We start from the raw sequence: 72089 nt of genomic DNA, 5'->3' as shown, positions 1-72089 counted from the left end.
CCTTCACATCGCCTGCAGCATCTTCAGCTTCAAGCGCCAAGAACCTGCGTGTCAAAACCCGACGCCACTTCGACCCTGTGCACCCACTTCCTGTGGGTGAGGTAACATTGCAACGCCGGTGTCCCTACACTGGTACACACCTCTAGGGTCTGTGTCTTAAGTTTTGTTCCTCTAGGTTCAGCGGAAGTGCCCTTAAACTAACTTTGTGTACTTTTTAAGCACCATAGACTTTACATTGGAAAGTGCGTGCACTTTGAACACTGCACCCGAGTCCCGTGGGCCTTTCCCGACTTAATCATTGCTAGTCTTGAATAGCTCCAGCGATTCCCAAGGCCCTAGGCCTGTTCCCTTTCCTACTGTTATCTCTTATACCACTTTCTTAGTATATGGTTTAGGTGGCCCCTAGGGCTCATCCATATTGTGCAACTTTTGTGTATTTTAAACTGTCTTGTGATTTTACGCTTGTGCTTCTGTGCTCATAAAGAGTCCAGGGGATTTTATAGTTAATAAATCAATATATATTTTCAATATATATCTGTGTCGTGTCCCTTTCTTTTGGTATTCAAGGGGGTTGTGTATGGTATAACAGCTGGCTTCACATGCCTTTCAGAGTTTAGCCTAAGACTGCTTTGTCCACGTTACCACTAGGATAACTGGTCTACAAGGTTGAATTACAACCATCATCATAAGGGTTGCTTGGCATGGTACAAAGTGATCACTAAGAATTAGTGAGCATTATATACCAGGCCAACTTCTCACACCGCCCACGATTTTTCTTTATGGCAGGCTGATGTATCTGGACGTATCCATCAAAGGTTGGGGTGTCGTCGCATAACCAGGTCTCTTGCAGGCAGGCAATGTCCACTTTATTTATGAATTCCTTTATATATTCCCGTTTTTGCTCATTGCCTAGCCCATTTACATTCCAGGTTAAGAGACCTAGTTCTTGCGACCCCCCTCCATCCTATTCCACATCACTCAAACCACCTTCTTCTTCCTTATCCACCGAATTACTTTCATTGCATTCTCCCATGGGATTGCTATGTAGCGACCAGTTGCCCCATGAGGAATCGTTCCCTGTGTTATCTATTACAACATTCAGACAGCTTCGATCGCCTTCTGTTTCTCTATAGAGAATCAATTGTCTCTTCTGTAGCCCGGCATGCTGTTTTAAGAAGTTGTTATCTGTAGAGGTTTTTATTTCTCTCTCTGGGATAATCCTTATTCCCTGTTGAGTTATCTCATTTGAGGCTTTCTGGATTGCCCTTTTTACCAGGTCTGAGTGAAGGGTGATTTTTGTTATTTCCTTTCCATACCTATTTTCTACAAAGCCAACATGCTGGAGGTCTTTGGTGCCGATCCCCCTCAGACTGCCGCATTTTGCAAATGCTGTCAAAATCAGTGCCCTATTCAGGGGTCTAGTTTTTCTTGTCGGCTTCTCTTTCCTCCCAACTGGTACCAGGTCCAGAAATAACCATTTGTTATTATCTCTCTCATATAAATTCGTGTTTATTTCATGCGCCTGTTGACTGGCGATTGTTCTCCCTACTTGCCGTCCTTTCTTTCTCATGTTGGGTTCTTTGTGTGCCTGTGGTCTTACTGACCTTTGTTCAGTAACTCGTTCATCCATTAGCCTTACTTTCTGTTTCGTCGTACGGATGGAGGGGGGGTTCTCAATTGCCTCCTTGCGTATCTGCTGATTCCTTGGTTCTCTCGGAGTCTTTGGAGACTTTGGTGTTTTTGCCTCTACATGTGTAAGTCTATGTGTTATAAAAGTCGGAGCTGAGGCATTTAATCCTGACTGCACCCCCCCCCCGTCGTTGTTTCCTTCCCTTTTCTCTTTCCTGCATGTTTCAGTTGCCTGGATTTTCCTATCCTGTTCCTGGCCCCAAGTGTGGCATACCCCGCGCCTTTTTATCAGCATAGGTCTTTTTGATATATACACATTGTCTACAGACTCTGCAGCATCCTTTGCTGTTTGTTCTGTGGGTTGGGGAGGTCTTTCAAAAAATTACCATGCTTTCTTCTTCCGGTACTATCATGTAATTTTCCTCAATTGGTGGGGCTGTATCAGTTGGCTTTACCCTGCTTGGCAATTGGCTCTTTATTTCTCCTAGTTCTTCTTCTATTTTCTTTAGATGTTGTTTCTGAGCTTTCATCACTCCGTTGTTTGAGAGAGTTACTTCCAGGATTCCTTGTAATGCCTTCTGAAGTAACAAGATTAAATCCATCAACGAAGATGTAGGAGTTTCAGAGAGCACCGAATCCTGTGTAGTATTTCTGACTGGGTTTACTGGGTAACTAGTCCTTATGCTCTCTTGATGTATTGGGGATTTTTGCAGTGGATGGAGCTGCTGGAATTGATCTGGCGCGCCTCCCCAGATAACGCTCTGGTTCTGGCCTTCATTTCCCCTGTGACCTTCATTCCCTGGTGACAACAGTGAGAACATCTTTGGTGATGATGATAGTCGGGCGCCGAGATTTGGTGGTTTTGGCTCTGCAGTGTCTGGTTTAAAGATTTGCGGTTCACCCCTTCTTCTTCGGTGTCAAGATTAACTTCTTCCTGGTATTCTCCCTTATCTGACCGTCTTTGATTTTCATCTGGCATGCCTGAATTTTCACCAATTTCTCCGCCAATTTCCACTATTTCTCCATCTAGATCCGATGTTATCGCTGGGTTTAATGATTTATAGTGTTTGCCTACAAACTCCTTTATGGTCTTTGACGCTGCAGTGTTCTCTTTCTGTTTATTAGTTGTTTGATTACAACCTCTTTTTGCCTTCTGGGCATTCTTCGTTGCTCTTTTGACTTTTCTTTTCTTTCGTCTCCCCTTACTATTGTCCATAGATGATACATGACTTTCCTGGCTCTCATCCAGAGATTTTGAGCCCACCATTGATTTACTCCTCCCTAATTCATCCACCGTACGTAATTTTGGCCCTCTTTTAGGTACCATTTCTAGGTACAAAACTGTTGTTCAATTAAAGGTGCTAACTCTTAATTATTAATTTTTACTTTTGTTAAAAGTTATTCACTTACCTCTGTTCTGCCTTAGTTGCCTTCCGCCTGCTTGCCTTGCCACGCTTACACTTTCTGTCGTGTTTAATAAATCTCCGACTTCACCGTGGTACTTAGTCTTCTTAGGGCTGGTGCTTAAATTAAACGCCCTTTTTTATTGCCAACTTGCACATTTAGGAGCCTCCGAAGTTTAACAAGATTTTACCTTTGCAGACTCTGCTGAATCATTGTTCCAGCTAAATGTCCGAGTCTGCTAAATAGGGGCTGAATTGGGGCTGAATGGGGGCTGGCGGTCGTTGGCGTTCTCAGCTTCAGGTGCGTGTGCGAGTGTCTTGTGGCGCTCGGCGAGCCCTCTGGCTCGCGCCGCTCCCGCTCCCCTCGTCTCACCCGCCTCGCCCCGAGGGCTCCGCTATGTTCCGAGGCTGGGGTGGAAATCTGTAACGGTGTGCCCGTTTGCCGCTAGTATACGACCTCCTCCTCGTCCGGCGGTCGTGGGCTTACTCCGTGTCCTCCCCGCTCCTGCTCCTTACTCCCGCTCGGTGATCGCTGCACTTGGTCTGGCGGGGCGCGGCTTAGGCTCAGCTAGGCTCGGCTAGGCGAACAGTCATTTGGATGCCCATTCACTGTGCAGGTTCTCATGCACACTGTACCTCCTTTGAACTATGAACTGGCCACTGGCCTTGCTGTTTGTAATTTGGATGCCCATTCACTGTTCAGGTTCTCATGCACACATGTACCTCCTTTGAACTATGGACTGGCCACTGGCCTTGCTGTTTGTAATTTGGTTGCCCATACCCTGTACCAGTTTTCATGCACACTTGTACCTACTGTGCACTTTGGACTGTCCACTGACCTTACTGTTTGTAATTTGGATGCCCATTCACTGTGTAGGTTCTCATGCACACGTGTACCTACTGTGCACTATGGGCGGGCCACTGGCCTTGCTGTTTGTAATTTGGATGCCCATTCTATGTGCAGGTTCTCATGCACACGTGCACCTACTTTACACTGTGGACTGGCCACTGGCCTTGCCGTTTGTTATTTGGTTGCCCATTCCCTGTGCAGGTTCTCATGCACACATGTATCTCCTTTGAACTATTGACCAGCCTCTGGCCTTGCTGTTTGTAATTTGGATGCCCATTCCCTGTATAGTTTCTCATGCACACATGTACCTCCTTTGAACTATGGACTGGCCACTAGCCTTGCTCTTGTCTACTTTTGATGCCTTTCAGGGTTTCATGTAATAAAGACAGTTACTTCTGTTGTCTGCTTAGTCAGTGCTTTGCTAAATATAAAGTTTTATGTATGGGTACGGTTCCATGTGACACATGCTCTGTATGCCACTTTAACATTGACAATTGCTTCTTTAACATTTTTAGGGTTTGCCACTGGTGAGAGGTGCTTTAGTTCTTCATTCTGAGGCTTGAGGGTGCAATGATGGATGTTTGTGATGATCTACTATTATTATACTCATCATATGGTCATGTTTGCTAAATTGTACACGTCATGTAATGATGCTATACAGGAACGAGGTGAATTCTATCCACAGGATTACTTGTGGGGTGGTCCGGGTCCATCCTATCTGTGTGATCTTTCTTGACGTTTGAACAGCAGTGTTAATGTATGGTCATCTTGTGATGGCCTATCTTCCTAGTCACATGGGTACATTTGAATGTGTGCACATGTGTGGTAATAAAGTGTGAAGGGGTGACTTTGTTATTAGTGTTGATGTGTGTGTCCCACCCAAGCCCTCTGCGACAATCTTGCAGTGTTTTTCATTAATAAAATAAACACCATTATTCAAAACCTGAAAACACCTCCCTCTTCGGGAACTTCCAACACGCAGGGACCGGACACCAGCTCTCAAAACTTGTCGTCTCCAGGCTCTGTCCTTTTGGCTAGACTACGGGAATTTCCCCCAATCCCGGCCTCCGAGTTTGAAAGACTGGCGCTTGGTATCACCTCGGGTTCTCCACTCGACCCCCTGCCTCCAAAAGTTTGGAAAAATTTTGGAAATGAACTTTTTGGCACCATGCGCCTAATATGCAACCAGTCTTTGCACAGTGGCTTTGTCCCAACCCCGTGGAAACAGGCGTTAATCACTCCTCTCTTGAAGAAACCCTCCCTGAGCCCAGATTGTCTTTCAAACTACCGACCCATCTCCCTGCTGCCTTTCCCAGCGAAAGTCGCCGAACGATGGGTCAGTTCGTGCCTGTCCGCCCACCTAAAACAGAACAAACTTCTTGACGATCACCAGTTCGGGTTCCGTCCTGCCCACGGCACCGAAACAGCAGTCTTAACAGCCATGGAGGATCTTCGCATGCGTGCAGACAGGGGCCAGCCAGTGGCGCTGATACTGCTGGACCTGTCTGCCGCATTCGATACGGTCAACCATGGTACGCTGCTGCAGAGACTTGGTGAAGTGGGAGTGGAGGGCACTGCACTGCTCTGGTTTCACTCCTACCTTCGGGACAGAAGACAGGCTGTCTCCCTTCCCCCATTCCAATCCACCTTTGCACCAGTACCCCAGGGAGTCCCTCAGGGCTCCTCCATCAGCCCCATCCTTTTTAACGTGTACCTCATCCCGCTAGTCAAGCTAATCCAATCCTTTGGGATCAAAACAATAAATTACGCTGATGACACGCAGCTCATCCTCTCTTGGGAAGGTGAAGATGCCATTCCTTTCTCCACCTTCCACGACTGCCTAAGAGAGACGGCTGGATGGCTACACAGAAACTCCCTCCAGTTTAATTCCTCTAAAACGGAGGTCCTGTTCTGTTCAGGCACCAAGATACCCCGCCAGTTTCCGAATGAATTCTGGCCCCCAGAGATTAGAGACAAACCTCTGCCAGTTGCCTCGGTTCGCAACCTGGGAGCCATGCTTGACAACAAATTAAGTATGGAAATCCAGGTAACGAAAACTGTGGGGATCTGCACAGCCCTGCTTCGCTCACTGCGGAAAATCATGCCACTTCTCCCGGCACAAGCCCGGGCGTCGATAGTCAGGTGTACGATACTTAGTCGCCTCGACTATTGCAACGCCCTGCTCCTGGAGTCTCCAGTCACGTTGATGGATCGACTACAGCGAATTCAATCTGCCGCCGCCAAGCTGGCTCTTGGCTGGACGAGGAGGGCTTCGGCCACAGCAGCTCTGGCCGAGCTACATTGGCTACCCTTAAAACAACGTGTGGCTTTCAAGTCCCTCTGCATTGTCTTTAAGGCTCTGCACGGACTTGGACCCAAACCTCTGCAAGCCCTGTTTCGGTGGTACACTCCTGCCAGAGATCTACGCTCATCCTCGGCCTGTCTGGTAAAGGTACCCAGATTCAATAAAACCAGAACAGGGGGCAGATCCTTCAGGGTTGCAGCGGCCAAGTTGTGGAACAGCCTGCCCACTGACATTCGTCAGATTTCACAGCTTCTTCCATTCAGGAGACGTATCAAGACCTGGCTTTTCCCCCAATAAATGTCTGTCTGACTGTTTTTCCCGGTTATCCGTCAGCAGAGTATTCTCCAGCGCCAGGAAGCCTGCAAGGTATCAGTCGCGCTTTATAAATACTCAAAACAAAATAAATAATAAATGTGTGTGCCCCTTCAATGCCAACTGCACACAGGTATGACCCAGAAGCTGAGTGCATGTTTGCTTGAATTGTCAGCCATGTGCTTCAGATTGTGGGCACATGTAGGAGTTGTAGGCTATGCACTGTGCATTGTGTTGGTGTGTCCTCGCTCTCCTGGGAGACATCTACTTGTTGTTGCTGCCAGTTGTGAGCATGCAGAGTGTGTGACTGCCACATCTGTGTTGTGTTTTGTTGATCAGCCATGTGTCTTGTTACTGTTTGTGCTCACTGTACAGACCTGCTCAGCCACACTGACATTATTTGTGAGTTTTCTCATGCATTGCTGTCACTTGACCCATTTTTGGCGCCAGTATGGTATGTGGGATGTGTAGTCACCCCATCCCCTTTCTGTGCTTCTGATGCCTACCCATTGTGAGTGCCTCCTCTATGTGTTTGTGTACAGTACACTCCTGACCTGTCCACTACTGACATACACACTACTTCAATCTCATGTCACCTACCCCTTGGGTTGCCAGTGTGTGAGCCTCCCCACCACTTAATTTGTTACACTATGCTTTGTGGTGCTGATCTGTGCACAGGACCAATGTGCCACTCAGGACAGTTTCCCAATTATTTATGTGTGATTTGCTTGTACTGGTTTGCAGTCATGGTTGTTCATGTGCAGTGCAAGTGTTTGTGCTGCACAATCCTCTGGCCATGTTGTTTGCACCTGAATGTCCCTGAGTTATGCATCTGTGGGTGTTGGGTAAGCTGTATGTGTGTTTGCTGAGGTACTGCTTCCCTTCCTGAGCGTGATGTTGTCTGTGTGCTGTGCTGATTTGTGTTGTGGGAGTACATGTTGTGGCACTTACGTCCAGTAGTTCCGAAAATCCACGACGTTTTCTTTGAAAACTCGGCTTCAGCAGTTAGGGACTTCCCCTTGCTTGAATATTGATCTGTCCAAGATCTCATGGAGTTTTAAAAGAACTGAGACTCTTTGATGACGTTATTATGTCCACCTTTACGTCAAACTCGGCACCTTCAAGGTATAAATATGCCCACGCTTGCCCAAGCAAACACACAGTGGTTTGGAGCAGCTCGACTATCTACTTGCCCGACGCATCTCGCTACAGCAAGTGCCGAAGGAAGCCGACCCTCCAGCAGACACACTGAGAGAGACGCTGTCTTTTCTCCTGTCGAGAAATTCAGCTCCAGTGTTTCCAAGCTCCCCTTGCTGGGTGTTTGGAAATCAAGTCCTGAGACAGAGAGATACCAGACCTCCTTCATTCTAAACCAAGGTACGGAACTGATTAGACCCTAAGAGAAATCTTGGATATATTCTCGGCAAAGGAATACTAAACGTATGCTACACCACACTTACTTCTTCCCTCGTACTAGACTTAGGTTAGGTACATCGGGGTAGGCGTATTGTATACGCACCGGTTGAGTACCTTTAGTCTTTATTTATTTATGTATGTATTTTATGAATTAGAAACCATACCATGCTTTTACAGTATTATTTTATAATACTCTTCTTGCTGTACGCATTAAACTTTACAGCCAGTATTAAAATTGTAGCAGTTCATTTCTTCTGCATGAGAAAGAAGACTGTTCAATAAATACTTTTTATTGAAAACGCCTGTCTTTCTATTTTCTCTGCACCTCTGATAAAACGTAGCATGCATGAATGACTGAGAGTTTCTAGGGACCTCTGAGCTAGCTGGCACTCTCAATTAAGTTTAATATATTTGATAGAAACCTAGTAGACATAAGTCCTACGTCACATCTGTAGGCTATATTATTCCAATGCGCAGAGCCTATTGGGAATATAGGAACTACATACAATGTAATGTGAAATGGCCAAGATGTATGATATGGAATGTGTCCAGGCTTAATACTGCCAGCAAACGACAACTGGAAGAGATAAAATTATACAAACCGCAATTGTTTTTTAAGACTGAAACCCATTTGGCCTATAAAGAACGTCATTTGTTCAAACATCTTGGATGTGAACTTATTGTCTGCACCTCTCAAACTATTTCTATGAAAGGGACTGCTATATTAAGAGATGAGAGGTTCCTCTGTAAAATAATCAAGTCAATGGCTGACCGAAAAGGGCCGCTGGTCAATAGCTCACATTGGCATTTCTGGCAACTAATATGTACTTGTGTCAATATACGGACCTTATGTAGATGATCTGTCCATGTTCGACTTTCTTAATTAAGAATTGTTGAATTGGGAGGGAGAACGTCTGATAACGGGCGACTTTAATTGTGTTATTGATTACAATATTGACTCCACTAGAACACGGGGCATAAGTAGAATGCGAAAAGTTAGGGCAGCGGTACTTGAAATGGTCCGATTACAGGTGCTGCAGTATGTTTGGTGGCAGCTATAGCCACTAATTCCAGCTATACTTATTACTCTGCCCCTCACAAATGCTACTCAAGAATTGATATGGTTTAAGCGTCTGAAAATTTGTTAGAGGGGTCAGATATTGAAATATGTCCTCAAGTGACGTCAGACCATAACCCTATCTTGTTATCTTTCGTTGTCACTCCTGAAAATAAGTGCATAAGGCCATTTTCTTTTCCTAGATACTTACTAACCTACGAAAATTATGTTTTACATATGAAACATCAGTTAGAGACTTTTTGTTAATTGAATGTAGGGACTGCTTCTCCTCTGATTGTTTGGAATGTCATGAAAGCTTTTGCCAGGGGAGTAACCTAACAGAATATCTGGTGTCAAAACAACAGAGGAAAAACGACATGGAAACATTAATTTTGAATTTACAGAGAAAAACAACATGCTGAGGCAATAACACAAGGCCAACAAGATCAGGGCCAACTATTGCTCCTTCTGCTAGATGCTAGAAAAGAGATGAGAAAAATATTTTGTAAGAAAATTGCAGAGAAGTATAATAAACTCCGCCAGGATCAGTATGACTATGGCGAACATATTGGTAAATTGTTAGCTTTCCAATCTGTAGAAGCCAGGGCTCAAACTAAAATTAAGGCAATTATAAGTGCAGATGGCACTGTTCATAGCCACACTGCTGCAATTTTGGGACAGTTTTCACTGTTTTAACAGAATCTCTACTCACCTTCTGCTGCAATCGATACAGGAAATGTAATCCAATATATTACTGAGAGTAATCTCTCAGCCCTCAGGGAGGACGAGGCAGTTTTATTAGATAGTACTATCTCAGTTGAAGAAATAGGAAAATAAATCTCTTCATTACCTTCAGGCAAAGCCGCAGGAGTAGATTCTCTGCCAAATACATTTTATAAGATGTTTAAAAACATCTTTTTAGCACAATTCTGCGTAGTTATCCAGTATATTGGTATGGATAATAAGATACCGGAGTCATGGAACATGACCCAGATTGTTTATTTTCTTAAAATGGGTAAAACTCCCACGGACCGTGGATCGTACCGACCCATCTCCCTCATAAATGCAGATACTATGATTTTCTCAAAGATTTTAGCTAATCGCCTCACCCCACTTATGGCAGGTCTGGTATCCGATATTCAACGCGGTTTCATACCAGGCAGATATACTACATCGCATATTATTATGGCGATTGGGGCATTTGATTATGCAGGAAAAGAGGGGGTGGGTCGCGGTATGATTCTTTTAGATGCCGAAAAGGCTTTTGACAAGGTCGGGTGGGAATTTCAATGGGCTACACTAAGTGCATGCGGCCTTGGGAGACAGTTCAGACAGTGGGTCCAAGTCTTTTATTGCAAACCTAGAGCTAAGCTTTCATACTCTGGTGCATACTCCATACCATTTGACATCTTATGTTCTACAAGACAGGGCTGTCCTCTCACACCCCTGTTATTTGCTCTTTACATAGAGCCATTAGGGGTGGGAGGAATTTGCGTAATTGCGTTACGCAAATCTCCGCAAAAACGGTAAAAAATCTCAGAAAACTCGCAGAAATTCTGCGAACACGAAGAATTGCCTGTTCGAGATGCTTTTTTACTGTTCGCAATCGCTGTTTGCGTGCTCGGGGGGGAAATATCTCAGGAACACGCATTTGAGAACGCAAACAAGCAAAAAATTTCGCTTAGTCACGGAACGCAGAATTTTGGGCAATTTTGCGTTCTCTGCGGAATGCAAAATTACCCAAATTCCACAAATTCCGCGAGCAGAACGGAACTTACTGCCCAGGCCTACCGTTTATACGTGCTTTACAAGGTAACAAAACATCAAATCACTAAAAACTACCTTTAGTAGCTTAAAAATAACAGCATATGCGGACGATTTGGCAATTTTTTCTACAAATCCTGTAGAAGTTGTCCCAGCTATTGAGAAAGGGGCAATTAAATTTGGATCAGTTTCAGGATACAAACTAAATATCAAGAAGACACAGGTACTTCTCAATTTTGAATCCAGTTCACCGATTTTGGGGAGTTGTACCTCAGCTACGTATTTAGGGGTCTACATTTCTGCTAAAATATGTCAAATATTATCTCTAAATTATACTCCTTTATTAACCGAAACTGCTAAAATCTTTAAAAAATGGCATACACTCCCTATAGGGCTTATGGAGAGATGTAATCTAATTAAGATGAAAATACTACCCACATTTTTATATCTGTTCAGGTCCATTCTTTTACGTCTCTCGAACATCTTTTTTTTAAAATTGGACGGGATCCTGAGCGGTTTCATTTGAGGGTTCAAAAAGGCCCGTCGGGCTATTGACTTGCTCAAATTACCCTATAAACAAGGGGGTCTCGGGATATCAGATTTTAGATATTATTTTTGGTCATCGTTTGCTGGACGTTTCCGTATTCTGCTAGGGATCTCTTTATATTGACCAATCTTGGGGAACAACAGTTTTTTTTTTATATCGTATTAATGACATGAATTACTTTAAACGTGTTAAATACAAGACCATTAGAGATTATGTTTTTATATGGCGGGCTATGACCACAAAATGTTCTTTATTGGTAATTCACACTAAACTTCCACTTTGGGGGAACCCAATACTACAAGAAATTTTTCAGGATTACAGAGGTAGATCATGGTCTAAGTATGGGATGCTATATCTGGGGGACATGTATGATGGCGGAGGAACTAAGTCATTTGAAGTTTTACAACGCCAATATAAACTGAATATGTACAGATAAGTGATTATTTTCAGAGAAAAGTTGACCCTAATTTTATTACAAATTCATTGCTTTGGGATCTTATGTATGAAGTGAAAACCAGATCTCTTATAGGTAATATGTATAAGCTGCCGACAAGTTTCAAAGCCGATGGATGTGATAAGTTAGCATTACAATGGAGTCAAACGCTAAATTTGGCAATAACATCTGATATGTTCGCACAGGTTTTGGCTAATATTGGTGACTTAGTCCATTCTGTGAGTTTGCAATTACAACAATTTCGCACAATTGGTATGTTGTATTATACACCTGAAAGGATTAGTAGATGGGCAGGGGTAATAATGGAGGAGAAAAGACTAAATGCCCTAAATGTGGGACCTAAGCTGCAAATTTAGTACATATGTTTATAAAATGTCCGAAATTACAACTCTACTGGCAGAAGATTGGTCTAGTATTTTGGAATGAGACCTACATTTACTGCTTTGGAAATTATGTTAGGGAATAGGGTTGCTAAGCCTGCTCTAGCACAATTCTTTTCCATCATGATGGTAGCAGCTAGGCTGGCTATTGCCCGGATGTGGGTTTCTCTGCTACCACCAACAATTTATGACTGGTGGTCTATTATTAAAACGACTTATGGCATGGAATTTGCCCTGCCTAAAAAAAGGGGCACATCCTCTAGGGTCAAGAATGTGAAAATATGGGGCCCTATGGATCTCTCGATATAGGGTACTACTGATCAATAAGGAATTGGAATGTCCCATATTAGGTTGATTAACTGCTTAGGAGGATTATGATTTTTATTGTAATTGATGATTTTATGTATATAATTGAATTTATGTTATGAACTTTTGTACATTACCCTTATGTGATGTCAATAACATTTTTTTACAAAAAAGAACATATTTCCAACCCGGTATTTGTGTAAGTCGACATTTCCAACTCGATATTCTGTCTGAACACTGTTAGGTAAACTCAGCCAATCAGAACACAGCACACACAGCACATGCAGTGATCATGCCCTCCCAATGCCAGACATCTGGACATGTTATCTACTGACCCTCACTGTGTCCACGCTAGGTCGAGACCCACCTGCATTTGTTATCAGGTGAGAGTAATTTATGACTCCTTGACTAGGAAAAAGGATCTCTGAATTGTTTTATGATGCTCCAATAAATCTATATAATGGTGCTCAGATAGACTGTACTTTGAGACAGTCCTCAGACCCCAACTATGTAACTGTTCTCACGGCCCAAGAGTTTGAGTAAGCCAACTGTTCCTATCTTCCCAAACTTCTCTCGTCTTTTGTTTCTTCAAGGTAAATTCATATTCAAACAATATGCTTTTTCAACCTTCACCAGTTGCGATCAGTTAAATTAATAGGTACTTAATACATTGTATGTTCTTTAATATCTATTTATTACATTAATATATTAATATATATTTTGATATATGTATAGGTTAATTAATTGTTTTGTAAGACTATGGCTGGAGTACTAAACACCAGAAAGTGTCATGAATGTGGTATTCTTCATAGATTACAGAGGTATTGTTATATTCGCAAACATGGATCAGACATAGCAGTCTACAAAGAAACCTCTATTTAAAGCATGACTGCAAAAGTACAACTCAACAATCCTGAGCAACTGGCAATTCTAGACATAGCATAGTTTAGCATTTACAAATAACACTATTGCTTTTGAAGAGACCAGGGCAGGCAAATTGGTCCAATCTCACTGGCAGGTTAATGTCCTTCACTCTGACGTGCCTCTTGTGGACAGGGGAAAGTGTACTGCTGTGGTTGGAAGATGATGAAGGTGTGTTGCTCCTGCTGTGGCCGGAGCACTACAAAGTGGGTAGGCTCCTTCCCATAACCGAAAGGAAGGGTGCTGTGTGCAGGGAGCTTCCTATGGGTGTGGGTGTCTTGGGGCTACCCACATAGCCCCCAACATGAAAGGAGGCTGTAGGTGAAACAGGTTGGACTAAGACACCCAAATTAAAAAAAAATTAAACAAAGGGCAAAGATGTAGTAAGAGGCAGCTGTGAAAAAAAGGAGAACAGATGAGGGGCTCATCAAATATTCATGCTGGAGGTCATGAAGCGACCCACAATCCTTTTTGACATTGTGAGAAACTGGATTATTAATTGGGATAGATGAGAGTCCGACTCAAGTAATAATGTCTCTATCTTCGTAGGTCCAGTAAAGCTTTCATTAATTAAGCTCAGCCCAGGATAGCTGAGGCACGGAGCAGACACACTTATCTTGAGTAAGCATTAGAAGTGCCAATAAAGTTCAAAAGTGAAAAACACAACACAACTCAACTCCAATTTATAAAAATAGAGAATAATTTAATAAACAGAAAGACAAAAATCAAATAAGGGGTACAACAGATATTAATTTATATCTTTTTAAAGTAAAAGTCACTCCAAACAGCTCAAAGCATCAATGGTATGAAGGACTGGGTTCTTTAAGACCCAGCGGTGCCAGGGCACAACACCTGAAACCTTCGTGGGTAACCTGCTCCGGCGTACAAGTCACAGAGACACGGGACACTTCCTTCGGCGTCAAAGATTCAAGGTTTATTTGCTGCAGGGAACACAGAGATCACGACAAGTACACAGCGTGCAACTTGGGGAGACTGCTTCAAATTGGTTCTGTGGATCGCTCCTTTTATACAGTTTTTACCCATAGGATAACATTGAACACAAAAGTTTACAACCCGGTTCCCACAATTATCCCCCAGAGGGGTCGCTTTGGTCACTTTGAAACACATCAGGTCCGGAACATAAGTGCGGAAACATTTGGCGGTTCCCAACTGTAAAAACCATCTTCCCACCATTAGCAAATTCCAATCAGCAGTAAAATAGATCGAAATAGGAACGAGGACAGGTGCAGAGGAAGACGGAGACAGTGGGGAGATCGGAAAGGGTGTAAAAGGGGAGGTATCGGGAAACACGAGATACAGGCATCAAAGGGACGTGCCTAATGAGATGCACGGCTGAGACAATAAGCCCGTGCGGCAAGATGAGCCTCGAGCGGCGCCATCTGCCTTACAGTAGCATCCCCCTCGTCATAAAGACACTTACAAAGAACATGTGTCTTCCGCAAATATCTTGGGAGTCCCAGGGTCGCGAAGCGGACAGCGTCCGTTCGCTGGCTACTTGAGGGCAAGAGACAAAATGGATGCCGTATCTAAGATGGAACCCGTGGGTACAGATGAAAAACCCACATAACAAACGAACGGTTTAAGTTAGCACAGCGAAACTGCGCACACTTACTAAACTCGTCATTTGCGGTTCATAGATACCAGACTCGACTATATTCGGGCGAGTCGAAAACACCACTTACAATCGTCACGGAACCTCAGACGCTCCTTTTGCCCTCATGTAGGCAAGCACTAGTCGGAATCATATTCGATATTCATCAGACCATCGAGATGTTGCTGTAGCATAGCTCTGTCCAACCGAGTCCCCTTGGTAACAGATGGTTGTCTCATACACGTTGTAGCACAGAGGCCACATAAGGCAGGACCACACTGCACACAAAGGCAACACGTGAACAGGAACACTACCACAACTCCAATGATCATCAGAATTTTCCAACCCCAAGTCGACATCAGGCCCCAAAACCATCCAAGTAGCGTCCAATCCCCTACATCCACGTGTATGGATTCGGAGATCTTATGCAACCTCGAGATGGCTTGATAGACAGTAGGAGCATTATCTGGAATGAAAATGCAGCAGCTCGAATGGATCACTTTACATACCCCACCGCGATCTGCTAAAATGACATCTAAAACCATACGGTTTTGTAACGTCATAAGTCTCTCCGCCTGAAGTTCTGTGGTAATATTACCAAGGGCACTGGCAGTAATATTAGCTGTCGATTCTACCACTCGAGTCAACTGTCTCAGGTTCCTACTATTGACCATAGGTCCCCAAAACGGGAGGAAACCCTTGAAAAAGTCTCCTGCCTCTTGACCGGCAGTGTCTTCTTCGCTAATTACGCCTCGTACAACTCTAGTCTTATGATAATCGGCATCTACAGTGAACGTCGGAGGCAACAGATTTGCAATAAAACATGAGCCCATGAAGTCTGCGGGCAACCATGTGTATGCACGATCATAACAGATAAAGTATGTACCCTTGGCAGCCAGAAACACAGGGGACGAGAACATCGGCAGAATGTAATTTTCGGTGCAAGCACTCGCTCCAAGTCGGGCTTGTGATCTTCGGCCACGACCCATAAGACAAAAATTACCAGTGTGGGGTACGACCCATATTGGAGGCGAGCTTTTAAGCTGCTTTTCACTAGTGAACGCACTATATTCACCTCTACTTAGGACCTTATAGGCCTGTACCTCTTCTTCGGGAATAAGCGAAGGATCATAGATTTCACTATCTAAATCCTCTATGGCTATCGACAAAGGCTTCTGATACGAGGTAGGGCCAGAGTAGGGGGAACGTGGTTCTCGAATGGGGTGGAAACCCAGTGCGCTTCGAAACATTGTTTGGAATGCTCGAGCTGACCCTTGGGAACTATACGGTAACACCAGATATGGAATTCCCTTATCCGTAGTATGTGGCATCAACCCACACACCCAACAATTAGTAGTGTTAACCACTAACTGATGCTGATGGAGGAGCTGAATAAAGGAATTGTTGCGGAATTCTACACGTCTAGCCTGCTCGTGTTCCGGTAACATGTGAAAGGAATGGGGAGAAGCAGTAGAGGTAAGAATAGGGTAAGGAGTAGGAGTAGGTGTAGCAGGTAAGAAATAAGACATCGTGTAATACACCCCACCCGCCAATAATGCAGAAGAAGTCAAAAACAATACAAACAGTTGGAATATAAAACATTTGGTACGACTGAGTTGCTGCAGCTTAAGTCTGTGCGCCTTAGCTCCCTCCAAATCATTCAGCTTCGAGAATGCCATTCCCTACGACCGTCCGCAACGTTTCTTGACGCACTTCGTTCTGTGCAGCAATAGTCAATCCCTAGGAGTTCCTAGGAACCGACGGCCTATAACCTAGCGTCAAGACCTACTGTCCAGAAGGAAGTACGCGCGCGGCCCTACGGCCTTCAATACACAATATGTATATACAAGCACAAAGTCTCTCGGCTGTGGAAGTAAAAAGATACAAGGGAGGAAGCACAATATATATATATGTACACAAATCACAGTGATACGAATGTTCAAAACTGATCACGGAAAACGGGGATAATGCAGTTGTCAATTTCAGCAAAGCAAGAAAAATTTTATTTGTCCTTAGTGCGAGATCGCAAAGAATATCGGTGTTTCCCGGGACGTTTCTGCTCGTCGAACAAAGGATCCGTTGAAGAGACAGCGTCCTGCTGATCAGTTGATTGTTCTGGTCTTGAGTCTTTGGCTGACAATTGTTCAACAGTGGCTTTCTGCTGCGCTGAGGATTCTCCAACAGGCTGTGCGTCGCTGAAAGGCACAAACGCCGGCAATGTTTCTGTTTCTGTTGACGCAATGCCTTTCCTTACCCACGGGTCTGCCGGCAAAGGGATGGGGACTCGCTTGGTGTGCGTAGCATGCACCCAATTTTTACGCCCCTCAAGACGAACGGCAGTCCTCGTGGCCAGGAGCACCTGGTAAGGTCCGGTGAACCTCGGGTCCAGATTATTCTTGCGTGAAAAGTTTCGTGTTACCACCCAGTCTCCGGGCTGGAGCTGGTGGCCTGGACCCTCCGTCTGCGTCGGCAATGCGTCGTAAACCTGTTGGTGAATTAACCTCAGTTTAGCAGTCAAGTCATGTAAATAGTCAATCAACATTGGATACTCAAGATCAGAAAACATTCCTGGCCTAGGAACCCCCCACACATTCGCAGGACGGCCGAACACTATCTCATAGGGACTAAGCCCTATTCGGGAGTGTACAGTCGCCCTAGTTGACAGTAGTGCTAAAGGTAAAGCGTCAGGCCACGAAAGACCAGTCGTAGCCTGAATCTTTGCTAACTTTAGTTTAAGGGTGCCGTTGTACCCCTCAACTAATCCAGCTGACTGGGGATGATTGGCGCTATGGAATTTTTGATTTATTCCAAGGCCCTTACACACACTCTTCATCACACTTCCAACAAACTCACTTCCGTTATCTGACCACACGACTCTAGGCATTCCATACCGAGGAAAATATTCCTTCAGTAGGATTTTCGCAGTAGACAAAGCAGTATTGTCTTTGAGGGGATAGGCCTCGATCCATCGGGAGAATGCGCAAACCACAACTAAAACGTATTTCAGGTTATTGCATCGCTCCATATGGATGAAGTCCAATTGGATCACCTCAAAGGGATACGAAGGAGGAGCAAAACTGCCAGGGGGAGTTGGGGTTCCTTTGCCAGGATTGTACATTATACACACCATACAATTCTTCACCAAACGTTCAGCACATTTCGTAATGCCATCATTCTTCCACACAGCAGCCAGCAACTTACAAATACCTTTCGCGCTAATATGTGCTAACCCATGTGCCATTGTCACAACGGCCAGCACATACGCATCAGGCAACATCCATCTTTTCTGATCCGACAAATCAATCCAACAACCATTCGCATCCAACTTTCCCGTACTTTCTCTCCACTTCGTCTTTTCAGTCTCAGTGGCCTCATTCTGAATTGCTTTCACGCTCTCGATAGTATCTTCACACATACTCGATTCTGTAGGCCACCTAACCGAACTCGTCACGTACATTCGAGTGCTAAGGTTCCGGGTAGTCTCCTTAGCAGTCTCATCCGCAAACGCATTACCACGACCAACATCATCCGTCACTTTACGATGCGCACTACACTTAACAATCGCAACTTGCGTAGGCAAAGTCAATGCATCCAAAAGATCGTTCACAAGCTGGCCATGCTGTATCTTCGTACCGTGCGACGTCAAGAAACCTCTCTCACGCCACAATCGTCCAAAACTATGCGCTACACCAAACGCATATTGACTGTCGGTGTACACATTCACACGTTTCCCTTTTGCTAACACACATGCTCTAGTGAGAGCAATCAATTCCGCAGCTTGGGCAGAATTCTGATTCAATCTTGCAGTCTCAACAACAGTATTCAATGTTACAACAGCATAAGCAGTAGTCACATCACCATTCGGCAACTTAAAACATGACCCATCCACATACAGAGTGCCATCCGGATCTTCCAATGGGGTGTTTTTAAGGTCCACTCGACCTTTCGTTTCCTCTTCAGTCCTCAAGTAGCAGTCATGTTCTGCTACTTCATCTGACTCTGTGCTAATTGGTAACAAAGTTGCCGGGTTTAGGACATTACAACGTTTTATCTGAATGTGGCTTGCCAAGAGCGTCAATTCGTACCCAGACAACCTCGCACTCGTCAAGTGCTGAGTTTTCGTTCGATTCAAAAGAGTATCGACTGCATGCGGAACCATCACCGTAAGCATATTATCCATGACCAATCCTGCTGATTGTCGGATGGAGACCGCAGCTGCCGCTGTTGCTCGTAAACAACTCGGCAATGCTCTAGCTACTGGGTCCAAGGTCGAGGAAAAATATGCACATGGACGCTGTTTACCACCAAAAGGTTGCGTTAAAACACTCAAAGCACAACCTTCCCTCTCATGAACATATAACGTGAACGGCTTACTGTAATCAGGGGTACCTAACACAGGAGCCGAACACAATGAATCACGCAGTTCTGAAAAACTTTTCTGACATTCTTCCGTCCATGGTAAAGGAGTTGAAACATCCTTACACGTAAGAGCCACCAATGGTTTCGCTAGCAATGAAAAATTAGGAATCCACTGCCTGCAGTACGACGTGATACCTAGGAAGGCACGCACATCTCTTTGGGTTTTTGGCACAGCCATTCGCGCAATCGCTGCAATTCTCTCTGGGGTCAATCTCCTTCCCTCCTTTGACAATAAGTGACCTAGATAGGTTACTTCTTGACAACAATATTGGAGTTTAGAAGGTGACACCTTGTGATTTAACTCACAGAGATGTTGCAGCAACGACACTGTAGCAATTTTACAAATGTCCTGAGTATCGGCAGCCACCAATAAGTCGTCGACGTATTGGATCAAAGCCGCACCAACCGGCAACCTAAATGCATCCAGTTGACCCTTCAAGGCTTGACTGTAAATCGATGGACTTTCACAGTAGCCCTGAGGAGCGCGTTTGAACCGGAAGCTACGTCCACCGAGAGAGAAACCGAAGAGGTCCCTGCTCTCTTCGGCAATCGGGATGCTGAAAAACGCATTTTTCAAATCAATCACCGAAAACCATGATGCAGTAGCTGGAATCAGAGTCAGTAGCGCCGTGATGTCAGGCACAACAGGGAATTGAGGAACCACAATTTTATTTACCTCCCGTAAATCGATAACAAAGCGATAAACAGGCGGTTTTGTAGGATCAGTACGTTTAAGAATGGGCAGTACAGGGCTATTGCACACGTTTCCCCGAGTCTCTTCAATAACATCTTTCTCGATCAGATCATAAATGATCGCTAACAAAGCCCGTTCACCATCAAGGGAGATACGATATTGGGGAATACGTGGCAATCGCACATTAGCTTTCAACTGAACAACATAGGGGGAGATATCAAGTAGGCCCACGTCATTTGGACCCGTCGCCCACAAAGACGCAGGAAGAGAACTCAATTCCGGTGGAAGCTTATCGAGAGACAAATACATAGGAGAGACAACCCTCTCTCCTAACGTAAGCTTTACACCCGCAGGAGAACAATACAAAGTTGCGTACAAACGTTTAAGCAAATCCAGACCCAGAAGATTTTCACCACAACCAGTAGTCAAAATCAACGGAGCTTCTAGCTCACGTGGCCCAATTTGAAGGGGCAAAGGGCGCGAAACTGGATTGCTAACAGGGGCGCCAGAGAATCCAACGGAAACATTTGTTAAGCCAGACAAAGGTGCGCCAGGGAGTTTCGAATGCATGATAGAACTTTTCGCTGCACCAGTGTCCAACAGAAAAGGCTCAACGACGCCCGATGTAGCAACTGCGACGTAAGGCCCTCTCTGATCAACCGGAACTGATACCACTCCCTCTCCTTGTCTTCGGCTGTCCTAGTAATTACTGTCGTCAGTTCCCTGATCGACGTAATAATCATCTACATTGTACTGCGCAGATCGCCCTTGCGACGATCCACGTTGATCGAAACAGTTATTAGAATTAGATGAGTTGTCTGAGCGATCGTTTTGAGCACCACGACCTCTACCACGCGATGCCTGCTGTGAACCACCACGGCCTCCTTTAGACGAATTACCACTATTACGTTCATTTAGAACGGGGCAGTTGAATTTAATGTGTCCTTCCTGTCTACAATAAGCACATTGATTGTACCCTAACGATGATCTTTGAGAGGAGGAATCATTACGCGGCTGCGATCGATTCGATTGCGACTGCGATCTATTCTGTTGGGGCGCATTCTGATTAGAACGCGGCGGATACGCTTGTTGCAACAACACTTTAGTTTTCAGTTCTTTCGTCTTTTTGTCAGCACGGTCATTCTCCTCTTTCTCCCTATTCTCATAATATTGTGCCGTAGCCAATATCTGAGCTGAGGTAGAAACGGCCCATGCACTCTCCGAATTCCTTAATTTATTGCTCAAGTCGGGCAATAAGTTCGACACAAATTTATCCACAAACAACCTTTGTCCACCCTCAGTACCCATATCCTGTCCACTATGGTCAATGAATGCTTCCTCAAACCTCGTAAAGAAGTCCGAAACACTCTCATCTTTCTTTTGTTTGCAAGCTGACAATTTGTCCCAATTTACCCTCATAGCTGGCATAAGAGTCTTCATCAACGTAATTATTCGCTGAGGAAGAGCAGCAATCAACTGCTCAGGCTTTGCACCACCAACTTGCAACCCATCTGCCGCTACAATGGCCGCCCAATCACCACCTAGTTCGTTTGTGTGATCTTGTTGACGAATCTTAGCCCATACCGGTTGCGGTACGACGTTACCAAACAACATATCGATATCGGCAAGATTCATTATCGTAGCATCTATGAGCTGCGATAATTCTTTGTAATACCCTGCAGGATTCTTGCGAGGGTCAGGCAAAGATTGCTTCACCTGTAACACTTCCGATCTTTTCCATGGGAGATGTATCCATACTCTCTGGAAATGCGGCGGAACAATAGGAATAGCAGTAGCATCGCCTGGCATCCACACTGGTGGAACTTCCCGCATAGGGTATTGGCCAGACTCGTCTGGTTGTTTTTCAATATCCTCAACAAATAATGCATGAGGGATGGGAGCGGGACGAAGAGATAGCAATCGTTCAACAGCACGTCGAACGTTGGTATCCACTATCAGCCCATTTGCGAACTGAAGCTGGAGATCAGACAGGGCGGCGAGCACCTCGTCAGGCGCATTGGCAGCTATCTGATCATGAAGGAACTTGCACATTTCATTAAACACATATCTCTGGGTTGGTATATTGAATTGACAGAACGTTTCGAGAACAACACGGGGTGGACTTCTCTGCGGATTTACCATCCAACCCATCGCCATATTATATAGCGCAACACGTTCTCTGTTTCCAGGAAGCTGACTACGTCTCTGAGGACCATCGGAACCAGCAGACCCATGAACAGGTCCGAGCGACTGAAAGAAGCTAGCCACAAGGGGAGAATTGCGACTACGAGTAGAGGGAGAAGAATAAGACACAGGGCTAACAAGAGAAGGAGTAGAAACAGTAGCAACAACAGGGGTTAACAAAACAGGAGCAGTAGCGGGAGCAGGAGTATGTGGAAGCGGAGGAGCAGTAGGAATAGAAACAGACAAAGGTGCAGGAACAGACGGAAGAGCGGGTGCAGGTTGAGGAACAGGCGGAGGAACAATAGGTGGAAGAACAGGTACGGCAGGGACCACAGGAACTGCGGTACCCTGTACGTACGGAGGTGGCGACTTCATAAGATAGGACATTAAAGGATCTTCAACTGCCTCTTCCTTCTTATCCGACTCCGTAGGCAAAGCAGGATAACATTTATCTATGGTCATACGCTGTAGTCTTTCAAACACTTCCTTATCCTTATCCTCCTTATCACGCTGGAACTGCTCAGCTTTCTTCACTATGGTAGCAAAATTATCTCGCTGACTACGTTTATTCTGTCTGATCTCTTTCTGTCGGGCTTCTTTGCGCCACAACCGAAAGGCATCAAACATGGCCGGCCTTGATTTACGTTCGAACAACTTCATTTCTAGATTATCTAAGATCGACGCCTCGAAGCTACCGTGAGGTGGCCAACGAAGGTCGCCGTCTTTCTTTGTATATTTAATCCAATAATCATTAAAGGTAATCGGGCCTAGCCCATGTTTGCTATACAGGTCATAAGTAGGAGTCCCAACCGGAGGTATCGGACACGAGTCCTCCAGCCGGGAATCCGCACCACAAGGTCTAAAACAACTGAACAAAGTACTGCGACCAGGCATCTTGCACACTAGCCGAGTTTCACAAACTTCAAGGGTTACGGGATTTACCAAGTCCCAGCAAAGAACAAAACCCTCGGTTTTTGGCGGCTGCAGTCGTCAAACAACACAACAAAGTACCAAGAACCACAAATGCAATGGAACCATGCAACCACTAAGTAACCACAACCAAGAACTCTGGGAGCGACCCACAAATACTTAACTCAAAGATCGATGGCGTCACCAGGAAGGCCTGTCAATCGTCTCGCTATACCAAGGTCTACGCCAGGCGCCAAAACAGGTCTACAGTCAGGGCAGCAGTCCGTCGCAGCCGTCAGGAGGCGGGAATCTTCGCGGGAAAAGTCTTCGGGCCACTTATTTCGACAACAGGATCGATGAAGCGGAGTGCACCTTCCCTCGGAGATTTCACACGAAGTTCCTCACGATCGTCGGGCTTGGACCGGTACCACTGATGCAGCCCCACGTTGGGCGCCAACTGAAGGACTGGGTTCTTTAAGACCCAGCGGTGCCAGGGCACAACACCTGAAACCTTCGTGGGTAACCTGCTCCGGCGTACAAGTCACAGAGACACGGGACACTTCCTTCGGCGTCAAAGATTCAAGGTTTATTTGCTGCAGGGAACACAGAGATCACGACAAGTACACAGCGTGCAACTTGGGGAGACTGCTTCAAATTGGTTCTGTGGATCGCTCCTTTTATACAGTTTTTACCCATAGGATAACATTGAACACAAAAGTTTACAACCCGGTTCCCACAATTATCCCCCAGAGGGGTCGCTTTGGTCACTTTGAAACACATCAGGTCCGGAACATAAGTGCGGAAACATTTGGCGGTTCCCAACTGTAAAAACCATCTTCCCACCATTAGCAAATTCCAATCAGCAGTAAAATAGATCGAAATAGGAACGAGGACAGGTGCAGAGGAAGACGGAGACAGTGGGGAGATCGGAAAGGGTGTAAAAGGGGAGATATCGGGAAACACGAGATACAGGCATCAAAGGGACGTGCCTAATGAGATGCACGGCTGAGACAATAAGCCCGTGCGGCAAGATGAGCCTCGAGCGGCGCCATCTGCCTTACAGTAGCATCCCCCTCGTCATAAAGACACTTACAAAGAACATGTGTCTTCCGCAAATATCTTGGGAGTCCCAGGGTCGCGAAGCGGACAGCGTCCGTTCGCTGGCTACATGAGGGCAAGAGACAAAATGGATGCCGTATATAAGATGGAACCCGTGGGTACAGATGAAAAACCCACATAACAAACGAATGGTTTAAGTTAGCACAGCGACACTGTGCACACTTACTAAACTCGTCATTTGCGGTTCATAGATACCAGACTCGACTATATTCGGGCGAGTCGAAAACACCACTTACAATCGTCACGGAACCTCAGGTATTCAATGGTTGTAGTATACAAGGGTCAGTGCACAATTTGAAGCTGACTGCAATTGAGTGGGTCAGATACATCAACAAGGTTTAACATGGTCAGGGATTTTACAATGGGACTCAATCTTTTTTCTGAAAGTCAAAATCCTTTAGCAGGGCAAGGCAGCTGGCTGCATCCGAAGAGGGCTTCACGGCATCAGATAGGTGTTGGACGAGGTCCCAGTGAAGCAGTTTGTTCTGGTGGGAATTGGTCAGAGGGGGCAGGAAAATGCTGGACTCTATTGGCTCTTTTTCCCTGTCTAGGTTTCGAACTTCAAACTTTGGGCCGGATGTAACCAGCATTTTTGACATTCACACATGGCCCTATTTGCAGATTAGGGCAGTTTGAGGCATCGAAAAGACATTTTGGTATGCAAGAATCCCAAATTGTGACTGCATACTGATTATCAATATTCATAAAGCAAGGCAAGTTGCGACAGACTACAAATCAGTAGTACATAAATCAACTCTCAAAACCAAAATGAATTTGGTAAAGTTGCTGCGCAATTAGTGACAACTTTTGCTGACTCCATTCTTTAAACATCTGATTCTTCGTCTCTTTTTTGGACCTCAGAATAATGCAATGAGTAAGACTGTATCTGAAGAGGGCTCTAAAGGCTGGATACCTTCTTGGCAAGGTCCAGCTGATTTGGTGCTGTGATAAACCTCATGGCAGAGAAATCTTGTTCCTTCAAGCCAGTGCAACACACCCTGGACAGACCAGCTTGGCATGTTTGTCCTTGTCCTCTGGAGGTCTTTAGTTCAACACATTTCTAGGTCTAAGGTTTTTCAGGGATGTTAGGGGGAGACCTCTTTGAAGTTAATCAAGTTCCTAGGCACTGCCCAAATGAAATGGTCATCCTGCCAGAGGAACAGAAACACCTCTGCACACCCAGGCCTTTGTCTCTGCGTGGGATCAATTTTCCTACCTTATTCAGGGTTTGAGCACTTATAGAGCTGCAGGTGGAGGCTAATATAAATTAACCTCCAAAGGCTGTATACAGGAATAAGGTAACATTCTCAAAGTACCTTTACCTTAATATTTAATACAATTCTGATTTCACCAGTGAATTGAGCTTTTAATCACTATTACAAGAACTAAATCGCTAGGTTTTTAAAATGTAATACTGCACATCAGGACTGTGAAACAGAGGCTGATCACACTGAACATCAAATACATGCTCCTGTTTCCAGCAAAATAGTGAGAGAGTGGCACAAAAAGGGTCAGATGCATTTACTTATCTGTCTTGAAGAGGCCTGCGAACAGCTAAAATAAGGCCAAGAGACGGGAACGCATTGTGTCTCCACCAGCAGAATACGAGGAGGCAGGGGAAGGATCAGGCAGACTGGATTGACAGACAGGAAGAGATGGGGAATGGCGAATGACCCTGGCAGCCCCTGGATTGAAGTACATAGTGTTGGCATTCTGGAGATGGCCCAGGGTAATGCTCTGGGGTCCACTGTCACTACAATAGAACTTGCTCCTGAAGAAACATAGACTGGAACAGCTAGATGATAGGTGTTAGGCTGCAATGTGTGATGGTTTGAACAATGATATTAAAGACATTGAGGGGGAAAATGTCTCTCCTACCAAAATACTGGCTCTCCAGGTTAAAAAATGAGCTAGTGGCATAATTAAGATGTGGTTAATATACTGCTGGGGTAAGTGATCAAGGTAGATGGTAAAATGGCATAATACGTTTTGCACAGTGCTATAACATGCTCAGTGGGAATTGGCATTATTAGGATGGGTCATTCAGGTGCAACGATCTCAATCAGTTGCCTTGAACACTAGCTGGCGGTGTTGGTTTTAGATGTTGGTGAGGTTAGCCCGCTAGGACTGGAACTGGGACCATTTGTGTGCCCGTTTCATGGTTACAGTCATACAGTTTGTTAGCATCCCATTTAATCTTCAAGTAGGCATTGTAGGAGGGTAGGGTGAGACTCAGTTGGAGTATATATGGTCAAATATCATACACACTGGTTCAGAGTGTTTCCTCAGGGGGGGGGGGGTAGGATTTTCCACAAGTTCATGTTATTTTTCGATTGGGTTTTGTTGAGCAGTAATCATAACACAATGACGCAAGAGTGGCACATTACAAGTTTTGACAAAGTGAGGGATTGCTGAAAATATTTTGATACTATTTGAAAGGCATAATGGGTGGAATGCATGCTGCATGTCTCCCTATCCCCATCTCTGGTGTCAATGATATGCAATAACATTTGGATGTGGTGGGAGAACTAACGATAATCTCTAGGAATATCAAGGGTTTACATGAATATATCAAGTGATACATGGTGCACTCATACTTCAGATGTTATGACATAGGCATTGCTTTTGATAGACACAGGGGCTGAGAAATCACAGAAAAAGTGGAGGGGAAGTTATACTCCTTGACTTATTCCTCATATGTTAGGGGGGTTGGCCATCTGGGTGGTGCAAGGGATGCATTTCCAGTTCGAGGGGCACCTGCCAATGTAGATTCCTTTTACTATATAGCCTACTAGATGGATGAGAACATGCTTCTTGAATGTTTATGCACCTATTCATGATAAGCTTTTTTCCAATCCATATTGGATGTGCTGACACCTTACATATGGACTGGATACTTCAATTGTGTAGTAGATGAAAGACTTAGACAGATCTGAAGCACTGCACTTATACAGGAAACAGTCAGTGGTCGTGAAGATCTGAGAGGATTGTGTGGACATCTGAAGGTTGATGCTCCCGAAACTGAGGGAATTTACGTTTTACTCGGCAACGCATGGCATGTATCATTGATTGGGCAGGTTCCTAATTTCAAGTTCGTCAATACCAACATACTATTAGTAGACCATCAACATAACATATTACCTGGCAGTGCAGCTCCAGCATGTATCCAGATGGTGTGCCTATGATGATAATTGGGAGAAAAGGTTGTTGTAGACAGTACTTACGTTTTAAAAATTTAAGTGCCCTGGCCGTTCTCGGAGGGCCACTGCAGCCTGCCCCACCCAAAGCCTCAGCTAACACTGCAGACGATAGTGCCACTACCACTACTTACTGTCGCACTCCTGCAAGTGTGGCAATTCAGATGATTCCAGTGCACTCAAAGCTATAATAATGGAGTGAGCCGCAGGTATTATTATATTCTAATGTATACTGTCTTATTAATCGTACTTGTTATGTTCATCTCAAAATTAGACAGTGCCTCCATATGTTGGACTGTCACTAGAGCTGGTGCTGACAATTAATGCCAGTGACGAACGCCGGAAACCACCAGCCCAAAATAAGCGATGGTTATGGGGTGAGCCTGTGGCAGGGGATCTGTCATTATGTTGTATGTCAGGGACCTAACAGATTACCAAATACCTGCATATGGTAGGACAGATGGTTCGGGCATGGGAGATTGTGGTTAACACCGTCATTTGTATATCTCCCAATAGGGTGGATACAACCCTTTTTAGGAGTAAGTGCTAGTATGCCCATGGTTAGGTGGCGGGAAGGTGGACGTGAGAATCTTGGAGACGTGTATGAAGATGATAGATACATTACATTTTTAGATTCACTAGAGAGATTTCGGATAGGCCCTGCCTGCTTCTACAGTTTACTGAGACGACAAGGACAGTATGGGAGATATGGACAGGTTTCCTGAAGACAAAACAAGAGATAAGCACGCTTGAGGTCTTTTTAGCTATTGTCTCTCTTAGATTGCTAGTCTCCTGACTATACAGGACTCTATAGGCTGGATAGGGATACATCTACAATGCTCGCCAAATATAAATGGGAGAAAGATATGGAAGAGCCGATGATGGAGGGTGGCTGGACAAGGGCATGTGCACAGGTGCAAAATGTGCCTAGAAACTCCCATTTTACACTAGCTCATTTGTACATGCTGTATCGCACCTATTTAACTGCATTAAAGTTTAGTAGAACATATCCAAACACATTGGATGAGTGCTTGAGGTGTTGCACAGAGGGTGCAGACTTCTTGTACATGCTATGGAGTTGCCCTACCCTAGAGCAGTACTGGTGGGCCGTAATGCAGCATCTGAGAAAGGTGTCAGAGTTAAGGCCGGTGTCTTCATGAAGCACTGCCTTCCTGGTGTTATTCCTCGCCCTCAAAATAGTATAGATTTGCACTTTTGGGGCCAGTACTGACGGAAAGACAGGTGGCAATTAGATTGATTGCTCAGAAAGGGCAGACTCTCCATGGTTTGGATTAGAAACATGGCGGAATGGGTAACAGCTGAGGAAAAACATATGTGGGGGGTCAGGGAAGATTATATAGTTGAGGAACATTGCCTGCATTAGGCTGCGATGCTGCAGGAGGGGGTTGCATTCCAGGCAGAGAGGGCCTCCCTGGGATGTTAAAGCACACAGTCCTCATGGCCATGCATGTGTCGGTCAACATAGACGTTATATGTAAAATGCAGGAGGCTCATCTTGTGCAGGAGAAGCAGCATTTTTCATGTCACAAATCCAAGTAGGAGGAGGCACCATGCGTGGATGCTAGAGGGATCTTCCTTTTTTCGAAGTGCCGAATGTCAAGTAGGGAGAGAGGACAAAGTAAGTAAGTGATTGCAGATAAAACTTTATTACTTGCCTGATGTAAACATGACCATAATCTTGCCTAAATGTCATATTGTTCAATAAAAATGTTTCCTTGTTAAGGGAAATTGTTATGATGCACAGGCCTCATTTGTTGTCCCAGCTGGTATTTGCATTTATTTAACATAAAATAGTGACTAAAGATTTCAAAATAGAGCATCTCAGTGTTTCACTGTAGTAGAGCTGGCCTTGATACATTGAAAATAACGTTTAGGTGCTAGTCACTGTATGACAGTTTTGATATTCATATTCTATATGTCCTCTCTTTTAAATACTATGCGTCCTGCATTATGGGCTATGAGGACCACTAAGAGGTGACTCTTTGATATTTAAAATGAATGCTTTGACCTATTAAAGGGGGTTATTTTAACAGACTGAATTGAAGCTTTTAAACTGCCACAGTCATGCTACAATTCCATCCATCATCCCCTTTGGTATTCCTTTGTTCACCCTAAGTTGGCAGGGTATGCCCAGACGTGGGTCCCTTGCTCACTTTGCCACTGGATTCAAGACAGCCTGGCTGATGAGGGGTATGAACCCGAAACCGGTCCTAGGAGGCTTGTTTCCGGTCCAGGGAAGACATGGCTTGGCAGTTCAGGTTGGACTGTTCCCATGAGGCACAGGGTCACACTGATTTGCATATGGCCATGTCTGAACGGGGGTTGTGGAGTGAGCTAAAGAAAGATGATGGATTAAACCCAGATCAGTTGACTGGGAGTGAGTGTTTGATTTGCTGGAACGCTCCGTCCATCATCCTCTTTGGTAAAGCTACAATGGTAGGCAGAAGGAACGATGCTTATACTTTCGCTATAGTTGATGGCGAGATAGGTTCTGCAGTCCACTATTGACATGTAACTTACAGGTCCTGGGTACAATTTGTACCATATACTGAGGGCTTATAGGTAAATAAAACATGCAAATTAGGAGTATAACCAATTTTGAGAGGGTTTAGGAGTCTAAGCACATGTGCAGGGCCCAGGTAGCTGAATCCCAACTTACAGAGTAAACAAAAATAGCAGCATCACTTTGCAAAAAGTAGGATGACCACTCAAAAAGTGTCATTTTCCTACATACATATTTGGAGAGGTTTCTAAAAGCATTCAGCCTACCTCTTCCAGGTGACTGATTCCCTGACACTGAGAGTGGGTCCCCTTGATTTTAAAATACTTGTTGAGCTGTAGACTTTGCTCTTGAGCTCTGGAGTGCGGGAACACTTTGTGTTTAGACCATTATTGCTGTTGCAGATAAAAATAAGTGAAAGAAAGCCTCGGCGATACATTTTCTGAATTTCAATACTTTATTTAAAATGTTGATTTTAACAAAGCTTTTTTTCTGACTATAAGAATGAAGGCTTTAGAAAATGAGTACTGTTCCCATTGACTTTAATGGTGTTACAATGCTGAATTAAGACATGTTGCTGCTTTTACTTGTAGTGATTCCCCTACAAAGCCAGTAGGTCTGCCTTATTGATAATGACACTCTCATATATACTGGGATGTTGTATTTTATATACATGGGGGGTTGGTTGTTATAGGGTTCAGGAGCCTTCTAGTGGTGTAATGTGATAGAAGGGTGTCAATAAAGGTATTACATAAGTATGGCTCTGAGGATGAGAAGTGGACCAGAGGACCATGGTCGAGGGAAACAGAATGACTACTAATGGTTGTTTTAACACCCTGGACACTGAAACAATGGCTCTAAAGATAAGGGGACAGTTCAGACTAAAAGATTACCACAATCACATATTTAGGGGCCCTATTTGGGGGCCCATTAGGATGGCGGGCGGATTGCCTCCACCCATATAGCGGTGGTGATCCGTCTGCTATTCTCGACCGGCCGTCTAACATTTCCCCCGCCATAATATGATGGCTGTGGGGACCCAGGCGGACGGAAAGACCGTCCACCAGTTTTCCGTTGGTAGGGAATCCGCCCAATTGCCTACTGGGCGGAAAAGGCCTCCAATATGGTGGCAGTGCCTTGCAGGTAGCGCCATCCATATAATGATAATGGCAGTGTCTTGCCTTTCAATGGGGGAGACTCTGCAATGGAAAGGCATGCAGTCTTTTCTTTGGGGGCCCGTTGCGGGCCCCCAGGGTGTTGGGGGGGTTGGGTGGCTGCACCAGGGGGGTACCCATGGTACCCCCGACATTTGCATGCACAAGGTGTCAGGCACTGCGCCATGCCTGTTGCGTTGTGCATGCAAATGCACAACATGCCTTTTTAACATTGTGACGGGGTGCTGAATACAGCACCGCCTGCCACAATGTTATATATACAGGATGAGACGGCCATGGTGGCGGTCGCATCCTAATAGGCACAGCGGGACCTCCGCACCTCTTGAGGTCGGTCGCATTTACCTTTACGGTGGCGGGCGGACAATGTTCATAATGGACCCCTTAGAGTTTGAATGAAAAGAGGCACCACATACAAATGTGTTTTGGGTTTAAATCAACTGTGTTCGATCAGAAGCTAGCCACTTTACTAGGGTGCTTTGATTACTATATTGTACCTCCTCAAATGAAGAGTAGATTAGCTGTTTGAGGAAGCAGTGTTGAAAAAGATCGTGAAATGGTAAATTGGCGTTCTTGGAAAATCATAATAGTCTTGAAGCTTCAAACTGCACAAAGTAGATCATTAATCAGTTATTATATTTCAGAGAGTGTTTTTCTCTGTAGGTCAGTCAAAGGATAATGTGTGGAACAACATCTAATTGCCTATGCAGGGAGAATTTGGCTGCAGAAGCCGGAAGAACTGAAGAAACTTCAGTCTGCAGGAAACCCGGTTTGAATCTCGTGTAAAGTTCATTGCATCAATAATAAGTTAAGATACTTTGGTGTAAGCTGTATGCACCTGTTGTACATGGCTTTTTCCTTACCTGTTCCCTTCCCTGCTTGTCCTTGTACCAACCTTCTAGATCGTTTACATGATTCTCCCTGTGACACTATCCCTGGTTCTATTCTGTGTCAGTTACTGCTTGGCCAGATGGGTGACGGTCCTGTTACTTTCTTTACTGCTGCATTAAACTACCTATCTGCCACCTACCTGGATCCAGAGTCTTCATTTCGTTTACAACATTTTGGCGACTTCTAGTTGGGAAGCATCTGGCCATTTCCGCTTGCAGCAAAAGAAGGATTGAAGAAAAACAGCGATCCGTTCCCCAACGAACCCACTGGATACAGCGTTTTATTCTGCCGTTTTCCTGTTGTCTCTGGTGCTGATCGGCGTTGAGAAATACCGACCGAAAATCAAATTTTTTTCTTTTCTCCGCCTTCTCTGCCCGACTTCAGTTGATGACGTTGTGAGTCGCGTGCAGTCCTCTTCGTTACCCAGCAACGGAGCAACAAGGTGCGTAAGCAGAATGGCATTCCTTGTTGCCATGTAAACCTGTCTCCCTGTTTACATGTGACGCGAAGAGCTGAAGACGCGAAGTGTGTTGCGCGTTCACAGGAACGTTCACGAACTGAACGCCGCGCATCACTTACGCGAGGTTAACTACGTGACCTCTATGACGTGTGGCGCAAGCGGCCATTTTAAAAACATTTCTTCCTGTGAACAATATCGGCAGAAAAACGCTAGTGATTTTAGCGCATAAGTGGTTCGTTAATCCTAAGAAAGGATTCAGGACTTCAAAATACAAGTAAGCATATTTTAACATTGATTCTTGTGGCGCTTCTTCATTCCTGTGATATTTATCTAAGCGCAAGACATTTATTTACGTGACTTTGTGGCATCAACCTATTTATTGTTTATAATATTGGTGCTTGGACATATATTAGCACTTTGGTGACTTGCCTCTTTTCCTTAATTAACCCAGCCTTTCATAGACTTTACTTAAAAGTATTTTGTCATGGCACAGTCTATAAATGTTGCTCTTCCTCCGCAATTTTTGGCTGAGCCAGGCAATCCATCTACTCCCTGGGAGGATTGGATTATAATGTTCAATAACTACATTGAAGCTCTAGATGGAGAAGACTTCTCACCTAAAAGAAAAAAAGCGCTCTTGATGACCACACTGGGAAAGGAAGGACAACGTCTTTTTAGGTATTTACCTCAGGTTCTCTCTTCCACTTCACAACCTTTGGATGAGTTTAAGGAAGCTATTGCTAGACTGGAGAATAGATTTGGGAAGGAAGAAAATCTAGTTTTTCAACGCTACAGATTCTACAAGAACAAACAACTCGAGGGTGAAAGCATAGATGACTTCGTTGCCCGCCTACGTGAACTATCTGTCAAATGTAATTTTGGTCAAATGGCTGACAAACACATTAGAGACCAATTAATTGTTCAAGCTAATAATAGGAAGATTCAAGAACGGTTGTGGGCTGCCAAAAACCCTACCCTCAAAGTAGCAATGGAATTAGCTAAGGTTGTTGAAGAGAGTGAAAAGTGCATTAAGGAATTGCAAAAGAATAGTACAGACTCAAAAGTTGCTGACATTTCTCATAAGCCTGTCAATAGCGACATTAGCGATGATGAAGCAGCTGCTGTCGCTATTGTTAGAAAGAAAGGTTATGTTTTGCAGAAAAAAAATATGCCTCAACAGTCTTTCAATAGACCCCAGTTACAGTCTAGCAACAAATTCATGTCTAAGATGTGTTCTAGATGTGGGAGTTATTCACACTCGTCTGATGCAAAATTCTGCTTTGCTAACAATAAGGAGTGTTTGCGTTGTGGTAAGATAGGTCACTTTGCAAAAGTGTGCAAAAACAGATCTAACCCGAGAGTTACTGTTGTGAGTGAATATAGTGACCTGAAGCGTGATGTCAACAAAATTCTAGTGTTATATGATTCAGTGTGTTCATGTGTTGAAAAGAGGGAACGAATCCCTAAAGCTAGCTTTATGGTTGATGACAAATTTGTCAACTTGATGGTTGATACTGGTTCCAAGTGGACTATTATTCCTTCATCTATGCTGAAGGAAGTATGGGGAAACAAATGTCTAGAGGTATGTGACATTTTTCCTTCCGGCTACCAGGGCGAGAAAATTGACCTCCTTGGTTACTTTGAAGGGAAGATTGTTTTTAAAAATAGGTCCACCTGGGGTAAAATCTATGTGTCCGTAGATAGTCCCGCAATATTGGGACGTTCCCACCAGTATGACTTGCACATAGTTGTTAATCCCAGAGCTGACGAACCTGTTTTAGTTATTGATGACTGCTCTATTGATGACATTCTTACCAATCATAGTGTTGTATTCAGAAAAGAATTAGGTGAACTACAGGGCTACTCTCACAGAATACTGTTGAAAGATGGCAGTATTCCTGTACAACATAAAGCCAGGAGAGTTCCCTTTGCCTTGCGTGATGAGGTTAAAGCTGTCCTAGAGGAGATGCTTCAGGGTGGCATCATTGAGCCAGTAGAAGCTTCTCCATGGTTTTCCCCCGTAGTCATTTCACAGAAACCCGACAACAAAATTAGGTTCTGTGTAGACCTGCGCTCTTTGAATAAATGTGTAGTGGCTGATGTTTTCCCTTTACCCAATATAGGTGAGTTAGTTTCCACACTCAAGGGAGCAAGATTCTTCAGCAAATTAGACCTTAAACACGCGTATCATCAGATTCGTTTGGACGACAGTTCAAAGCATCTTACGGCTTTCATTACAGGCAAAGGAACTTTTCAATTTACTAGGTTACCTTTTGGCCTCATTTCTGCTGCTAGTGTGTTTCAGCGAATGGTTACCGAGGTGTTCAAGGGGCTAGATAAGGTTATTTTCTTCCAGGATGACATTCTCGTTTTCGGGGATACCTTGGAGGAACATAACAATGTCTTACAAAATGTTCTTCGTAGAGTTGTTGATGCTGGTCTCACGCTACGCCGTGAGAAATGTGCATTTTTGGTCAAAGAGGTCGAATATTTAGGTTTCTGCCTCTCTGCAGAGGGTATAAGGCCTAAAAAAAATCTGCTGGAAGCTATCGAGTTAGCTCCCTCCCCAGCTGATAAGGAACAACTCAGGTCCTTCATGGGACTAATTGAGTTCTACTCTAAATTTGTGAAAGATTTCTCTACGAAAACAGCTCCCTTAAGGTCCCTGTTGAAAAAGGTGGTGAAATTCTCTTGGTCAAATGAACAAGAGTCTTGTTTCCGTGGCATCAAATCTGAACTCAAGTCTTCTGATGTCCTTACCCCTTTTGACATTAAACGGTCTTCTGTCCTAATGGTTGACGCAAGTGGTGTCGGCCTTGGTGCCGTACTTCTCCAGAAACATGAAGGAACTGAAAAAACTATAGCTTTTGCTTCTAGACCATTATCTACCTCTGAGATTAATTATTCCGTTATTGAACGGGAAGCCCTTGCAGCTGCATGGGGTGTAAACTATTTTAGAACATACTTGTGGGGTTCACGTTTTGTTCTTCGCACAGATCACAAACCCCTGGTCAATGTGTTAGCGCCTGGTGGAACGGGCAAAGGTTCGCCCAGGCTAGCCAGATTAGCTTCTCGTCTGCAGGATTATCAGTTTGAGGTTGAGTTCGTTCATGGCTGGAGGAACATTCAAGCCGATTGTTTATCGCGCCTCCCTGCTCCTTCTGTTAGTGGTCAAGATTCATTAGGTGAGATTTGGGATGATATAGCTGTTGCCTCTTTGCAAGATGTTTTGTTTTTGTGTGATAGTACTTTCTCAGCTGTAGAGTGGTCCACGAGCATGGATGAAGATCATGTTTTAAAGGCTGTTGTTGATCTTGTCCTCAAGGGGGCAAGAAGAGAAAGTACCCTGAAACCTGCTGTCAGACCTTTTCTTAGAGTTTTGAGTGAATTGTCCCTTCTTGGGAAGAATGTGTTAATGAGGGGTGATCGTTTTATTCCTCCCAGCTCCTTGAGGAGTAAAATTCTCAATTTGGCTCATGAGGGTCATTTGGGCCAAACCCTCACTCAACGGCGTGTAAAAGAAAATTTCTGGTGGCCTTCAATCGATAGTGATGCTGTAGACTGTGTAGTTAAATGTTCCTTTTGTAAAGAGGGAGAGAAACGTCTAAAAATCGTTGGTTCTCATTCAATTGGAAATATCTCTTTAAAAAGCATACCTTGGCATACAATATGCTTGGACTTCATTGGTCCTATGAGTGAACCACCTCCAAGTCAACGCTTTGCGGTGGTCGGTATTGATTGTTTTTCCAAGTGGTTGACTGTACGTTTCATGAGGGAAATCACGACTGATTCCACTATTCTTTTCCTTAAGTCTGTTTTTATGAATGAGGGTTTTCCATCCGTTCTAATTACCGATAACGGCACCCAGCTAACATCTACCAAAATGGCTAATTTTGTACATGAATGTGGCATATCTCATCACCGCACTTGTCTTTACAACCCTGAGAGCAATGGTCTATGTGAGAGAGTCAACCGACTGGTGAAAGGTGTGATTCAGATGTCGGTTGCGAGTGGATGTTTTTCTGATGAGCGTGTGCAAGAGTTAGTTTGGGCGTATCGCTCAAAGCCCCATAAGCAGGGAGAATAATCTCCCTTTGAACTAATGCGGGGTCGTTCCCCTGTTTCAAGGTTGACTCCTGCCTGGTTAAGAGACAATGGTAAGCAACCCTCCCCATCAAATTTGTTTCCCCTACCTATTTCCAATGGCGATCTTGTCAAGGTCAAACCTGGTCGGTGTGCCAAAGGCCTCTCTAAATTTACTGGTCCATTTCATGTAAAGAAGGCTTTTCCTCATTTTGTATTGCTTGAAAATGGTGCTAAATGGAACTACAGGAGAGTTGCGCTTTACCAGAAAAATGGAACAATTCCTTCAGATTGTTCTTCTAGTCTTTCTGATAAAAGTTGCAATGGCTACATGTTATCAGCTCAGGCGGATTCCAGTTTGCCTTGTTTGCCTGCTGTACGGGGGGAGGTGGGTGGTGGCGATGCTTCCTCTTCTTTGTGTGACGATGGAGTTGGTATTTCCGTCCCCGCTTCTACTCCTGCTCATTCTTCTTCTAGCGTGAGTTTAAGGAGTCCTCGCTCTCGTCACACACCTGCTTATTTAAATGATTATGTTCATTGAGAGTTTTCTCTGTTCATTTGTCTTTTCTTTTTCTTTTTTTTCTTTTATTGTCCAAAGGGGGGAGATGTGTTGTACATGGCTTTTTCCTTACCTGTTCCCTTCCCTGCTTGTCCTTGTACCAACCTTCTAGATCGTTTACATGATTCTCCCTGTAACACTATCCCTGGTTCTATCCTGTGTCAGTTACTGCTTGGCCAGATGGGCGACGGTCCTGTTACTTTCTTTACTGCTGCATTAAACTACCTACCTGCCACCTACCTGGATCCAGAGTCTTCATTTCGTTTACAACAGCATCCTCTTATAGGTTACCATAGGAGTACGAATTCAACTCATATTGAGAATTACGAAATTTCACTGGGTGTTGTGTATGTATAACATATTTTTGATGTTTAGAGAAGATATGTATGGAAGGTTCATATAACACACCCTAATTTTGCATTCTTTTTATATTTGATTTCTGAATTATGTTGTGTTTGTGTTTTTTACTGTTCATTATAAATATATAGAATGGTTTACTCCCTGGTCATAGGGGTAGGCAGTATTTCTGGGAGCTAGTTCAGATAATTTCTGATGTGTATAATGTCTATGCCCATTACACACATAAGGAGCATAGTAGCTTTCAGACCTCAGAAGGCAGATTGGAAACACTATGGGCCACATGCATTAACCAATTTTGCGTTAGCAAATGGGCCCATTCGCAGTATCGTCCAGTTTGCGGATGCAAAAAAGGCTTTTTACATGTAACAAACCCTAATTTGTGATTCAGTAACCTGTTACCGAATTGCAAAATGGTTCAGCTATTGCGTGTTTGGAAGGAGCGTGTTTAGGGCGTCCCTTCCAAATAGCGAGTCGCAGTGTATGTATGAATGCTTTGTGACCGTGAATGCGATCTCAAAACATTCGCAACATACTATCAACTTTGAATTGGTGGTAATCCATTTGCAAGTGGCGAAAATGTTTTTTAGTAGCAGGCAGTGGTCCTATGAACCACCACCTGCTCTTAAAAAATGAAAAGAAAACGTTTTATTTTTGTTTTATAAATGGAACCCGTTTTCCTTTCAGGAAAATGGGCTGTAAAAAAAAAGAGTGCTTTATTTACAAGAAATCACTGACATGGTGGTCTACTGGCCACTAATCCCGTTATTTTAGCGATTCCTAGGGGATCGCAAATTGTGACGTACCTCATTAATATTAATGAGTTTGGTGGATTTGAGAGCCCCTACGAATCGCTAAATGAAACTCTTGGAGTTTTATACATTTGGAAAAGCGATTACCTAATTGGGATTAGCTGAAAATCGCAATTCGGTAATCTCCTTTTCAAAATTTGATACATGTAGCCCTTTGTGTCATATCGTGTTTGGTTTAAAAGGTTTATCATCTATTTAGACTTATAGTGGACCAGTTGTACCTTGAAGCTGCCCTGTCATGATTAGTTAATACTTAGGTCACTTTAGCTTTGTATATTTTGCAGGCGAGTGAGAAACTGGCTCCAGCTGATTTTGTTCCCGAAGCAGTAGACCAATATTGATATCCACAAAAGGGGCAGGGGAGTGGTGGCCATGGACAGAAGTGTCTTGATTAGATGCCACATTTATAGCTCACTGTTGAACTGGGAGAAGGAAGATACCACTGTTACAGACTTTTAAGTGTATTAAATATAAGATTTCTTTTTTGAAAATATATTAAGTCGATTATTTTGACTGTTTATTTATTTTTCTTTTGTAAAGTATGTTTTCCAGTTACGGTACCAATTGTTTAATTGATTGGGGCTTTGATTAATTAATTTCTTTTCCTACTGACCTTCAGATACCTAAGGTGAGACTCACAGAAATGTTAATGTACCTATGTTGCCAATTTCAATGAAACTCAAGAGGTGACATGTAGCTAGTGAATTCTGATTATGAAGGGTGCAATACGGTTTTGGCATGTGCATTTTTCTCTGGTGGAGAACTTTATGAATATGCTTTATGCATTTGCTTCAATAATCTGGGTGGGATTCCAGAACATAAAACATTGCGATAATCCAGCCTACCACCGGTAAATGTCACACCAGGGGTTGCTTCTCTTTTTTCTTCCGCCAGCGATTATAATCTCCATAATAGATTCAGACAGAAAAAAAGTTATTACTCCATATTCTGTTTACAGTGGTAATAAACGCTTTTGGTGTACTTGAAATCCTGGATCACAGGTTACTTTCTGAAATTATCTCCTTAGACATTGTGGCACAATAAACTACACATAATTATAAAGCATTGGATCTCAGAAAATGAAACGAAATGAAAAGGAGACTTGGAAAGTGTAAAACATTCACCCAAAGTTATCATGGCACTGGCTCCGCACAAAATAGATAAGAGCGATAGGGACAGCTCAAAAATTGAACAATCACGTCTTTAACGCTTTCCTGAAAGACAGCAGTTGATTTTCTTTCTTAATCTGGACCGGCAATGTATTCCAAAGCCGGGTCGTACTGACCAAAACGTTCCTTCCACCTCAAGCACACTTTTTGAATCTGGGAACTACCAGGTTGTGGACATGTGCTGAGCGGAACTGGTGGGCAGGAACATAAGGGTGCAAGTTCTTTTTAACAAACTCTGGCCCCGCATCCTGAGTGGCCTTAAACGCAATACAGAGCAACCTTAAATTCTATGGGCCTCATTTATGAAAAGTGACGCATCGCTGCGTGAAAACAGCATCATGTTGCAAGGACTTACAGATACGTCAGTATTTCTGACGTATCTGTAAGCTCAAAAGTGACGCATTGCTGGAGTGTGTCACAAAAGTGACGCAACTCCAGCAATGCGTCCTTTCACATGGGGAAAGCCCCATGTGAAAGGGCTTGCGTCAGTCTTACGCCTGCTGTGAGGCAGGCGCAAGACTTTGACGCAACAGCATCCTAAAAGTGACGCAGTGAAATCTCTTAGATTTCACTGCGTCACTATTACTAGGCTTTTTGCAGGGGAACGCCCCCTCTGCATACATTATACCTGACGCAGGTATAATGTGGCGCAGGGGTTTAAAAAGTGATGCATCTACCTAGATGCGTCACTTTTTAAATATGGCGCAACAAGGCGCATATTTTACGCCGCTGGTGCGTCACAAAAAGTGACGCACCGGCGGCGCAAAACTGACGCAAGGCCTCATAAATAAGGGCCTATCTGCCTTATCACAGGCTGCCTGTGCAGCTTTTTTAGCGCCGTGGAGACTGATTTGTGTTTTGGGATGTTTAACAATGGCCATGCTGCTGCGTTTTGCACAGTCTGCAATTTGTTGAGGCAATGTTTGCGTAGGTTCATAAAACGGCCATTGCAGTAGTCTGCTCTGGACAAGACAAGCGCCGAGACCACTAATTTCTTCAGTTCAACTGGAATGAGTGACATGACCTTCGAAGGAAAGCATAGAGTCAAAAGTCACCCCCAAGTTTTTTTACCTTATCTTTTAGATAGGGAAGCGGACCAAACTCTGGGTGCCACAATGCGGGGCCCAGAAGTTGGTGCTATTGCCAAAACATGGGACTTCAGTCTTGCTGGCATTTAACTTCAGACAGTTTGTGGACATCCAGTCCCCCACATGGCGAAGACATGTTTGGAACTGGGCCGCAGTGTCGTCTGTAGAGCCTGTTACTGAAACCACAATCTTGGTATCATCAGCGTATGACATAGCAGAGAAACTCAAAGATCAAATTAGTCTTGTCAGGTATATATCAGGTAGCAGAAGATTCACAATGTTTTTGTTTGGTTACAATTAAGAAAAAGCAACTTTTTATCCATCAGCAATTTAATTTTAGTGTAACATCTAACCAAGACTTCAATAGCCATCTGCTGAATACTTGATAGGGAGAAAAAGTGTAGCTTCTATAAAAATGAGAAAACAAGGTGGTATTGCAGGTGCTACATGTATTTGATAAATATGTAGGGGAGCAATTGAAATACCTGTGATGTGCAAATACTTCATGTAGAGGCTGAGAATGCATTCTTATCACTTTGGAAGAAAGAAACAACCTACTAGTTTTATTGAAAGCGTCAAATATCTTTCAAAATCTTACTAGCATTGTGAGTTCAGCGATTCCAAAAGAAGTACAAAGTTGAATGTTCAATTGATCCATCATCATTTGTCCTACTCTTTTGCTGAAAAAAGTGATTTGGCAATCGCAACGATGTTTTAATCCACTTTAACACAACTGGCCTCATGCCAGATTTCCAGGGCCATCAAAAAAGACATGATCAATTTAACAAAAAATGTATTTAAAACTAAATTATCCACACTTTTATCATCTTCTCTTTAACTTTATTTTAAATATTGATGGGTATAATGACCTACTGCAGACGCTGTCTTAGAGCATCAAATTTCCTCGGAGTCTGAGTCACTGTCTTCTTGGTCCGATGGTGGATCGCAAATTTCACCTCTGTACACATTCCACGCTCCCCATATTTTATTCCACTTTTTTGGGCAACCTCTGCTACTAAACACTTCCCTCTCAGCTATCATGGCTGTATCCATGTCCTTACTCCATGCTGCTAGGGTAGGCACCTCTGCTCCTCCCCATTTTTGTGCTATATTTCTCTTGGTCACCATCATGCCCAGTGTGACCCAATTTTGCCCAGAGCGTGTAAGGTCGTTTGGCTCCCATATATTTAGTAGGCAGCACCTGGGTTCAGGTAGCAGTGAGACCCGCTTCACCTGTGAGATAGTTCTTAGCACTTGTGTCCAATATTGCACTATTCTGAGACAGTCCCATATGATGGTAAAAGGTCCCTTTTCTCCACAGCCTCTCAGGAAATAGGGATGCTCCAACCTCCCTATCTTATGCAGTGTGTGTCTAGTGTAATAGGAGCTGTGTAAAATGCGTAACTGCACCAGCATAAGACGCAAGGGTATACCTACTTTCCCAGGAGATGCTAATGCTTCCTGCCATTCTAAATCGTCCGTTTCACCGATATCGTGGGCCTATTTATCCCTCAGAGATCCCGTCGGGTCAGGCAGGTTATTTACAAGTTTTTGGTAGGTTAGAGAGGTTGCCCTCTTTTGCATGTAATCAGTCAATAATCTATCCTCCAATGGGGATGCCTCTGGGACGTCTGAACCAGTCATAAGTGCCTCCACTAGAGCGTGTCGGATTTGTGTGTATCTGAACCATTCCTAGGGGGCCAATTCGTATTGTTGCCGCAAGCTGTCAAAGGAAACCACTTCTCCCCTCTGCCACATATCGCCGACCGTGGATATTCCAATGTCACCCCAAATGTCAAATTCCCTACTGTGCCTGAGATTTCCCAGCCGCTTTGTATCCCACAGTGGAGTGAGCTGGATTATTACCCCCGCCATCCCAATCTTGTCTGAGCCGTATGCCACAGTCCAAGGGTATGACGTGTTGGTCCGAACAGCGCCAATGCCAAGTTTTTATCATAAAGGGGAGCTAACATATCTCTCACGCGTAATTGTGCTCTATCTGCCTGCAACGCCGGGTATAAGTGCGGGAAATGTACCCACTGATTAATCACTTTCAGTTGTGCTGCCCAGTAATAAAGCTGTATATTGGGAAGCGCTATTCCACCATCATACCAACCGCGCACCAGCTTGGCCTTCGCAGTACGTGCCAGTTTATTGCCCCACAACAGACTGGAGACCTGTGCTGCAATAGTTTTATAATAAGAGGATGCCACCAAATACGGTGTATTCTCCAGAATATATAAAAAACGAGGTAGGGCCATCATTTTAAAAAGTGCTGCCTATCCCAGCAAGGTTAGCGCAGCATTTCCCAGTGATGTATGTCTATTTTGAGACGATCTAGAGGTGGCTGCAGGTTCTTATTATGGAATTCTCCAGAGTCAGTTGTAATGTGGACCCCTAGGTATTTGAACGTATGGTCTGCTGTTTTAAGCAGGCAATTGTCAGGAAGACATGGTGGCGGGCCGTGCAGCACATACATGATGGACTTAGACCAATTAAGGGTGTATCCGGATGCCCCACCATAAGCTGTGCAGATATCCAGAAGACTGATTATGGAGCGCCTAGGGGAGGTCAGACATAACAGGATGTTATTGGCGTACAAAGAGATTCAATCTTCCCAAGTGTCGGTCCATTTAAGGCCTTTTATCATTGGATCCCAGTGTATCCACGCCGCCAGTGGTTCTAGTACCAGCGTGAACAGTAACGGCGATAAGGGACATCCTTGACGTGTGCCTCTCGCCAAAGGAAAGTCATCCGAGATATGGCCATTAGCAGCTACATGTGCCATTGGTTTAGTATAAAGCAGCTGAACCCACGAACAGAAATTTGGACCGAATCCTAAATGGCGTAATGTGGCAAAGAGAAAGGGCCAATGGATCATGTCAAATGCCATATGGGCATCCAGTGAGAGCACCACTGCCAGTTCCTGCACATACACCGAGCGCGCCAGCACCCCATGCAGCCTCCTTAGGTTGAGTGCTGTGTTTCTGCCAGGCATAAAGCCCGATTGATCCGGGTGGCTGAGCTTTGTCAGGTGAGGCGTGAGCCGGAGTGTTAGCAGTTTTGCAAGGATTTTAGCCTCTGCGTTTATTAGGGAAATAGGTCGGTATAAGGCACAGCTATTCGCTGGTTTCCCAGGTTTTAAAAAAGCCACTGGCTGTGCGCTAGTCAGGTGGGAGCTCTCCTGCCTTCAGGCTTTCAGTGAACATATTTAAAAGGTGGGGTGTAACGGAGTAGGCCATCTTCTTATAAAATTCGATTGGTATGCCATTTGGTCCTACCGCCTTGCCCGACTGCAGTGTCTTGATGGCTGCTTGCACCTCCTCCACTGTGAGGTCGGTCTCTAATTCCTGCACTTCCTCGGGGGTTAATTTGGGCCTCTCTAGGTCTTTTATATAAGTCAGCGCCTCATCCACTGCTATGTTGGAGTTTAAGGAGTATACTGTCTGGAAGTTTCACGTCAGTGTCTGTACTATTACGCGCGGGTCTGTTGAGGTTCGCTCTCCCCCAGTATTGAGCTGCGCTATCCATCTGTCACTCTTTTCCCGTTTATCTAGGCATGCAAATAACTTCCCTGCCTTGTCGCCAATGTCGTATATTTTGTGCCGCGTGTGTACCAGCTGCTGTCTAGTCAGTTCCGTGATGTGTTCTTTATGGCGTTGTTGTGCGAGGCGCAGACCGTGTGTGGTTTCGGGGGTTGGGTCTTTCGCATGTTTCACCTCTGCAATGGTCAATGCGGACTTAAGAGTCTGTAGTTCTAGTTGTCCCTCTTTTTGTGGGCCGTGATGGAAGCTATAGCCTGTCCCCTGATAACTGTCTTAAACGCTTTCCAGAGAGTGGTTGGGGAAGCAACAGACCCAAAATTATTCTGAAAGTAGTGCCTCGTCGCTTTCTTAAGTTCCCTTTTGACCTTGCGGTTCTGAAGGTAACCAAGGCGTATCAGATACATCCGGCGCCGCTTCTGCTGGTGAGTGGTATATCGGAGCAGCAGTGGGGAATGATCGGAGATGCCCCGTGGTTTAATCTCAATATTTGCCACCCGTTGAAGGCTACCTATCGAACCCAGGAAATAATCTATCCTTGTGAGGCAGTTATGGAGACTGGAATGAAATATGAATTGACGGTCTATGGGGTGGTGTCTCCTCCCTATATCCATCAGTCTCAGTGCCTCCATGAAACTCACAAGGCATGATGTACCAGTTGTACCTGTTCTAAGAGGGAATCTGTCCACAGAGTCGTTTGTGACTGTGTTGAAATCTCCACCAAGAAGCAGCTCCCCCTCCGGTAGTCCAAGCAAGAACGCGCTCAGATCCGGAAAGGCCACCGTGTGCAACGCCGGGGGAACGTAAACCGAAACTATATTGAAGGGCCTCCACTCCCACTGGGCGTGTATGGCAGCGAATCACCCCAATCCTTCAGACTTAATTCTTTTATTATCAGGGGAAACTGTTTCTTCACTAATATGCCAACCCCCCGGAGCTAGAGTAAATTCCGAATGGACCACCATTCTATACCCCCACCTGTCCATCGCTTTGGTGGATGTACCTGTGAGATGTGTCTCCTGTAGTAGTATCACTGCCGGGCCTTCTCTTTTAATACTTTGTAGAACTCGGCCACGCTTAATTTTGTCACCCAGGCCGCGCACATTCCATGTGAGCACTGAGAGGGACGGTATTGCAGTGTTGGAACCTCCCATTGTGACATTCTGTGCGTCGTCCCCCATTGCTATGACCAATCGACCTATCAATGCAAGTGACTTGCTGCAGAATTGAATGCAAATATGTCCCTGAGTGTGCTAGTGCCGCATAATCAGCTCTGTACCTCATGTATCAAAAACAACAAACTTAAAAACAGTCCCCACCCCCTACCCCTCTCACTGCATCCCTGCCTTGTGGACCCAGAGCTTCCCGCCACCCCAACTCAGGAGAGTGCTTTAAACCCCTTCCCTGAAACTTTACTTGCATGAACTGGGGAGGGAAGTCCAAGGAAGACCCTCAATCCCCATGTCCCAAAGTCCTAAGTTATCAGCAATTCCATTACAATCATAAATTGAAGGTGGAGCCGCCTCTATCATCGTGCTGGCAGGCATAAAACGTTTATCAGTGAACAATCTCCCCACAGGGAGGTGGTGGTTCTCAGAAGAGCTCATTCTCCTGCCGCCTTCTAGGATTGTTAGTCGTCCCCTATGTCATGTTCAACGGACTCTGAATCAGCTGTACGCACCAGATTTCTTCGTCCCCTCTGCAGTCTTCCGGGCTTTCCGGACATTCGCCACCTTTCCAGCCATCCAGTAGCCTCCTCCGGTGTTTTCGTCAGCGACCACTCGGAGCTTCGCCAGGAAGAGCATGGAGTAAGGTATTTCACAGGCTCTCAATGCTTTCTTGACCTGAAAAAAATTCCTGCGGCGTACCGAGACCGCCGCCGTATAGTCGGGAAGAATGAAATTACAGAGTTTTTCACTCGGATGCGCGGCGCCACCCTGTCCGTTTGAAGAATGGCATGCCTATCACGGAAATTGAAGATGCAGGCCAGTACTGGACGTGGAAAGGGCCCCAGGCCTCGGCTTACCACCCGGCACCCTATGAGCTCGTTCCACCGAGCAGAAGGTCGAGAGTCACTTAGGCTGCATACGCGTTTTTATGAGGTCTTCAATGTAAAGTTCCATAGCGGGCCTCCTTCCGGTTCCGGAAGCCCTGTAATACGAATATTATTGCTACGTGAGTGCCCTTCGTGGTCGTCCAGTTTCCCCGCCATTCACTTGTTCTACTCCTCTAACTGTGCAACCTTCTTAGTCAAGAGCGTGGAGTCTTTGGAGAGGACGGTCATCACCTGTTTCACCACAGCGACACTGGCAGACATTTTCTGTAAGTCAGCTCTTAAGAACGTGACATCAGTTGAGATGGAACCCACCGTAGTTTGTACTTTGTGGAGGGCCTCCATGATGTCTTCCAGTGTCACCTTAGGGCCACCTTCGTCTTCTTTGTTTTTTTCAGTCTGGCCCTTGCATTCTAGCAACGGATGGAAGTCTTTAGTGTATGCAAATTTGTCCAGTTTACCTTGCTGGTTCAGGCGGGACCCCATGCCGCTTATTGTCGATTATGTAATATTTTTTGTGGCCACCTGTGCAGGATCACAATGGGTGTCTTTGATGGTCCCCGATCGACAGCACCGGGGAGATCTCACGCTCAATGCTGCGGGTAGTGAAACGTGTGACTCAGTGTTCGTATCCACACCTGTGCCTCCACCGGGGTTGGAGGGAGCAAGGGAATCACAGGACTACTGCAGCAGGACTTGTGGTCAGAAAACACCTGTTCCAGGCGGATCTACTCCAATAATGGGGTCTCAGCCAAGCTGCCACTTGTTGCCACTCGACAGCCACCAGGCTTCCAGCGCTAGTTATATATCCTTGGGGCTAATCCAATGATCCCGTGGGTGTTTCGCCGATTGTAGTGGCACTAACTTCCTGGCTCTCTACTGCAGCTGGGCAGCACGTACCATCAATCCCACCAGGTCCTTGACAAGAGAAAAAGGGGGTGAGCCTTCGTCAAGGGTAATGAGTTTGTCACTGCGCTGTAAAGCTTCAACAGTTCAGCGTGTGCAACTGCCCCTGTGGTGTGTATCACTGTTTTAGGCAGGGTTGCTGTATCTAGTGGACTGTATTATGGCGACCCCCGCCTGCAGCAGTCCGGTGCTTTTATTCAACACAGGAGTCACACATCAGAGTTACAGGAGGGGGGGGGCTCCAACCATGCACCGGCCCGTTCCCAAAAGTCACAGGCTGTACCTCTGTCACCACCGCAGGAGCACCTTCGGTTTACACGCCCTCACTGCTACCCAGCCGGCCTTCTCAGTGCTACCAGAAGATGCCTTCCCGCCGATCCGCCGGCCGCTCACAATGCTCGTTTCCTCCTACCATCGCGCTGGTTTTCATGGTGGGGGAAATCCGCCCGCCACTGGCCTTGGCCCTCGGTGCTCCGGGGGGAGGAGGGACTATAATCTGCATCTCTCACCAGTCCCAAATCGGCCGGCACCATCTTCGTCAGCCTATCGCCTGCTCATCGGCTCTTGGCTCCACAATCTGCCCCTCGCAGCCGGGTTTTAGGCCACCTCGCCGTTCAGTCCACGAAATTTAGTCCCCGGCTGCTGCACGTTGGCTAGGCCACAGTCCGCTTCCTTCCGTAGCTCAGCCCAGCGTCATCTGATTTTCACCGGCGCTGGGTCCCTACGTTCCACTTCGACTTCTCCACCTTAGTTTAGGTTCTGGGTACAGTTTTAAATGTGGATGATTGAAAGGATTGCTGGGGAGAGGAACCCGTGGAGCCCCTTAAGGCTGGTCATCTTGTTCAGCTGCTCACTAAGCCCCCCGAATGCATCATATTTAACATTATATTTTACATTCCTGGTGATTCCTTGCACTGACATACTAGTTGCCACCTAGCACCAATGCAGGCAGTCTTGCACCACGATGCTAGGCTGCCTGCATTGAAAGCAGGATTATTTTTGTGTAGGAAGGGACATGTTAATGCACAAAAAAAAACCTCTGAGGCTTTTGCCTCTAGGTAAGTGTGCTGCGCAGTGGCGGCTGCTGCATATCTAAACTGTTAGGGTGGGGGTTAGCGGAACAATAATCTAAAATAAAAATGCACCTGTCGCTGCCGCCAACGGTGATTCTGTCAGCCGCTTCGGTGCTCCTCTCCTCCTGGCAGTCATTGGTGCACAAATCAAGGTTCTCCACCCAATCCATACACTGCTCTGATGCTATTCCAAGCATGAGATAAGTGCCGGGATTGGCCAGAGCAGACTGGTCTGATGCTCGCGCAGGCTTAGGGAGCCTGTGCCATTCTCCACCTGACTGTGCAACATGGCTGAGTTAGAGAAATGTTAGTGTGCATGTCGGTTTGGCCGTCCTAGGATGACCGGCCAAACCAACATTCACACTCACAGTGCCCATAACTCCTCCTCCCTGCCTGGCTCCATCCCATCCTAGATATTCTTTTATTATCATTTTATTTTTCGCTGACTGAATCTGAGCTGTAAGGCGATGCTTCTCCGCCATTACCGAGAAGCCAACCCGTAGAAAGAGGAAAACACTAGGAGAAATAGACATAGTTCTCCTTGTTACAACACCGCTGGGAAGGCATAGCATTTCCAGGTCTACCACTCATGGTAAATCTGGGAATGTGCCATAATCCATGGGTGGATGCATGGGAACACTTAGGGTCCATCCATGGAACGGCTCCCTGGGGTTGAGCAACGCAAGGCACCTATTTGCGCTGCTTTGTGTTACTTCAGATTTACGAACTTAAATAGGGCCATGCAAGGTAGCCAAGTGTGGCTTAGTAAATCTCATTCTAGGCTTTGCATCATCATTCGTTCCCTTGCATAATGCAAGGACGGTGCAAAACCTTTGATAAACCTGGCCCCATAGTTATATATCTAAGGCTAAAGATATTTTGCCGTATCGTTCCTGTGTTTTAATTTACATGACTGTGTACCAAGCAATGGATGTCTAATCAGGTAGTGACATTAGATTATTAGTACAAATATTGGTTTTAGATTCATGGCTCATTTCTACTTTAAGGGCTTGAATTTCCCAAATAAAATGAGACAGCAGAGGAAGCGCATACAGTGACTATTATTAGCCTTTCTCTGAAAGCAGTGATCTGGCCTTCATGGATTTGCATTATGGTTGTGAATTGGCTCTGTTGGAAGAATACTGATCTTGCTGGGTTCTTGAGCTCCAAAAATATTTGTAAATTGGAGGGCTAAACTATTGACCAGGACAACCCGTTCATCCTTACTTGACCCTCACTCCTTCGCTAGTTGGCCACAAATGTTGCCTAGTTGGTGTTCTTCCATGGAACTTAACCAGGGTAAACTTGTAGCCTCTACCAGTCTTCCTCCATTTTCTGGTCAGTCAAAGAGTTCCTAGTCTACCATGTCCCACTGGCAATTTTGGATCTTGTCCACAATGGTTTTCCACAGTATTTGTTTTTAATTTAGGAAAATTCATAAATTCTAATCCCTGAGCCGAAATTGATGTTATTTTCATCATTACTGTCTAGGCTGCTATACTTTTCCCTACTCACGTCAACCCCTGATTTTAGTACATTTGGGACAGGTCACAATTACAACTTCACAGTTTCTTCAACTACCAATTTCAAAGAAAAGTTTGTACCCTTTCCCCTCCCACATGTTTAGGATTGTAAAGAGACTAAGGATTTGTTATTTTCCTAAGGGGCTGGGGGGTGGGGGGGTGGTTGCAGGAGGGGTGTTTAGGAAAATACAAAAAAAATCGCAATTTAAAAAAACAAATGTAAGAAAAGTAATGTGCAAGTCTGTCAAAAAAAACAGAACCCACAAAAGTCTTGCTGTTCAACAATTACCCCTTTCTCAGCTTTCAGATGGAAGCACATAGGGGGAAAAAGCAATCATTTTTGAACTTGTTTAAGTGAAGGTCAATGATTCCTGTTTCCTATGTTTGCAGGGGAAACAAGTGAGACCTGTAGGTGAACGCAGAAATGTTTTTGAAATGTTGATAACATTCTTAATTCAGCAATAGATAATTTGTGTAGATCGTTCAAGGTGTTCCCAATGTAACTAATCATTGTATTAAAAAAAGTGACTGGGAGTGGGGAAAAAAGAGGACTAGCCAACAAGGCTTTTGTGTATGACTTTCTACACAAAGGCTGATGTACAATACTTATATATTTTGATGTAAAGCATACTCTTCCGGTCCTAGAGACACACAGTTTTGAAGTCGGTCAAAAAATCTGGTATACCCAGAGCCAACAATCTATCTATGTATTTTGACAATGTTCCTTTGCTCACCAACAATGAATCAATGCAGAATAAAAGATCTCATTGACAAAAATTAGGACTGAAGAAAAAATATTTTAAATGTACCTCAGAATCTGAGTTTAAGGGTAGGTCAGAGTCGGAATTTTAGATTGCCGACAGTACTAGGTGATTCTGAAGCTATTTTCAAAAGGTTGTTTTTGTGCAAACTCTCTTACAATAGGAAGAAGAAATGTGGGGCAATTGAATAGATAATGGCAAATATTCTATCAACAGAATTCCCTTACTTTTCCAGACAAAAACAATACCCCTTCAGTATCAGGAAAGGCCCAAAGTATGAACATGGAAATTGTGCCAAATTTGCTTTGTGGATAATTACTGTATTTAGGTCCAAGGTCTGTGGACACCCAGTGAAACCTATCAAACGTTGACATTTCTGAAGAAGAGAGATGTGGTAGAACGCAGGTGTGTGTGGCATTAGCAGATTTCACCACTCTTTCCTAACTAGAACCCCCATGTAAATCGCAAAGTCAGGTAAAAAAACTAAATTGCACAAAATTCTAGGGGTGGGCGTAATTTGCGTAGTTGCGCTACGCAAACCTCTGCAAAAAGGTAAAAAATCTCTGCGAGCACGCAAAAGTTCCGCAAACACACGGAAGTGCTTTATCCGCCCGTTTGCGTAGTTTTTTTCCGGTTCGCAAACGGGAACACGGATTGTGAAAGTGCAAAAAAGCAAAAAATTCTGCAAAGCCGAGGATCGCGGAAATTTTGTCAATGCGCATTCTCCGCGGAACGCAACATTACCCAAATTCTGCAATTTCGGCAAGCAGAGGGCAATTTACCACCCAGACCTACAAAATACCTAAAATTACAATTAATATGAGCATGATTCCCAATAGGGGCTCCCTCTCCAAGAGCGTAGTGATCCCTTTCTGAGGCAGGAAGCAGCTATAGCTGCTAGGCAGCCCTAAAATCAAAGATGAGAGAGGCCAGACAGGTGAAAACTGAGATTGGGCAACACCTTTGTGCTGCAGAAGGACTCAATCAGAGCTGGGTAGTGAACCACACCTGTGGAGAGACCACAGCTAATCCTAGCCATCGAGCTGAACAGTGCTTGAATCCATGGGTTGTTGAGGAAAGGACTGCTGATTGTGAGCCTTAACAATTCAAGGCTCCATAGGGGTGGTCACTGCCACCACGACCTTGATCATTGTAGGGCTGCCGACAGAAACTTTTGGTGCAGTGAACCCTGCAATCAGGAAGTTGAACCACTGTGCCATTTGGGACCCTAGCACCCTAGTTACTGCTTCTTCCCAGTGTGATATTGCTGTGGGTGGAACCCCTAGGATAGAATAGGGGACCCTTATAGAAGACTGACTTTTCCCTCTCCTCCACTGGTTCCACAATTAGGAGCCTGAACTTTCATTCTCCTCTGACGTTTCATTTCACTGACCTGATGGTGCTGAGTGACGCTGTGATGGTGCTGAGTGGTGCTGTGGTGGTGCTGAGTGATGCTGTGGTGGTGCTGAGTGGTGCTGTGGTGGTGCTGAGTGGTGCTGTGGTGGTGCTGTGGTAGTGCTGAGTGCTGCTGTGGTGTTGCTGAGTGGTGCTGTGGTGGTGCTGAGTGATAATGTGGTGGTGCTGAGTGATAATGTGGTGGTGCTGAGTGTTGTTGTGGTGGCGCTGAGTGGTGCTGTATTGGTGCTGAATGATGCTCTGGTGGTGCATAGTGGTGCTGTGGTGGTACTGAGTGATAATGTGGTGGTGCTGAGTGATAATGTAGTGTGCTGAGTGATAATGTTATGCTGCTGAGTGGTGCTGCTGAGTGATGCTGTGGTGGTGCTGAGTGGTGCTGTGGTGGTGCTGGGTGGTGCTGTGGTGGTGCTGAGTGATAATGTGGTGGTGCTGAGTTATAATGTGGTGGTGCTGAGTGATGCTTTGGTGGTGCTGAGTGGTCCTGTTGTGGTGCTGAGTGATGCTGTGATGCCTAGCAGAAGATGACTGGGAATAAAAGAGATGCGTGAAAGACTACCGTAGATTGAGGGTCTAAAGGGATAGTTTATAGACCACTGGGTGTACGTTCCCTGATACAAACTCAATACTAAATTGCACACCTATAGTCTCAAACATATGTATGTGAAAACATGTGAGTAGTGTCTCTCTCAACAAACGAACTGCTACAAAAGAAACATGACTGGGGGAGACATCCCTTAAGGATAAGAGCACTCACTCACCCAAGGGTGACATGCTTCATCATATGGGTCCTCCTTATCAGTGTGGAAAACCTAGTCACCACTGGGAGCTACTACTTCGGGGTTTAAGGAAGGAGCTCAGAGATGTTTTTTTCAAGTAAGGATGGTAATCCCATATGTGAGGTAATTGGTGTAATGAGGTATGCAGCGCTGTGTGAAGGAAGGGTAGGTGAAATTAAAATTATCTAAGTGGAGACACTATATGATTTTAATGATGTGTTCCACTTGACAGGGTTAAAAAGAAACTGCACAGTGATATGGATATAGAACCACTAAGTGACAAACATGATACACCACTGAAATGCACTAATTAATGTTATAACACTTATCATGTAAGGTCTAAATTCATCTCTAAAACATAAAATACTGTTGCAATGGTTACATTTTAAAGAGATAGCTATAGCTTTCTTGTAGGAAACCCATTAGGACCTTGAAGAAGTTTAAGGTGCGGTCAAATCTTAATACTCAAAGGTCACCTAAAACAAATGTTAATTAATCTGGCATACATATACAGAGTCATGGGAAGCAACAAATCCAATTTCTATACTAATCCTTTTGAAATATTGATTGAACTAAAGTAAAGTGTACTGTTCTAGGGGAGGAATTCAATACAAATGTAGTCCCTACACAGTTCCAATCATATTAGAGACATGTAGGAGAAGGCATACCAGATCCCTTCCTTAATGGCATCAGAGATTTTGCTCTTGATGATATTTGGAGAATGCACCATCCTCAGGAGAAGGACTTTAAATGAATTGCCCATGTTCACAAGACCTCCTCGAGGATTTACATGTTCCACACTCCAAAAATACTCATTTGGTGATTTCCCACGAGTGGGATCATGCCTTGGTACTGAATAAATGCCCAGGTTTTCTACCACTAGAAAATGGCATATGAATAAGATGGCATTTAGACACCCAGTAGTACGTGATGCCATTAAGATAAATAATTAAACAACAGGGGGTGGTGATGGACAGAGTTTCTGAATTAAGCAGAATACTCTCACCCAGTCAAAAGATCAGGGCTTAATCCAACACCATTTTTTAGCTCACTGCACCATCCCAGCTCAGAACCTGGCTATATGCAAATTAGTCTGTCCCTGGCCCAGTGCATCATGGGAACAGGGCAAACCAAACTACCAAGCCAATTCTTTCACTGGGAAGGAAACAAGCTTCCGGGGACCGGTTTCTGGCATTTCAGCCATCTTCGACCCGGCTTGCTTGAATCCTGATGGTGCAATGAGCAAGGGACTCACGTCTGAGTATACCCTTCCATGCTTATGGTGGACAAAATAATTAAACAACAGGGGGTGGTGATGGACAGAGTTTCTGAATTAAGCAGAATACTCTCACCCAGTCAAAAGAGGGCTTAATCAAACACCGTTTTTTAGCTCACTGCACCATCCCAGCTCAGAACCTGGCTATATGCAAATTAGTCTGTCCCTGGCCCAGTGCATCATGGGAACAGGGCAAACCAAACTACCAAGCCAATTCTTTCACTGGGAAGGAAACAAGCTTCCGGGGACCGGTTTCTGGCATTTCAGCCGTCTTCGGCCCGGCTTGCTTGAATCCTGATGGTGCAATGAGCAAGGGACTCACGTCTGAGTATACCCTTCCACGCTTATGGTGGACAAAATAATTAAACAACAGGGGGTGGTGATGGACAGAGTTTCTGAATTAAGCAGAATACTCTCACCCAGTCAAAAGACCAGGGCTTAATCCAACACCGTTTTTTAGCTCACTGAACCATCCCAGCTCAGAACCTGGCTATATGCAAATTAGCCTGTCCCTGGCCCAGTGCATCATGGGAACAGGGCAAACCAAACTACGAGGCCAATTCTTTCACTGGGAAGGAAACAAGCTTCCGGGGACCGGTTTCTGGCATTTCAGCCGTCTTCGGCCCGGCTTGCTTGAATCCTGATGGTGCAATGAGCAAGGGACTCACGTCTGAGTATACCCTTCCACGCTTATGGTGGACAAAATAATTAAACAACAGGGGGTGGAGATGGACAGAGTTTCTGAATTAAGCAGAATACTCTCACCCAGTCAAAAGATCAGGGCTTAATCCAACACCGTTTTTTAGCTCACTGCACCATCCCAGCTCAGAACCTGACTATATGCAAATTAGTCTGTCCCTGGCCCAGTGCATCATGGGAACAGGGCAAACCAAACTACCAAGCCAATTCTTTCACTGGGAAGGAAACAAGCTTCCGGGGACCGGTTTCTGGCATTTCAGCCGTCTTCGGCCCGGCTTGCTTGAATCCTGATGGTGCAATGAGCAAGGGACTCACGTCTGAGTATACACTTCCACGCTTATGGTGGACAAAATAATTAAACAACAGGGGGTGGTGATGGACAGAGTTTCTGAATTAAGCAGAATACTCTCACCCAGTCAAAAGAGGGCTTAATCCAACACCGTTTTTTAGCTCACTGCACCATCCCAGCTCAGAACCTGGCTATATGCAAATTAGTCTGTCCCTGGCCCAGTGCATCATGGGAACAGGGCAAACCAAACTACCAAGCCAATTCTTTCACTGGGAAGGAAACAAGCTTCCGGGGACCGGTTTCTGGCATTTCAGCCGTCTTCGGCCCGGCTTGCTTGAATCCTGATGGTGCAATGAGCAAGGGACTCACGTCTGAGTATACCCTTCCACGCTTATGGTGGACAAAATAATTAAACAACAGGGGGTGGTGATGGACAGAGTTTCTGAATTAAGCAGAATACTCTCACCCAGTCAAAAGACCAGGGCTTAATCCAACACCGTTTTTTAGCTCACTGCACCATCCCAGCTCAGAACCTGGCTATATGCAAATTAGTCTGTCCCTGGCCCAGTGCATCATGGGAACAGGGCAAACCAAACTACCAAGCCAATTCTTTCACTGGGAAGGAAACGAGCTTCCGGGGACCGGTTTCTGGCATTTCAGCCGTCTTCGGCCCGGGTTGCTTGAATCCTGATGGTGCAATGAGCAAGGGACTCACGTCTGAGTATACCCTTCCACGCTTATGGTGGACAAAATAATTAAACAACAGGGGGTCAAGATGGACAGAGTTTCTGAATTAAGCAGAATACTCTCACCCAGTCAAAAGATCAGGGCTTAATCCAACACCGTTTTTTAGCTCACTGCACCATCCCAGCTCAGAACCTGGCTATATGCAAATTAGTCTGTCCCTGGCCCAGTGCATCATGGGAACAGGGCAAACCAAACTACCAAGCCAATTCTTTCACTGGGAAGGAAACAAGCTTCCGGGGACCGGTTTCTGGCATTTCAGCCGTCTTCGGCCCGGCTTGCTTGAATCCTGATGGTGCAATGAGCAAGGGACTCACGTCTGAGTATACCCTTCCACGCTTATGGTGGACAAAATAATTAAACAACAGGGGGTGGTGATGGACAGAGTTATATGGCCATGGCTGAACTGGGGTGGTGTGGAGTGCAAAGAAACGATGGATTTGGGCCCAGAACTCTGTACTGGGGTGAATGTATGACATTGTTCTGCATTCTGTCCATCAACTGTGGTTTTTGCCATTAAAATAAATAGCATTGACCTTCTACTTTCAGGAAAACGATGAGTACACTAGATCGCTTTCAGTCATGTAGGATGCTGCTAAAGCATTTTTGAGAGGTGAATTACTCTGACAAACTTCATTTTTCAGATGGACGGGGGAGTTTAAGGAACAATAAGAAAAACAGAAAGCTTCTTTAAAGTCAAAACACCAGGATACGGGTTCTAGAAAGATTTACAAAGAATTCCGAAAAGCAAGAGGGGAACTATACAGAATATTCGGAGAAACAGGTAGAAAAATGCTATGATTAAAAGAACTACACAATGCACAAGCCTTTGTTATGCAATAGGTCTCGCATTTGCGAGAGTGTCAGCTATTGTAACAACAAATGAAATCAGGGCCTGACTGCGAACTGAAACTGGACCTGGCAAACTGCTCGACCGGGCCCCCTGGAAGCAGGGGGATGTGCAGCCGAGCAGTTTGCTAGGGCCAGTTTTGGCCGTTTTTGTTACGGTGCAGATATTGCTGCCCCCAGTAACAAAAACGGCCTCCAGGGGCCAAAAACACCCCCCACCCTGATGGCCTACGGGGGAAACTTAAATAATAAATATGCCTTAGTTCTAGAAGCGGGCAAACATGTAATATAATATTACAAATATGTTCAGACTGTATTGTGGTGTTTTGAGATGAAAAGCACCCACAACAGCAAAAAAGAAGCAACTCTCCTGAGAACGCCAGAACATCCTGAGTGAACAAACAGGGAACTGCCCTCAGAGATGGGAACAATGGACCCGAGATTAGCGCTCAAAGGTTATAAACTTAACGACGTCACAAAGAGCAGGGAAGTGAATTAAGGCAGACATGGAGAGGCAGGCCAAACTCCTGAAAGGTGCAATGTGATTTACGCACTTCTTCGAGTAGGTGACTTGTAAGGGAGGAGGAGGTGCTAAGCCACATATAGGTATTGGCAGTGAGGGTTGCTGCATAACTGCCCTGGCATGCATTTCCAGCTTTACTACTGGGGCAAAGGGTGTTACTGCACTCTAGTTTCTTTACATAAATGACAATGTTTTTGGTTTTTTTGTACGAAAACTAAATGCGTTACCAAACAGAAGATGCAGATGACAGACAAAAACAAAAGAGGCCTTCTGACCATCCCGCACAGTTTCTTCGAGATGATATACATTCACATATGTGTAACCTCAAAAACATTGGGGCATATAAGCAAGAACCTCGTTAAAATTATGGCCATTTTAGCAGCAGGAAACTGCTGCTAAAATGGCGATAATGGGCTTGCTGATATGCGTTATAGAATTTCAATAGAAGCCCTGATTAGGTGTCCTGCACATCTAACCTGAGCTTCTATTGGAATTCTATAACTCATATTAGCAAGCCCATTATCGCTGTTTTAGCGGAAACTGCGATAATTTTAATGAGGTTCTTGCTAATAATCCCCTCTGTTCCTGAAAATAAGTTAAATATGAGGAAACCAACGTTATTTCCTTTTATCGCTGTTATCAAAGAGTTGTTGGCCAAGTATGCGCTTGCTAGAGTGTAGCTTTTCCAAAATGGTCCTTCTTTTATTTCTTTGAGTGAGACTGTGTTATTACAGAATAACCACATGTACATGATGTTTTGAAGCAATGTCTTGTGGGGGCGCAAAATAACATATACAGTAGGGTAACAATTAATGTGGGATTGCCCAACTGCTATTTTATTTCAGGCAACGAAATTAGGTCTGTGCATATTTTCAATATGCGGATATTCTTTCTTTGCTTCCCCGTCGGCCTCTATGTTTGTAGGGATTCATTGTGTGTTTTATGACTAAAGATTTTCGGAAGTCCAGAATACTCATTGTGAAAAGTTGCTGTGATTTTAGTCTTTAATCACAAAAATGTTGGTGCTGAATCATCAAGGCGGGCCACCAGACTTAAAGACAAAGGGCAACGTGGTAAGTGTGGAGTACTGCAACAATTAGAAAAAAGGAGCTCTTAACTACAACAGGTGAGGATGGAAACTGTAGTTGGGTGGTGCTGTTCAGTGAAAAAAAGGAATCACTTAGGAGGTAGTAAAGTAGAGATACAGTGCCCTTAACCAATGGAAAGTCAGGGGACAGGAGTATAGTCCTGTATGGAATTACAGCAGGTCTTCTAGCCAGTGCTAGTGCACTGCCTAAGCTCGACCTGAAAAGGAGTTAAGGCAGATAGGTTTTGGTATATAAAATAAAACTGCAGCATAATAGGAATAAAATTCAAGCAATACAATCCCCACAATGTAACAACCATACAGAAATGGAAAACATTATTCAAACATTCCTTGATTACTTTCTTGTGCTCTACACAAAAAGGCCTACTTTGGAACTGGAACACACAACCTATTTACAGACTATAGTGTTTAACACTATTCCTCTGCCCCTGATAGAGCCACTAGAAAATGTAATAACACCACAGGAAGTGTTGGCAGCAATAACATTCTCCCAGGCAATAAAACACCTCGACCGGATGGCTTTATTGCTGCCTTCCAAGATTTGCTGGAACCTTTAGCCCATGACCTCTGGTCTAAGGCCGTCTCTATCCCCAGCAGCTCCGCAGTGCTGTGCCCCGTTGCTGACACTCTGACCTCCACCTGATAGGTGTTCGAGGCCGCAGTCTGTCCACTGGTGTCTGCACCTGCTGCCCGCCTCAGCCTGGTATTTGGCCACACTGCTGCCTTTAACCTGCATTCTGCCTTTGTTTTTGTTTCATGTAATTCTATTAATTTTCAGTGCCCTCTGCCTTCGTTTTTGCTTATTTTAATTCTGTTCATTTTCAGTGCCTTCTGCTTCTTTGTTTCATTGTACCAAAGGCAAGCTTGTCTGCGCCCATTCGTGACCCTACCTCGACCAGCGCCAGAGACCCTGGATCTTCAGCCATCTACTGCATCAACTCAGCCGCCCTCCTCACACTTGACCCCAGAAGAAGGAACAACTGCCAACAGGCCATGCTGAACACGACCCACGGCCATTTCTCATGCCGCCACTGCCGCCAGAACTTCACCACCACCCCAGCCGCCAACACCACTGATGCCCTAAGATGCATCCTCTTCAACATGCGCTTCATGCACAGACACGCCATGGAGATCTGGAACCTCTTGGACTCGCTCTCACCCAATGTCACCTACTTCACGGAAACCTGGACCAACACCTTATCCGCCCCCAACATCGCCATCATCATCCTGAACGGATACAAGATCCACAGGAAGGACCGCCCCAACCACACGGGAAGAGGCCTCGCCATCGCTCACAGGAACTCCCTCTGCCTCACCACCTCCAACGAAACCTCCCCCCTGCCGAACATCTGCACTTCCAGGTCCAGACCAGCCCCAACTCCACACTCAGCAGCACCCTTGCCTACAGATCCCCTTTCCCCCTGGGCCCTCTTCACCAACACCATCACCAACTTCTTTGCACCCCACGCCATCGCCGCCATGGACTGCATACTCATTGGAGACCTGAACTTCCACCACGACAACTCCAGTGACCCCAGCTCCGCAACCCTCCTCAACAACTTTGCCAACATCGGACTTAAATAACTCGTCAGCACACCAACCCACAAGGCAGGACACACCCTTGACCCCATATTCGCCAGAGTAAACAGCATCCACTTCAGTCACACCACACAACCCCCATGGACTGACCACCACTGCGTACATTTCCTCCTCAACAAACCCAAGCCAACCTAACCCGCTCCGTGCCCCCGCAAAGGTACTGGAGCAAAGTCACTGAGGAACAACTCGACTCCACCCTCAACTGCAACAACCCACCTCTGTAACAGACGCCTGCCTCGCAGCCAGGGAACTCCACACATGGATCTCCAACTGCACAGACAAGCTTGCCCCGCTAAAAAACCCTGACAAACAGTGCCCAGGAAAGCCGCCTGGTTCACCACCGACCTCCAAGAAGCCAGGCGCACCTACAGACATCTGGAGAAGAACTGGAGAAACACCTGCAAACAACACCACCTACAAAAATGCCATGACTGAATACCACCAACGCATCAGCACCACCAAAAGAACCTTCTTCCACAACAAAATCCTCGCAAACTCCTGCAGCGCCATGGAGCTCTTCAGCGTCATCCATAAATTCACCAATCCCCACAGCAAAGCCACGGACATCACCCCCTCCCAGGACCTCTGCGACAAGCTCGGATCCAACTTCCACCTGAAGATCAAAAACCTCTATGACAACTACAACAACCATACGCCTGATGCCACCATCCCGCCCTCCGGCAACTCAAGCAAGCCCATCATCTCCGCCTGGACAATGGTCACTACTGAAGAGGCTGCATCAAACATGAAAGGCATCCACTCAGCAGCCCCCACAGACCCCTGCCCACCCCACATTACCGCAGAGCCACAGGCACCTTCCCCGACGAATGGAATCATGCAAAAGTCAGGCCCCTGCTCAAAAGCCCTCAGCTGACCCCACGGACCTCAAGAACTACAGGCATATCTTGCTCCTCCCCTTTGCGGCAAAGGTCACTGATGTCGGGATCTAGCCCAACGCGCCTGCCCAATGAACTACAACAACCGACTGTCCTGGGCGCGGGACTACATTACCCAGAGTTCTCGGCGGGGATTCTGGGATATCTGTGGGCCAACCAGGAAGTCCGGTGTCAGTGATTCTTCTTGGATTCGGAGGCGGCGGCTGCTCCTCGGATCGGCGCATTTTCCAGAGGCTCCATTTGTTCCATATTGACCGGTATTTGCGGGAGCCATTTGTTTGTTCCATGTTAGCGCGCTGGCTAGCGTGCTAAGCGATGTGTTGATATTTAGGTGATTTCCGATCCCGAAATCACGGAGAAATTAGTGGGTTGGAGATTCGCCTCGCGGCTGCGAGGAAAACATTTGAGGATTGTGAGCGCTTCGCTCTTGGTGTACAAGCTTACTGGAGCGCGAGTATATTGGTGTTGGTACGAACCTCCAAGTGGCGGAGTGCAGGGGGGGATTGTAGGACCTCCGCACTGCCGTCACGAACCCAAGGCATAGGGTTCATTTCATAGTGGAATTGTGGCAAGGCAATTACCAAAGAGGAGTGTGGTAGTGAAGGAACTACACACTGCCGTGTTTGGAATTACATCAAGGGTACTGTTGCTTCTGCACTTATTTTTGCGGAATTTTACCAAAGCGGAGTGTGGTAGTGCTGGAACTACACACTGCCGTGTTTGGGTATTCTTAAACATATTCAAGGAAAAAAAAAGGAACTCATCGGTTTCTTTTCAAAACGGATAAAGTGTAAAGTTTCAGTTATTACTCAAGCACAGGAAGTGCCTTTTCATATACTTTTTGGGCTCCATTACAAATCCTATGTTATCACAGTGGGGTAGGTTTAAGTCAGCTTTTTTAGGCTTTACTCTTTCCAACCAGGCTTGATGGTAACACTTTTCTTTTGTATTGATCAGGAAGGAAGACGGGAGATACAGCAAATGGGTGCTTTAGAGTCAATCGTTTTCAGGTGAATACATGTTGGTATGGTGTTAGTAAGTACTAATGAGAGTAGGATTTAGTAATGTATTAACCTGTGTATCTTTGTCTTTCAGTTTCTTTATCCCTGCTGCCCCTTCCTTCTTCTCTTTATTCTTTCTGGGTTTTTCCCCTTTTGGGGTTTTTTCCCTCGCCGTATAGTCTGAGCACCCTGTGTTTATACTTCAGGGTGTTCGGTCGGTCCGGAGGTGGAGCATTGTTGCTGCACGTGGATCCTGCGGAGTGCGAAGCCTTACAACTGAGAAGACCATCAACGCAGAACTGACAAGGTTTATCGAAGATATCGCTGTCCTCGACCCTTCCCAATCCGGATTCCGCAGCAACCACAGCACTGAGACCACCCTACTCGCTGCCACAGACGACATCTGCACCCTCCTCAACCAAGGCCACACCACTGCCTTGATTCAACTCGATCTGTCAGCAGCATTCGACACCATCTCACACCGCACACTTGCAGCCAGACTTCACAATGCCGGCATACAAGGCAACGCCCTCGACTGGAACCGATTGTTCCTAACCATCAGAAACCAACGGGTCAGACTCCCACCTTTCCTCTCCCAACCCATGGAGGTCAACTGCTGAGTCCCACAGGGTTCATCGCTCAGCCCAACCCTCTTCAACGTCTACATGGTCCCCCTCGCTGCCATCGTCCGACAGCACAGCTTTAGCATAGTATCCTAAGCCAATGACACCCAGCTCATCCTCTCCCTCGCCAAGGACCCACCACCACTAGACTCAACTTCCAGGAAGGAATGCAAGATGTAGCCGCCTGGATGAACAACAGCTTCCTAAAGCTCAACTGAGACAAGACGGAAGTCCTCGTCCTCGGAAGCTTTCATCGGTGTGGAACAACACCTGGTGGCCCACCCCCCTCGGCAGCCCCCAACTCCCATGGACCATGCCAGAAACCTTGGCATCATGCCCAACTCCTCCCTCTCCATGCACAGACAGGTCAACGCCATTGCCTCCAGCTGTTTCAACAACCTCCACTTCCTCAGTAAGACTTTCAAATTGATCCCCCCGAGTCAAGGAAGACAGTCACCCATGCACTTATCACCAGTAGGCTGGATTACAGAAACGCCCTCTACGCCGGCATAAACAAGTCTCTACTCCACAAGCTCCAAATGATACAGAACTCTGCCACCAGACTCATCCTCGGTATCCCTTGACAGGAGCACATCAGCCAACACCTACGGAACTCCACATTCTCCCCATCGAGAAGAGAGTCGCCTTCCAATATACTCACCCATGCATTCAAATTCTTACACAACACCGGACCCAAAATACCTCAATGATAGAATCGCCCTTCATGCACCCTACAGAAACCTCCAATCCACCAACCTCATCCTTGTCGAAACCCCACGCATACACAGAGCCAAAGCAGGGAGAAGATCCTTCTCCTTTATAATGGCCAAGACCTGGAACAAGCTCCTAATTGACATCATACAGGCCCCATTGCTGACCACCTTCAGCAAGGCTCTCAACACCTGGCTCTTTGGCTAAACAGAACTGCTGAACCCCCCCCCCCCTGCGCCTTAAGACCCTCGCTGTAGAGTAGCGTGCTTACAATTCCCTGATTGATTCATTGATGGATTCAACACTGGTCAATTCAGGTTACAGGCAAAATACCTAAATCGATGATGAATTCTGAAACTGTTTTAATTCTCAAGCCTAAAAATGGTATATGAAAATACTTTTCACTAGGTTAGAGAGGATCAAGCCAATACTAATCCATCTAGCATAATCCAGTTTTATAGTCGTAAGACAACAACACCTGCTTTTCTTTAAATGTAGGTGACATAGCCATGCAAACTAAAATCCAGATGCTTCTCTTTTCTCTCATTGCTGAAAAAGCATCCAATCGCTTATATAGGCAATCTAAATATGCTCATTCTAATTGACAAAACAGGCTTAGACCCATATTAAAAATGACACCAAGATGAACGTTGCTCAAGCTTCCACTGTACTTAGGATTCATAACACACATAGCAGGGCAAAGGCACAGAGCAGGGCTGCCCCTTTTGCCTAACATTTTTGCACTTGAATTGCAATCCGCTAATAGAAGCATGGCCATCAAAAATGTTGCATATAAAATAACATTGTTTACATATGATATATTGTGCTTTCTCACAAACTCTAAAAGCTCTCCTCCAGGACTGGTTCACAAAATCAAACAATTTTCTAAGATTTTAAGATTTGTCTGTTAAAAATTAACTACACCAAGTTTGTAATGGGTATTCTGCAAGCACAGGTGGAATGGGCAATCATATTGCAAGTCCAAAATTCATATAGCAACAGATACCATATACTATATATAGGAGTTAAAATTACAGTCAACTACCAACAGTTATATGAAGCCAGTATCATTGATACTCTCCTGCAAGATCTCTAAAAATGGAGCAAATTGGAAATATCAAGGTATGAATATACTTTATACCTTGGCTATTATATGAAGAACAGACTTTACCATTAATAAGTACTATGGAAACACTTTGTCCTGTCCAGGAAAAGTTATTTTCTTTTATTTGGATTTGAATGTTCCCCGCATATCTAGAAAAGTCCTCTACTGGGGCAAATTTGAGGGAGGTCTGGATTTCATCCAAACAGAGAGATACATTTTGTGCTGCCCAACTATGGCCATTGATAGATTTGACAACACCAGGAAATCCCAAATTGTGAGTACAGATCTAGGCAACCAGCTCCTCAAAACCTTTGCATATACTCCCTTGGTCCCTCCGAGAATAGGGGCACAAAGAACTATTTTATACTCTACTCAAATTACATTGAAATGTTGAAACATTCCCGTTCATGACAGAAGAATTACTACATATCCATCACCAATGACTCCAATAATGAACAACCCTCTGAGGGTCTAGGTACAGGGGCTCCGCTCTTGGTTCCCATTCAATGAATCCACATTAAAGGGTATGTTCCTCAAGGGACAGGTTATGGCATTAGACACACCCTGGTTTTGAAATGCCATCAACGGGAAGCAACATTTTGTGCTGTGCACAACTACTACTTCCAATATTTGCTGAAGGCCCCAAATAGTGCCAAGCCCTCTTACGCCATTAAGTGGGTCGAGAAATAGATGACACCTCCTGGCTCCCTATTTGGGAAATGGCATAAATGTGAACACAATTTAAGGTGAATAGTTACAAAATCATAATGCAGTGGTTTCTCAATCAACTTTTCAGACACTTACCCCCAGGCAAAGGTCTGGGTTGAATCCATCATTGTTCTTTAGATGTTCCCATGAGGCACAGGGTCAAGACTGATTTGCATATAGCTGTGTCTGAACTGGGGTGGTGAAGTGAGCTAATGAACGATGTTGGGTTGATCCTAGATCTGTGACTGGGGTTGAGTGTCTGAAAAGTTTCAGCTCTCCGAGTGAGTAGCTGTCGCGCTAAATAAGCATCTTAACATAACACAACAACTAATCTTGCTCTGTGCTCCTAACCGTCTTTCATAATAACCCCTTCAATTAGTATTTTTCCAAGGCCCCAGAGTAGGTTCCTTGCAAAGATCTACACTATCCCTCAATGAAAAAAGGCTGAACCCCATACAGAGAGCTTTACCTGCAACCCTCAGTTTTTTAAACTCAGTAGAAGCAGGTTGATGATCCACCTGAATTTTTTTTCAATTATAGAACAGAGAGTCTGCAGGTGAACAGAACACACACCACATCCCACCCACCCATCAGAGGGCCCCTGAGTCTCCCTTATCCCATAAATATTAATTGCTATTGGACTCATTGGGGCCCTCTGATGGGTTTGGGGACTGAGAACAGTTGGGGACCTCCGGCACCACAGCTGCTACAGGAGTCAAATTACACACCTGAGAGATGCTTTACACGTCTAGAACACACACTACTCTAGCTAACATAGAATATAAAAAAGCTATCCACGCTGCACTGAACAATGCACACAGAAATGAGATGCAAATAGGAACGATTCAGGGAATTAAGCTCTATAAGTGTTTTAATAAACCTTTTCTTACCAAACTTTTAAAAAATATGTCCCAATTTTTAGACCAACCAACTTTTGTGACCCACCTAGCTCTAATGGAAATTAAGTGTGTGACTTTTCAATGTAACTAAAGCATAATGGGGTAGTGCACTGTCGTTTATGAATAGCACATTTTCCCTAGAAAAAGGTCACTAAATGTGCACAAACATACAGTTTTACTGCGTAGGAAAGTTGATTATTAGTAGATGGGGATATTGACCTTCGGTAGTAATAATACCACAATCACTAATAGGTCTGGTCAAGTCTCAATAAATGAATCCTTGCTCAACCCTTGGTAACTTGGCAAATGAGTAGTCAGGCTTAACTTAGGAAACAGGTATTTGTAAAGCATTTACTGTCCCCAAAACAGTAAATATGTAAAAGACACAACACAAAAGAAGAGGGGCCCCTGAGTCTCCCTTATCCCATAAATATTAATTGCTATTGGACTCATTGGGGCCCTCTGATGGGTTTGGGGGTCTGAGAACAGTTGGGGACCTCCCGCACCACAGCTGCTACAGGAGTCAAATTACACACCCGAGAGATGCTTTACACGTCTAGAACACACACTACTCTAGCTAACATAGAATATAAAAAGCTATCCACGCTGCACTGAACAATGCACACAGAAACGAGATGCAAATAGGAACGATTCAGGGAATTAAGTTCTATAAGTGTTTTAATAAACCTTTTCTTACCAAACTTTTAAAAAATATGTCCCAATTTTTAGAACAACCAACTTTTGTGACCCACCTAGCTCTAATGGAAATTAAGTGTGTGACTTTTCAATGTAACTAAAGCATAATGGGGTAGTGCACTGTCGTTTATGAATAGCACATTTTCCCTAGAAAAAGGTCACTAAATGTGCACAAACATACAGTTTTACTGCGTAGGAAAGTGGATTATTAGTAGATGGGGATATTGACCTTCGGTAGTAATAATACCACAATCACTAATAGGTCTGGTCAAGTCTCAATAAATGAATCCTTGCTCAACCCTTGGTAACTTGGCAAATGAGTAGTCAGGCTTTACTTAAGAAACGGGTATTTGTAAAGCATTTACTGTCCCCAAAACAGTAAATATGTAAAAGACACAACACAATAAAAATCCAACACTGATTTATAACAATATAGAAAATCAAGCTGGTCTCCTCTTGGAGCTGTTCTGCAACACTATGCAGAGAGTTTCTTCTTAGATCTTGTAGTTTCTTGATTCCTTTGGGGAAAATAAGTGCCCACTAGCTCAGTCCAAGAATTTAGAGACTCTGGAATGCCTATTTGGCTAGGGCTAGATTTCCCACAATGCACCTGCACAGTCTAAGAAAACTCCAGTTGCAACTGGCCAGCTGGGGAGATCAGGGAGACCACTTATTTTCCTTTTCACCAGTCACAGTTCTTTATTTGTGGAGTCTTGAGGGTACAGCAGGTGCAATCCTTTTGAGTGCAAGCCTTTTATGGTGCAGTCCAAAAGTCCTTCATGGCAGTCCTTCTTCTTCTTTTTTTGTTTCAGGCAGTGTTATGAGTAGCTCCTGAAGCTCTCCCATATTTATCTTCTATTCTGGGCTGGAAAGACGGGGACACTTCAACAAATAGGGGTAAAGTAACCTCCTTCTGCTATGACAACTTCCTGTGAAGTGTGGTATATTTTTGACCCAGAAGGCACTGTTTTCACAAAAATCTAAATGAAGAAAATCTCTCATTGATGTGTGTGTCTGCGGAACACAGCCCAAAGGTGTGGCTAACAACACAGTACATTCCCCTTCCAGCTCCTCCTCTAATCTAATTAAGGTGGCTTCCACCTGGCTGGGGATCAAGTAACTGGGGTCTGGTCTGGGTCCTGTGACATCTGTTCTCCTACCTTTAAAGTCCAGCTTATCTCCCCACCCCCTTCCTCTCCCTTGCTTCTCCAGTAACTCCCACCAAATAGCTGCATTGTTTCAGCCCTAGGCCTCTTCACGCCTACTCAGGGAGCAACTTGGCTCAGGCTGTCAAAGAAAGAGGTTGCTACAGAGGTGCTTTAGGTAACCTCAAAATAGTAAGTACTGAAACTGCTATCCTGTAATAGTTATATTATATCTGACCTTGGAAAGTTGTTGGACTTTTTGTAACCATAATTTTGGTACTTTGAATGACATTGCTTGCTAGCTACCAAGCAAAGATAGACTTTATTGAGTTTATTAAAATCTTCCCATGTTAGCCTCAGAGGCTAGTAGAACTATGATAGGGAAAAATCCCTTTGCCTGTTTTTCCCTACATGGGCATATAATTTTTTTTTTATAGGTCCCTTCTTTTTATAACAATGCACTCTACCCCTTGGGTAGACCTAAGGGATGGCCAATAAGGTATAAAAAGGTAGTTTGGGGCTTTGGATGTACTTTTAATTCCAAAGTCAAATTTATTTTAAAACCAGCCGGCAAGGCAGGCCTGGCTTTTAAAATGACTCCAGACGCCACATCAGGGCACACTTAAGTGCATTAAGTCCACAGGGGTGTCTAAACCTATATGCCATACTATAGACTAGGGATCGGGGACTTACAGGCAGGTTGTCTTGGCCAATTTGAATAATATCAATTACCATATAATTTGGTGAACAGATCACTGGCCGTGGGCCTGATTAGCAGAGCCCATAGCACTTTCAGAGTCAGTAACCACCAGAATCAGTCACAAAACGGGAGTGATCAGGGCAAAAAGGATGACTTTCCTACATACTAATAAAATATATTGCACATGAATGATAATGTGTGGAAATTGGGTTTCAGTAAATATTTATTCTTTGTGCATCACCAAGTAACGTGTCCAAATAAATTCTTTGTTTCTATCACACTTCAGTATTACAAACAAAATGTGCTTAATTTTTTTCTTTCCTAATTGCTGAATGTGTATAGTTCATCTACAGGTATTTATATTTTGTTGTGTGTTGCAAAAAAAGACATCCTGAAGTCTTTTCTTTCACACCTCTGGTAAAGCAGCAAGACTCTCGCATAATTCTTTTTACTTTCTCTATAAAATGAGAGGAGTTGTACATCCAATCCCCGGAAATTTGTCATTAGAAAACCAAAACATTTAACAAGATACATACAAAAATGTAAAAGATACATACAGAAAAAAAACCAGCAAAGGAGACAAGATACATACAGAATTTAAAAACATCCTATTTATTGCTTGAACTTTCCCAAACCACCAAAAGTCAGCCTTTGACCCCAGAGTGGGTTGCGGCCGACAGTTTGGAAAACACTGTACTATACAATACAATGCAGTAATTGCTAACTGCCTCAACTTCTCAATCAAGCAAAAACAAGCAACTAATCTTAACACACCCACGTGAATAAACGGCCCGGCTCCTCAAAGACTATACAAATATAATTTTCATTCCCAGTCCATTACTTCATGATTCAATAATTCAACAGCTTCTCAAAAATAGGTTCAGGAAGGTGTTTGATTCCCAGCAAATCTCTCTGTGAACACACAACCCTGAAATCATTAAACATAGCATGACTATGTTTTCTATCTGCAACATAAGCTGTTAATTGGTTCCAGGAATTATTTTGATAACTTCCACAAGCTGTGTCCTTTTAGCTTAAAAGCACATTCTAATTTAGGTGAGAATATAATTTCCCTCATTTAATGCATGGCCCTTGCAGATGCCACATTGCTTATCCTACAATTCCATAATGTAAAGTGCTGCTGGCTTTATAGATAAGAGCAATGCAGGTATATATGAGCTGGATCTGGGATGCGTCCGACCCAGTGAAATGTTGTGTTATTATTGTCCTTGTGTCATTTTTCGACACCAGGACACTATTTACCAGTGCCCAGCGTTGTCCACTTTCTGATCGGGGTGGCAACATGCAGGAGCTTAAGGGCCTTTCTTTTATTCATTTCCAGTTGGGCTCAAACCTCAGGCCTGATTTACAGGGCCATCAGCCCTTCTCTTGTTCGAGTATTAATGTCCGCACTGTGCCCATTCCAGGAAGGTACCCTACTTCAGTATTCGTATTACTAAACACAGCCAACAGTCGTTGTTTTTGGAGGTCATTGTTGATCGCAGTATTATTACTTGTTACATACTTCATACATGTGCAACTCCCCTGGACACATTCTTGGGGCAGGGTCATAATTCATCCTCATACAATATTGCACATAGGAAATCATACTGTTCTCATTGGGACAGCATAAACCACTGGTCATAAATCATTGGGGTATCATAAATCATTCTGCCACAATCGGCCATCATTTTGTTGTCATAGATCATTCTGCCCGATCCTCATGAATCAGCAGTCATAGATCAAGGGGCATAAATCATCGTGGTCTCATAAATCATTCTGTCACAAACGGTTATCATTTTGTTATCATAAATCATTCAGTATGATCATCATGAATCATCAGCCATAAATCATTGGCTGGTCATAAATCTCTTTTGTTCATTTGCATCTCCTAGGCTCGTAAATCACCCTGACAGTTCGTAGATTGCTCTTTGTTGTTTTCCACGCCCCTTTGTGTATGAGAGGTAGCCTTTCCCCAGGTGCTAGGTCCAAACTCGCTACCTTGCAGTCTCTTTTGTACCCTGCCATCTGGCGGGGGCTGGGCTACGAGTGCCGTCTCCGTTTGCTACCTCCTTTTTGTCAGGCCTACTCACCCTGCCCTGAGGCATCCCAGTGTGAGTGGCTCTCTTTCTACACACCGCCCTGTCGGTGTGTTTCCATAACCAAAATCATACACCTTTGTTTCTGACAGCACTGTGACTCTGCTGTTCCTTGGTGTGGGTGGGTGGGACTTGAAATTCTCGGCGCCGCTCCCCCAGCTCCATGATGTAGAGTGAGCTGCCCCAGGGGGAGCGTCGCCCTATATCTCACCTTTTGTCTTCTCGCCCTTGGCCTGAAAAGGGGGGAGTGGGTGACGCCATATTGGGTGATCCGAGCCATCGTCAGCCTCCCCCCTGCCTATTGCATGGCGCTTCCTGGAGGCGCAAACCAGTTCTGTTTCCTTTTCAGGCTCTGGCGGCCATTATGGCACCAGCCCCCAAGGCCCCCTTCGGGGGCAGCCTCTGCTACATTCTGGCTGGGAGCCATCCTGAGCCATATAATGGAAAGGGTGCAATGTCCCTGTTTGTGCAATGGTGTACTTTTAAACAAGTGTGCCAGCAGGGTCGGATTGGGACAGAAAATAGGCTGAGGCACCAAACTAAAAGTGGCTTCCATTGGTGAACTAAACAGCCAAAAAAGTGGCCCATGTTTGCAAATTGGGGTAGTTTTTAACTTGTAAAAACACCCTGTATAAGTGTTTTGCAAGGTATGGAAGGCGGCGTGGATTTGAGCTGGCTGCATGCAATACTTATTTTAATGTTAAGGAAACCAACAGTAAACCAGCCCGGCAGACCACAAAAAGGCCCATAAACACCAAAAAAACAGACCTGTGAGACCGTTGCATTGGACACTGCCTGGACACCCTATACGCCAGATCACCTCTGTGTGCAAATAGAAAGTGTACATTAATACAAGGAAGGCGCTGCCCCTGAGGCAGCAACAAACTTGCTCTGCAGGTGGCAACCCGCCGACGCTCTAAAATGGTTTGGAGCTCCCCTGCAGGCGGAAGCAGCGCGTGACTGCAACCGCCTATGGTGGGATGTCCAGAGGGGTCCATAGGCTCTCCTTTCCTCTGTCCAGAGGACTGTCTTCTGGAGGCACACTGATTATGCACCAGTTGTTTGTGGCGCACTGTGAGAGTTCCTCCCAACAGCCTGTTTGTGCCTGGGTCTGCAATGGTGTCTATAATAAGGTGCGGTAACAGTGTCAAATTCCGCGAGCTTCTTCACCCCTACTAATTAGAGAGTGTACAGGGTTCCCACTAACATGTACAAGCGACACTAATGCAGATTTGTAAGCATACGTGCTGGAAAATAACAGTGATAGGTGAAAATATGACTGCACGGGTTAGGAAGGAAGTTCAGTCAGACCTTTCCGAGTCATACAACTTTCAGGTGTAATTTTTTCCATGCAAAAATAAATATTTCCGTTTTTGCTCTTAAATGGAATGACTGTGAAATGGAATATATAATGCTATATTCCCTCTACCAACATGGACCGTTGGTGTTGCTTTTAAACCTCAACGATTCACAATAACTTCAATACAACAGTCCTTAGAAACTGGAACGTGCGGATTGACAAAATCTGGGGTTCTTAATCCCAAAGAAATAAGTTGAAATGTTATTTATCCAAGTTACTCATGCTTTTCCCTGCCTCAGCTGTGCCAGCCACCAGAAACACAGACCCTGGCTGTTTGCAGGTGCATCAATACTCTCTAACCAAAGTCTTCCAGAATATGTTTCTTTTCTGATTTCTCTGACATGGTAAAGCTTGTCTTCATTCACAGTCGTCCTCTAAGCTCTCCATTGCTTTTGTGTCCTCAGCCAGAGCACATACAC

Source organism: Lissotriton vulgaris, chromosome 1_1 (assembly GCF_964263255.1).
Source record: "Lissotriton vulgaris chromosome 1_1, aLisVul1.2, whole genome shotgun sequence".
Taxonomy (NCBI): domain Eukaryota; kingdom Metazoa; phylum Chordata; class Amphibia; order Caudata; family Salamandridae; genus Lissotriton; species Lissotriton vulgaris.
The sequence above is the reverse complement of the archived record's forward strand: the minus strand, read 5'-3'. Positions refer to the sequence as shown.